The sequence below is a fragment of the Nicotiana tabacum genome, chromosome 8, assembly GCF_000715075.1.
Source record: "Nicotiana tabacum cultivar K326 chromosome 8, ASM71507v2, whole genome shotgun sequence".
Lineage (NCBI taxonomy): Eukaryota > Viridiplantae > Streptophyta > Magnoliopsida > Solanales > Solanaceae > Nicotiana > Nicotiana tabacum.
Window position 1 is genome coordinate 117217585 of NC_134087.1, and position 72089 is coordinate 117289673.

The window sequence follows — 72089 nt, forward strand, 5'->3', positions numbered from 1 at the left end:
CACAGATGATATCGAACTCACTCAATAGTATCTGCCACTTGGCTAACTTTCCAGTTGGCATGGGTTTCTGAAATATGTACCTCAAAGGATCCATCCTGGATATAAGGTATGTAGTGTTGGCACAAAAGTAATGCCTCAATTTCTGAGTTGTCCAGGTCAAAGCACAACAAGTGCATTCCAACAGAGAGTACCGTGCTTTGTAAGGTGTGAACTTCTTACTCAAGTAATATATGGCTTGCTCCTTTATTCCCGTCTCGTTATGTTGTCAAGAACACATCCGAAGGCCCCATCCAAAATAGATAGATAGAGTAACAAAGGTCGTCCTAGTTCCGGCGGGACCAGAAAAGGTGGTGTGGATAGGTACTCCTTGATCTTGTTAAAAGCTTTTTTGACAATCCTCGGTCAAACTTGTCTCAGTATCTTTTCTTAGCATCTTGAAGATAGGTTCACATATGACTGTGGACTGTGCTATGAAGCGACTGATATAATTGAGACGTCCTAGGAAGCTCATCACATCCTTTTTGCTCCTAGGTGGCGGTAACTTCTAAATAGCTTTGACTTTAGACGGATCCAGCTCAATCCCTCGATGACTAACAATGAATGCTAGTAACTTTCCTACGGGAACCCCAAGTGCACATTTTGCGGTGTTCAGCTTTAAGTTGTACCTCCTTATCCAGTCAAAGAACTTCCTCAAGTCCGCTATATGATCTGCGGCCCTCTTGGATTTGATAATGACGTCGTCTACACACACCTCTATCTCCTTGTGTATCATATCATGGAAGTGGTTGTCATGGCTCTCATGTAGGTAGCCCCAATATTCTTTAGAGTAAACGACATCATCTTGTAGCAGTATACCCCTTAAGGTATGATGAAAGTTATTTTCTCCACGTTTTCTTCATCCATCCAGATCTGGTGATAACCCGTGAAGCAATCTACAAAGGATTGGATTTCATGCTTAGTGCATTTGTCGATAAAAATGTGTATGTTTGGTAGTGGAAAGTCGTCCTTAGGACTTGCTCTGTTTAAATCTCGATAGTCAACGCATACTCTAACTTTTCCATCTTTCTTCAGTACTGGCACAATGTTAGCTAACCAGGTAGGATACTCAAAGACCCTGAGGACTTTGGCTTTGATTTGCTTGGTTACCTCCTCCTTGATTTTCAGGCTCATATCTGGCTTTAATTTTCTGAGTTTCTGCTTCACTGGTAGACCCATGAGATTAGTAGGCGGCTTGTGAGCCACTATGGATGTGCACAAACCGGTCATGTCATTATATGGCCATGCGAAGTTGTCCTCATACTCTTTTTGGAAATGTATGTACTCTCTCTTCTCTGTTGGTGACAAGTAAATGTTGATGCAAGTCTCCTTGACGGTCTCGGGGTCCCCCAAATTTACTGCTTTGGTTTCGTCCAGATTGGACTTGGGCTTATTCTCAAAGTTTTCAACTTCCCTAACAACTTCCTCGGGTATCTCATCTTCTTCATCTGATCACTTTTCTCACGTTGCGTTTTGTCATTACATGTCACAGTCATCGGTTCATCAGGAAAAGTAATAATAACGCTGTACAAAGAAAAATGTATAAAACAGTAATGATTAATAAATAGCAAATGCATTTGCTTAAAAATTAAACAACATCCAAACAAGTGCTGCTTGATGAATCGAGCATTTATTTTGAAACAAGTAATTCTTTAAATAAAAATTACTGAAAATCTTAAATGTCTAGAATGGATATAGAAATAAAATCGGCCAAGCTACCTAGGGACTCGTCGGGCCCGGGATGGTCTGACGGTCTAATTCCTAAGAACAGCTCCCTTCTTCACAATTTGAATAGTGAGGCCTTCTTCCTCCTCCTCCTCCTCCTCAATTATGGCACTGCAGTTCATGTCTTCATCCTCCAAGAATAGATTCTTTAACCCAGCTAATGCTTCCTCTTCTATAGTTCCCCATATTGTATCAACTTGGTGAAAAACTTGATCTAGATGTGGCACTGGTTGCTCGAGAGGGTAATACGGTCCGCATTATGGAGGCGAACAATCATTGTATTCTTGCCATGTGTACTGATATCCGATCCCAAAGGTAGTACATTGACCCTTCAGTTGTATTGGTTTAGTGATACACTGGAGATTCTTTCCTAGCCCTTTGCTGGGCTCATACCCAGACCATGCCAATTTGCTTTCTATTTTATTGCGCCACCATTTGTCCTTCTTAACGGCATTGACACGCTCAATATGATGATAGGTTTCCCCTCTTACCTTTCTTCTATGTCCAATAGCCGGATGATTTGACTAGTGTAAATGGGGTTATTCCCATCTCCGTGAATGATCACCTCCTGACGATTACTTTCACACTTCACGGGTTGATATAGTGTTGAAGGCACGGCCCTAGCGGCATGTATCCATGGTCGGCCTAATAGAAGATTATATGAGGTTGGTATGTCGAGCACCTAAAACTCGACGTCAAACCAAGTTGGCCCCATCTGCAAGCAAAGGTTAATTTCCCAGATCGTGGCCCTTTGAGACCCATCGAAAGCTTTCACGTTCATGCTTCTTACCTGTATTTCATGAAAACCTTTGTCCAACCTTTTCACTGTATTTCATGAAAACCTTTGTCCAACCTTTTCAGAGTGTCCAACGGACAAATATTGAGGCTCAAACCTCCGTCAACCAGGACCCTGGCAATGAATTTGTCTTCAAATTGCATTGTGATATGCAATGCTCAATTGTGATTCAACCCCTCAAGCGGTAGCTCATCTTCATGCAAGATGATCTTATGACTTTCCAGTACCTGCCCTACAAGATTGGCCATTTCTCCGCCAGTGATGTTATTGGGTACATAAGCCTCGCTCAACACTTTTATTAAAGTGTTCTTGTGCGCCTTTGAATTTTGCAACAGTGACAAGATGGATATCTGAGCTGGGGGGGTGTTCAAATGGTCAATGATGGAATACTCCTTTGCTTGTACTTTTCTCCATAGGTCATCTGGCCCTATTTCAATTACAGGCTTCCTGGTAGTGGCATCCTTACTTGGTCCTCCCAAGTGTTCAGGTGTATAGACTCTACTAGTCCTAGTCATTCCTTTGGCAGCATCAGATTCCTCTATCTTTGCCTTTCCCTTTCGCCTAGCCTCGGCAACATAATCGCAGGGCATTGCTTTTGAGTCGAAAGGAGGTGCGGTTGATACTATCACTGTGAAAGGTGTGACCACTTCTACTTCAAATGGAGCGGGGGTAGCCGCAGGTGGAGCTACCTCAACCTCAAATGGAACCAGTGCAGCTACCTTAACCTCGATTAGTGACTGAGTTTGTACCACAATAGGAGTAAGTGTGACGGCAACCTTAAGGTCATCACCTTCTCGAATAAGCCCAATCGACCGCTCAGGGTCCCACTCTTCGTTCGTCTCTATCATATGTACCCAACCACCTGTATGATCATGGAGGGGTTTTTTGCGGATATTAGGTGTGGTTTCCTTCGCCTGTATGACCTTGTTGTCAATTAGCGTCTCGATCTTATCCTTCAATGTTTGACACTCATCAGTGGTGTGCCCCTTCATATCAGAATGACATGCACAAGTTTCGATTGGATTGACCCATTGCGATGAATTCTCTAATGCCATAGCAGGAATGGGGTGACATAACTAGCAGCTTTCAACCTTTCATATAGTTGGTCGATTGGTTCAGCAATGGTGGTGTATTGTCTGGGTGGCTGCAGTTGAAATTGGGTCTTGGTCTTGGAAAGTTTTGGCGAGTTGGAGGTGATTATAAATGGGATGGTTGGGAGTTATAGGTGTGATGGACAGTGGCTGGTTGGGAATATCTGGGAGATGAGGGTTGATATGTGGGCGGTGGTGCTTGGTATGCGAGCAAAGCTATTTGATAAATGGGTGGAGGTGTTTGATATGCGAGTGGAGGTGTTTGATAGGTAAGTGGATATTTCGGGCCCTAAGCCACCATCACTGCTTCAACATCTCTCTTCTTCGATATGCCATCTGATTGTAATGCCTTATTTGTGGCATGTAATGCCTCAAAATTAGTTACCATTCTGCTTTTGATGCCCTTCTCAATTCTTTCTTCGAGTTTGATAATATAAAAGAATTTATTATTTTCAATAACCATCAACCTTTCATAATATTGCGGATCCTGTGCTCTGATGAAGAACTTGTTCATTTGTTCCTCGTCCAAAGATGGCCTGACCTTGGCCGCTTCCAACCTCCAACGAGTTGCATACTCACGGAAAGTCTCGGTAGGCTTCTTCTTAAGATTCTGGATGTAGAAAATATCTGGTGCATTTTCTGTGTTGAACCTTAACCGGTCCATGAAATCGGACGTCATACTCACGTAATTGGACCATTTTTTAGGATCGTGGCTGATGTACCAGGACAAGGCATCTCCAGTAAGACTCCTCATAAAGAGTTTCATCTGGATTTTTTCATCCTTTCCGATCCCGACAAGCTTGTCACAATAGGTCCTTAAATGAACCTTGGGATCACTTGTACAATCAAACATCTCGAACTTGGGAGGTTTATACCCTTCTGGCAGCTCCACTTCTGGCTGTATGCATAGGTCTTCATAGTTAAACCCTTCTATTCCTTTGTCGCCTTCGAAACACTGAACTTGAATCGTCAATTTCTTGAGTTCTTCAGCCATGTTTTTAATGAACAGGTACTTCTAGGTAGATTTCACTGTATAGGAGATTGGTTGGATAGAGTGAGGTACAATTTCCACATATATATGGTTGCTTTGATGGGTGCCAAGGACTTGGGTGTAATGATGGTCATTGGTTGAGTTTTGAGGATCGGGAATAAGTTATGGTGTATTTTGGGGAGTGTGGTAAGTGGTGGTATGTGGGTACTGAATCGGTTGATGGTGATGTTGTGGCGGAGTTGGTACTGGTAAGGGATTGAGATTTTGGGGTGGGGTTGCGTATTGATCCGGTGAAAGAGGATTTTGTGTGTTTTGGGGAGGTGTTGGGTTCTTTGTGTTTTGTTGGTCGGGGACATTCTGGGTGAGTGACAAGTTTACCAAGTTGCGAGCCTGCTCAAGTTCTCCTTGTAATTCCGATATCTTCTGTTCCAGTCTCAAGACTAGATCATTTGGTGCCGGAGTACTCCATCCATCTAAAGTTTCTACGTTCTCAACATTCTCATTTCGAATACCACTTATGTCGTCCATTTTTTGCTTTTCCTCTGCCTTTTGTATTGCTTGGAGGAGGAGGAGGCGGAGGGCCTCTAGATCTGGTATGATACGCTGATGAGGCCAGTATGAGCGAACCAACCTTATGGGATGGAACTAAATAATAAAGAAAAAATAAAAAGGTAGACAAGTTAGTGAGGATTCTAAAATACTTGCAGTATTTAAACACATATTGCGGGAATGTAAATTCATGTCCTAATTTGGGAGCCTCGTTGTGCCCGAGGTAGGCCTAGCAACAAGTAAATTTGATGAACTTTTTAGATGCTAGTAAATGCTTTATTTCATAATGTGAAAATAGACGAATCCCAAAACGACACTAAGACAATAGAAAATCAAGTCACTATTGGAACTTGGCCTTATTACATTTAGGAAAGCAAATAAATCTAGCCTACTTGGTCCCAGAAGGACCTTCCTCATATTCGATCTTCTTGACTCCATAGTACAGGTTCCCCAGCTCGCGCGGACCCAGAGCAGGTAGGCTCTGGCCAGATGTCCTCCTTCACTTCCTTCAGCATTCTGGCAATCCTTAATCCTCTTTATGACTTTACCCTCCAACTCCACTAATCCTTGCTCCAGGTATTCCAACTTTCTATTGGAAGTGATAGACATCTTTTTCCACTCTCCAATTAATCTCATGTATTTCTCAATGCTCATTATCAGAGTCATGGACCCTCTTGTGCAGCATGTTGCATTTGACTTGAGCCTCAACTTCTTCATCTATGATCCTATTCCCTTGATCAGCCCCTGGCATCACCATTCCCTTCAGATTGTCTTCTAACCATGCCGGGTAGAGAGGTTCACACCCTATATAATACCTATCTGGCTCGATGGTGTTCTTTTCCACGATGATGTTGTAGTGCCACATGTGATGAGCTTGGCATTTGTAAGGAACATCGTCATTCTAAAAGTCAGCTCTAAAATGGCTCATCTTGGCAATCCTGGGTACAACCTGTTTCCTGCCTGCCTGCCTCACAACTCGGATAGGGACATAAGGGTATATCCCTCTCAAGCTGAACAACACCAAGTGTGGAGCGTCCCTGGATCTGATGATGAATTCGTCTGTTGGGAACCGTTCAAACATTAATTGTACCTGTTCCTCAGTCAGATTGTCGAAGAACTCCACCCACTCTTTGGCACTTTCCGGCTGAAGAAACCTGTTCGGAATGTAAGTCATCCGCTTGGGGTAGTTGATGGCAATATGTTCATTCCAAGCCCTTCACGGAAATTCTTGGTGATAATGACCCTTCTGAAGATGCTTTAATAACCACAACTGCAGCAGCAAATTACAACACTCGTAATGTTTGATCCCCCTTTGACAATGTTCCAGATCCCTATAGATGTCGGCTATGATCATGGGGACTATAGTGTATGTTTGTCCGTTGATCCCTTCCATCAGAGTTTTGGCGACCATGGCCAACCTAGTGTGGATTCTTTCCTTTTTCATTGGGAACACTATCAAGCCCAAGAAGCATACGATGAACACGAACACTTTGCAGTGGGTGTGTCCTAGAGAAGTGATAGAGAGCTCGTCGAGGAAGGTATGGTAGGACTTGCTATGGCCATATCTCTCATATAAGTATTCGAAGGGTATATAGGACTTCTCCAGGCATCCCAAGTCAGCATTTTTCATCAACCCCATCATTTTAGGAACCACTTACCAGTACAGTTCTCCAGTTCCAACAGCCCAGGGCTATCCCAAGTCAATCCCACAAGTCGCCCAGTTTCCTCTAGTAGTGGAGTCATATCTATTTCACCGAAACGGAACACAGACCTTTCATAGTCCAAAAACAAAGTGGCAGTCTTGATCAACTTGTTGTTTGGCTGAATGTCTAGCAGGGAAGGCAAGTTACCCAGGTACTTTCTTACATGTTTCTTGTCACTTGAGGAAAGGTCCTCCCACCAATCTAGCAGCAATGGTTGAATGTTGCTAACCATACCGAATTTGGGGACCTTGTACCTCATTTTATGTAAAACAAAAAGGTTAGGCCCTTCTCCCCTACCAGACTCGACTATTTATTCATTCATGATTAACATATTGACATTTAGTTCTCCAAATTAATGCACAGAATGTGGTTGTATCCGTTGGGATTATGGAAACCCCGGTGGACTTTTGGATAAGGCTCGTCTTAAAGGATTATTATGTGGATAACATGTTAATCCCACTAGGTTTGACCATGATGCATGCATAATTTCAATCAGAGTAAAATTACTATAGGGGTCTAGACTGGTACCCTCAAGTGGACAACTTGAAGGGGAAAGACACGGAACTGTCGAACGCACCGCTGATCGACTAGTTTTACCACAAATATGCCTTTTCGAATTTAAAGGATGATATATGGGAAGAGCGTAGACACTCATCAAGTGCCTCTATGTTGATATTTAGCACAAGTGGAACATGAGTTGAAAACATGCTTATGCAAAAGTGATAACATATGGTCAAGTAATATACATGGTGAAAGCTTATAAAGGCAGTATTAAATAATGCGATGAAATAAACAAAAGAGAAAGGGAAGAAAAAAAAATACAAAGGAAATAGGTTAACATAGTTCGCAAATTTTTTAAACATAATTAAATGAAGCGAATAAAGGAGATAGGGAAAGAAGGTTCATGATATAGAAATTTTGATAAAATAAAGGAACGGGAAAGGGAGGTACATGAAAGAAGTCGAACAAGAAATCCAATAATCCACACAAGCAAATTTCGTTATGGTAAGAGCCTAAGTATATCACCAGCGGAGTCGCCATGCTATCGTGCCCCCTTTTTTCCCTCCGCGGAGAGAAGTTTGAAATTTATTTAAAAAACAAGAATCGGGAAAGAGGGGTCCTAGGTTGGTTAGCATACATGATCATACCCACACAATTCCCGGTAAACACTCCTCAACGAGGGGCTACACGTGACATTAGCGCGTAGAACTTTGTGTCGCGGCTGCTCCACTCTGCTGTCATCATATTCCTTACTACCCAATTCACTCCCTTGGACATAGCCTAAAGCGTTCTAGAAATCTTGAAAGATATCCTATGCGTGCACTACCCGTCCCTTCCTCGTGTCCTTGGAGGTATTTAGGACCTCTAATTTTAGGTAGTTCTAGACCATCCTAAAGTTTTAAAGGATAAAAGTCTAGGCGTAAATCAAAAACAATATGGACTGCACTTACAGGAGGAAAAAATAAAGGCTCATATTTTACCTCCACAATCATAACAAACAAGTGCACATCTCAAACAACAGTTTCAAGTATTTAAGAGAAAACCCTAAAACATGATATCTAAGTGAGCAGAAAGTATACAACATTGAATTAGGATTGAAGTGTCAAAGACCTATTCAGCTTGCCTACTGATTTTAGACATGTGAATTAAAGAAATTTTAAAGCGCAATTTTATAGTTACAGAGTTTTAATCGCCCTACAGGCTTGCCTAGGTGTAATAGTGATGTCCTATGAGCATGATATCTATATTGATTAGGAATGCAGTAAAATAGTGATCAATTTTAAAAGGACAACTTGAGATCTTATAGACATGCTTTCTAACAGTATTAATTAAGACAGCATTGAAACTTATTAAGGAAGTGTACATATTAGTTAATTAAACCAATTCAGAATAACACACATGAATTAAACTTGTTTTAAGTCCTACATGTATGATTTCTAATTGGGCATTGGGTGAAACAAACAACATTCATTTGATCAAAATGAAACTCCTATAAGCATGATTTCTATTAAAGCTGATTTTAACGACTATAGGCATGGTATCTAATTATTAAAAGCTGATTTATATACTATAGGCATGATCTCTATTATTAAAGCCATTTAGATCCTATAGACATGGTTTCTAATTGTGTGAAAGTAAAACATGCAGAATTTATTTTAAACCAAAGTAGATCCTATAGGCTTGTTATTTAACAGATCATATTTTGAATCAAAATAGGCCCTATAGGCATATTATCTACCCAATTTACCCATCATATACAACTACCCACCCTTTTTCACTAATCACCCAAATGTTTGTTTCCAATAATTATTACAGACCATGAAATGAATATGAATTACATAAATAAATAGAAGCTAAGCTATAGGGAGCCTGAAGGAGGCCCAAAACAGTCATGGTGTATCAAGCCTTCACTGATCTCAAATACCCAAAGTTCCATAGCCCAATTTATGTCTAGGTGAGAGGTCCCTATGGATCTCAAGGATCCTGGGCAGTGCTCACACCTAGACTTTTCTAAAACAAAGATTGATTATATGCTGTGTGGAAGGGCTAGCCCTGATATGCCAGAGTTCAGATCTCAAGGGTCTCAAGGCAGTACACATATCAGAGGGGCAGAACTTAGCAATCTAAGAGTAAGGTGAGAGTGCATAATGATTTGAAAGAGTTAGGTAAATGGTATAAAGAAGGACTTAGGAAAAGAGTTTTCGGAAAACCTGTACTGGTTTGAGTGGAAAACTATTTGAGAAAATATGAAGAACATGTTGGGATCAGAGAACAAGTCACAGAACATACAGTTTCAGAACAGACTTCACACAAGGGAAAAGGGTAGGGGGAACACCTAGAATGCACCTTAGTGATGGAAAACAAATATACATATTGTAGTTGCAAAGTTAAGTTGAGAACACATAGGTCTTAGACACAAACATGATCTCATGGGTGAAGTAGAGCAAGTTAAACTTAGATGTACAAAGTAGATAAACACTTCATGAAACATTCAAGGTTTTAAAAATATTAATCATATATAATACAAGCAGAATCTAGACATGCTGGGTGAGTTAGTAAACACACCATGCAGCTTAGCCATACTAGTGAACAAGTTATCTAAAACAGTATTGGCATGCTAAACAATGTACTAGTTATAGCTTCTAACAGAATAGATTTAAACATGATGGGTGATACAGTAATCTAGACATGCTGACTGCATATTGATAGAGTAGCAACTAGAACTGGAATTTACAACTAATGAACTGCAGCAACCAAGAAACACATATTTTTTGGAATGTGAATTGAATCAGGACATATCAGTTAAGGAGAGAATACAGAGTATAGGGTAGAGATGGTGCAAGTAGCCAGAATCAGTAGAAGAGTCAAACCAAGAACATCAGTAGAGGCACATTAGGATCAAAAAACATCGAATTAGGCTAAGAAGAATCACAGAAATCAAAGCATAGGACAAAATCAGTACCCAAGTAATCTAGACAAACTCAAAATCCAAACAATAATGTCAAAAAATTAGGGCTTTTAGCATAAACAAATTAGGGTTAAAGAAATCTTCATGAAATTGATCAAAACACACAAGAAACAGAAGATTAAACACTCAAAATCATTAAACATTTTTGAGAAAGAAAATTTCGGGAAACCCTAGTCATAGAAGTAAAAAACATGAAGTATTATAGTACTTAAAATCGGTCAGTAATAGAGGAATAAGAGAAAACTAAAGAAAAACCACAGGAACTCGAAAACATTTTCAAGTATGCAGAGATTCAAAGATTAGATAGCAAAGAAACCAAGATATAGTGTTAAAATCGATTGACAGTAAAGTAACAAGACATCTTTAAATCAAAGTCATGGACAAACTTAGAACCCTTCCAAATCTACAAAGATCGGACGGATTCATGTCCAAAGATTAGGGTTTTGAGGAGAAAAGGGAGGGGTAAAGAAAACCTAGTTTGAACTAGAGATTTGAACCATGGGATTTTAGTAGATATCACTCGCAAACCATGGACGAACCCTTAAAGAGCTTTTAATGAGATCTGGATCAGATCTCTTTGAGTTCCTTCCACAAAATAACATAATCAAACAACCAAGGGATAGGAGATAAGTAGAGGCTTCGTACAGCCATAGGATGCCAAAGATCGGACATGGATTAAATGATTAGTGCTTGGTTTTGGGTGACGGCGATTGGAGATTAGGGTTAGGTTTCAGAGAGAACCAGAGAAGCAGGGATTCTAGTGTGGCCGTATGTGAGAAATGACTAGGGTTTGGGGGTCGTTTGGTTTAATTTTGGAAAGGGGGACCCTGGACCATCGATCAAAATGATCAACGGCCAGGATTTGGCCGGGTATCGGGTTGCGGCAGGTGGGGTATTTGGCCTAGGCTAGTTTATAATGAATTTAGGCCTAGTTAATAGGCTAGGTTTTAAAATTAGGCTAGGTATTAGGATCAGAATTGAATAAAATTAGGGCCAGATTTTAAATAGCCAATTTTAATAACAAAATAATTTATAAAAATTATAAATGAGTGCCAAAAAAATTTTTGTACACTAAAGTGATTTAAAAATATTATTTAACATTTTAAAAATATAAAAGACCATTTTATGCATAAATAATGTAATTATACATTAACATGGGCTATTATTGCAAAGATGTGCAATTTAGCCTAAAAAAGTAAATGCAATTATAAAAAATACACCAAAAATATTTAAACAGTTATGATGGCATACATAATGAAATTTAAATGATTGAATCATCACAAAAGTAATTTGAAGGAGAATTATTGGATATTTTATAAATAAAAGAGGAGAAATAAATTGATTTGGAGCTTTAAAATTATAGAAAAATTATAAAAATGCTTATGCATGCTTATAACTGCGTAAGTGCTATTTGAAAGTGTACATATGTGTTAAGAAAATATATGAGGGAAAATTGGGTATCAACAGTTGGTAGGGGTTCGACAATGTCCATTCCCCATTTCATTAATGGCCATGGCTATAAGAACGCATGTAGCTATTCGTCGGGTTGGTGAATAATAAGGGAAAATCTCTGGCACTTGTCACACTTTCGAACGAATTCCTTAGTGTCCTTTTCCATGTTGTACCAGTAGTAGCCTACCTTGATCACCTTTCCGACCAAGGAATCGGCGCCGAAGTGATTTCCACAAGTACCCTCATGGATCTCTCGAAGTACATAGTCTGTGTCCCCCGACCCCAAACATACTGCTAGGGTGCCATCGAAGGTTCTTCTTTATAAAGTCCCGCTTTCATCGAGTGAGAACCAGGCTGCTTTGGTTCATAGGGCCCTTGATTCTTTTTGGTCCACAGGTAATTTTTCGTCTTTCAGATAATCAATGTATTTATTTCTCTAATCCCACGTTAGGCTAGTAGAATTAATCTCGGCATGACCTTCCTCGACCACTGATTTGGAGAGCTGAATAATAGCCCCGAGGAGTAGATCATCTTCTTCAACAAATGATCCCAGATTTGCGAGGGCATTGGCCTCGCTGTTCTGCTCACGAGGTATGTGGACCAGGGTCCATTCTTTGAAACGGCATAATGTGATTTGGATTTTGTCCAAATACCTTTGCATGCTATCTTTTTGAACTTTTCAACTCCCATTTACCTAGTTTACTACTAGGAGTGAATCGCATTTTGCTTCGACGGACTCAGCGCCCAGGATTTTGGCCAATTCCAGACTTGCAATCATAGCCTCATACTCGGGTTCAGTATTAGTCAATCTTGCAATTTTTATAGATTGCCTGATTATGCCACCCGTGGGCGACTTTAACACTATACCGAGCCCGAATCCTCTTACGTTTGTGGTGCCGTCGGTGAACAGGGTCCATACCCCGGAAGATGCGCCTGATTTTAGCAAGAGTTCTTTTTCTACCTAGGGCACAAGGGAGTGTGAGAAGTCGGCCATGAAGTCTGCTAGAATCTGGGACTTGATAGCCATTCAGGGTTGATACACCCACGAGTTTGATGGCCCATTTGGCTAGTTGGCCCGATAGTTCAGGCTTATGCAATACGCTTCGGAGAGGGTACGTTGTTAAAATGCATATACGGTGGCATTGAAAATAGGGTTTCAGCTTTCGCGATGCGCTTATCAATGCAAGAGCTAATTTTTCTAGGTGCGGATACCTAGTTTCGGCATCCCCTAGGGTTCGACTTACATAATAAATAGGAAATTGCGTACCTTGATCTTCTCGAACCAGCACACCACTTACCGCTATTTCGGATACGGCTAGGTATAGATACAACTTTTCATCCTCTTTTGGCATGTGGAGCAAATGCGGACTAGTCAGATACCTCTTCAGTTCCTCTAAGGTGTGTTGGCATTTTGGAGTCCACTCGAAGTTGTTTTTCTTTTTGAGTTTTAGATAAAAAAAAATGGTGATTCCTGTCCGACGACCTTGATATGAATCTTCCTAGAGTCGTTATTCGCCCCGTCAGCCGTTGCACAACTTTTACATTATTTACCATCGTGATTTCTTTGATGGCCTTGATTTTGTTGGGTTTGATCTTGATCCCCCTGTTTGATACCAAGAAGCCTAAGAATTTTCCCCAACCCACTCCGAAGGCACATTTCTCGGGGTTAAGCTTCATGTTGTAACTTCTGAGGATGTCGAATATTTCCTGCAAATGAGTCAAATGGTTTTCTGTGCGCAGGGATTTAACTAGCATGTCATCAGTATAAACTTCCATGGATTTTCCTATTTGATGCTCGAACATTTTATTAACTAGACGTTGGTATGTGTCTCCTGCGTTTTTCAGCCCGAAGGGCATTACATTGTAACGGTAGGTACCATACTTTGTGATGAACAAAGTCTTATCTCTATCCTTGGGGTTCATCTGGATTTGGTTATACCCCGAGTAGGCATCGAGAAAGGTGAGGGTCTCATGGCCGGTCGTAGCATCGATCAGACGGTCGATGTTACGCAATGGGAAAGAATCCTTGGGGCATGCCTTATTTATATCTTTATAATCTATGCACATTCATAACTTATTTCCCTTTTTGGGCACTACCACTACGTTGGCCAGCCATTCGGGATACTTTACCTCTCTGATAGAACCTATTTTAAGGAGTTTTGATACCTCGTCTTTGATGAATGCATGTTTTACCTCGGACTGGGGTCTTCTTTTTTACTTCACCGGTTTAAACCTGGGTTTGACACTCAATCGATGGGTGGTTATTTCCGGCGGGATTCCTGTCATATATTACGATCCAGGAGATGCTCAATCAAAATAGCTTGCTCCAGTTCTTCAATTGTCAATTTTGTTGCATCGGACTCTTCGAGGGCGACGAAAGTTTGAGGGGCAAGGAAATCTTCTTCACCGTCCGCGGGGGTCTGCATGCTCCTACATACATCCGATGCGGAGTGTATGGGGTTTGGTTCCTCCTGGTAAACTGCGAACATTTCTTTTGCCGCATGCTGTTCACCATATAGGGTTGTTATGCCATCTTTCGTTGGAAATTTTATCATCTGGTGCAGAGTTGACGGCACCGCCCTGATGCTGTGTATCCACGACCTGCCAAGCAATGCGTTGTATCTCATGTCACCAATAATGACGTGGAACTTGGTATTCTGAACTGTACCGGACACATCAACAAGGAGGACGATCTTTCCCTTCGTTATTTCGGTGGCCATGTTGAAGCTGTGTACGACCCGAGAGGCGGGTACGACTTGGTTGAGACACCTGAGCTGTTCCACTACCTTTGACCTGATTACATTAGCCAAGCTACATGGATCCACGAGTACACATTTAATTTGAACGTTGCTTAAAAGGAATGAAATTACCACTGCGTCATTGTGTGGTTCTACCAAGGTCTCGAGGTCCTCCTTGTTGAACGTGAGGGTGTTTTCAGTCATTGGGTTTCAGATCGGCCCCTCGATTGCAGCAGACATTTTTGTCCATTTGCTCACGGGTCTTTGGGGAATGTCAGAGCCCCCAATAATCATATGAACGACATGCCAAGGAATCTCTCTTTTTGCCTAGGTTGGGTGTTTCCGAGTTTCCCATTGAGTTTCTCGGTGCACTCCCTAGTTACTGTGAGGATTGGCGTTAACGCCTCGAGCGTCGCATGAGGTCGTATACTTGGGAATCAGCTCCGGTGTGTTCTCAAGGTTTTGTGGTGGCACACCCGCACCTGGAACATCTACACCCTTTTCTCTGTGGTTCTCAAGATTCTTGTTTACTGAGTCGGACATTTTGACCTGAAATCAAAAAGCCTCCGCCAAGAAAAAGTGTGAAAGATAACTTGTGTTATGTAGTTAAACCAGCAAGAAAATAATCACTATTATTTTTAGCCCCACGATGGGCGCCAAACTGTTTCCCGTGAAAATGGTAATAACAATTAAATTTGATTTAGTGGTTCTAAAAATACGTGATCTATTTTTATGCTAGTTGTTAGGTAGTTGATGCTATGTGAAAGACTTAGAAATGAAATAAGAGCTTAAGAACGAGGTGTTAATCAAACCAAATTGCTGTCAATTGGGGCCTCGAGCTTGCCTATTTGAGGGCCTCAGGGTCGAGTCTGAACCTCGGCTGGGAACTATCGAAGGCGGTTGATGATGAATAATAGTTGTAAATAGATCAAAGGCGGTTCTTTATGACCAATAATAAGCAATAAATGATGAACAATAGAACACAATAAATATGGGAAATAAATAAGATAGCGAAACCAAGAGGATGTGTTGGAGAGCAGAGAGAATGTTCTTATATATTTATTATGGAGAAACATATCCCTCCAAAATAACAAGCCATCACAATAACGGAAAATTGGACCCTCCGATTTTACCGTATACAGGTATGTTGTTTGGATCGAGTTTCATGCCACGACGGTATCATGTATGGATCGGTTTGCACAATGCAATAGTGAGATGTTTAGTATAGTTATGATCGCGCCCCCTTTTTTCCTCCGCAGAGAAAGTACAGGTTTCGACATTCATGGGGGTAATAACTCATTTCCTTTTGGGAATTGGGTATTTGAAGAGTTGCCACCTAACGCGTTATGGTGCATTCGGGCACCTAGAGCGATTAACTCTTGGATTGGTTTCCATTACCAGAGATTAGGGTAAGGGCTCGAAATGACCTCGGGAGAAAGGTATTAGGCACCCCTCTCGGTCCACAACTGTGGGTCCCGGCCGAACATATACTTACGAAATAGTCCATTAACAAATAAATAGTTGAATCAAATATTTTGCAATTAAAGCACATTGGACGTTGTATAACTCAAATAACAAGGCAAAGATTTTGAACAAGTTGTATACATATAAAACAAAGTTTAAACAAAAGGAATTTTGGAAAAAGGGGGAGTCCTAGGTTGGTTAGCCTATAGTGGTCGAGTGTTGGTCTGCAATCTCTATTGTGTGCTGGTACCCATCCCTTCTTAAGGGTCTTAGAGGAAATTTTGGACCTTTACCTATAGGTAGTTCTAGACAAACCCCTAAGGTTTAAATGAGAAAATACTAAGGCGACAGGCAAGAAAAAATAGGACCTTAGCACATAAGACAGGAAAGGAGCAATTAGAGGCTCAAGTTTACCTCCACAACAATGCACCTAACCAGCACGACTCAAACACAAATAAAGGCCTTTTTTTAAACAGTATCCGAAGGCATGATGTTTAAATGAATATCAACACACAAAAGACATGCAGTTTATTTATTTTATAAACTCAGAAGTAATGGCCCCATCAGTTTGCCTACTGATTTTTAAGCCTGTTAAATTCAAAATGACATTAAGTAACAGAAATAGTTTCATTGTTACAGGATTTGAAAACGCCCAATAGGCTTGCCTACACACAGAATAGTGATAACTACGTTTTATATAGTAAAACAGGGGCAGATTTTGAAACTGACTCTTAAGTCCCTATAGGCATGTTGTCTAGTGATAGATTAAGGTAGTTTTTGAAAGAATTCGTTTCAGGGAAAATAAACCACTAATTAAACTAGTTTCGAAGTGAACTAATCGTGGACTGGATTGATTTATTTAAACTAAAATGGTTTTAGATCTATAGGTAGAATTCTGATATTTTTCTCTATAGGCATGATATCTAGTTGTTAAAAAACTGATGTTAGAAACTGGTAGGCATGATACAAATGAAAGCACATATACATATCTATTATAACAGAAGTTGAACTGGATCATATTCGATAGGCATGGTATCTATTAGTGACAGTGATTTTAAGACCTATAAACATGATATCTATTATTGGAACCACTTGAGACCTATAGGCATGATTTTAACATGGTAAGGCAAACATAACAAAATATAAAGTCCTATAGGCATGGTTTCTACTCGTATTACCCCACAAATACGTAACTACCCACCTTTTTCACTAGCTACCCCAATATTCATTTACAAATTATTACAGACCATATGAATGAATTACATAAATAGATAAAAGGAAAAGAAGAAGTTACACTATAGGGAGCCTGAAGCAGGCCCAAGTGATTTCCCAAAACCTCCAATAGCCTGAAATGCCAGTTTCATAGACAATATTATTGTCTAGGTGCGTCAGAGTTCCCTAAGGATCTCAAGGATCCCGGGCAGTGCTCACACCTAGACTTGGTAACCAAATTGAGTAAGTGCAGTGTGGAAAGACCAGCCTCAGTGTGCCAGAGTTTAGAGGTTTCTCAAGAGGATCCTAAGGCAGTACACACATTGGAGGGGGTAGAACCTAGTGACTTAGGAGTAGAGTGAGAGTGCGTGACAAAGTTTGAAAGGTTATAGTAGGAAACAATATTAAAAGATATTTACTTGAAATGGTTTTGTAAGAAAAAGAATAAAGAGTTATTAAATAAGACAATTTGAAAAGGGTTAGGTTACCAGGAATCAATCAAACTAAGTGTAGAACTAGAAGAAGTTCATCAACACTTCAATACATGGAATCAAACAGGTGCACACATCCACTTAGGGGTAATGGGGATTTGGGGTAAGCATAGGGCACATAGTAAGAATCAGAGGAGCCTAAAAGGGGGCAAGGCTTTTAAAAGTATAACATGAACTGTAGAGTTAATACAAGACCAATAGGCTTAGGATATCCAATTACTTCATACAGGAAGGTGCATGCCAGGGATCAAAGAAACATAGTCATATTGGGACATACTATAAGGGGATCCCAGGGGGGTATATAGCATGCAGTAAAGAAGACAGTGAAGTAGACATGCTAATTGCAGGTTGAGCAACAAAACCATAGGTAGAAGCATATTAGAAGCATCACAAATTGAAGTAATAGGAGAAACATGTTGTTTTGGGACTTAAATTGAAATTAGAACATATACCAGTAAGGGGATAGTTAACACAAAGTGAAAGAGAACCTAGTAGTCAGCCTTGGCTTGCAGCCGGATGACTTTAAACAATAGTAAGTGACACAAAAGAGAGCAGAAAGCTCTTTAGTGTGAAAGAGAGAGGTTTTGAACCAATGTTCGTCTTTTTGTGTTAATGAGAGAGTATGTATATATAGTAGTTTTAGACTAGGTAAAATAAGGCGAGAATCACAATAGTATAGTAATAATGGAACTCGAAACCAATTAGAGCAAAATCAGGACAAGACTCCCTTAATTTAAGGGAATCAGTTCAAACGGTAAGAACAAGTAACAAATAAGGAAAGAAATCAATGTATGACCAATAAGGAAAGATTTCAAATTTAGTAAGTATAGGGTAAACAATTAGGGCTAAGTTCAGAAAACTCTAATTAAGGACATAGTCAGTAGGAATAAAATACCAATGTAGACAAGGTAGGCGAATCAATCAATTTGAATAAAAAGGGTGGGAATCAAAGGTTTAAAGGAAGGTCTTCCAATCAAACCATGAAAATAGGGAATCCGGAATCAATCAAAGAGAAAGTCTTGATTCAGTTTTCAGCATATAAATAGAGTAAGATAAGAATAACCAGATGTAGCAAACATGAAGGTTAAACATCATGATGGAAAGAGGCAAGTCTTGAAAAGTCAAGATGAAAATAAGCACATAGAGGTGATATAAGCTAAGTTAAAAACTCAATAGGAACATATTCGAGGCAAGATATTCACAGAAACGCAAACAAGCAATGGTCAGTCATGCTAATACACAGAACCAAACGAAGAAATCTAGAAAATTAGGGCTTTCATCATAGGTGAGATGAAAAGGTAGTAAAATCATTGAATCGGTCAAAATATGCAAGAAATAGAAGTTTAAACATAAAGAATCAGTTTAAACAAAGTTTTAAAAGAAGTTCTGAAACCCTAATTTTTAGAAGAAGACGAAAATACTTGAAAATCACATGATTCTTGTAAAGAGTTCCAAGGACGGTGTAAAACATTAAAGAAACAAACTCAAATCGTTCTAGATCTGTACAGATCTAGGAGATATAGGCAAAAATTAGGGTTTCAGAAGAAACCCATATAGAGATGAAAGAACCTGTCTTAATTCCCAAGGATCGCAACAAATACGACATGATTTTGCTCGAAATCACAGTGGTGTAGCCAAGAACAAACAATTGAAAAACCCTAGATGCAAGTCGGCATGGATCTGGGCCCTTGAAGACCTTATAGAAGGCAAGCATGGCATTGGAGGCTTAGGAGTCGATGAGAGATCACCGGAGAAGACCAGAGAAGAGAGATCGCCGGTTGAAGGGATAAGGTTTGAGGGTGAGGAGAGTAGATGAGAGAATACAAAGGTGGCAGGTTTGGAAGAATGAGTTAGGGTTAGAGGTCGTTTAGAGTTAAAAAAGGCAAGAGTTAATACGGGTCGTTGATCTCTCAGATCAATGACCATGATTTAATTGGTTTTGGGTCGGGTAGGCGGGTTTAGGGTTTGGGTCGGTTAATTAGATTAGGAATTGGGTTAGGGTTGGGTTAAAATTGAGGCTAAAATTGAAATGCATTCTGGCTATATTTTAAATAGCCAATTTATTCCTATGTAATTTATAATAAATAGTAAATAATTTCTATAAAATAATTTCATGTACTAAAATGATTAAAAATAGATATTCAACATTTTAAAAATATAGAAGATCAATTTTATTTATATAAATGTAATTATAAATTAATAAGGCTAATATTGCATTCATATGCAAATTAGCTTTAAAAATGCAAAAATGCAATTATAAAAATGCATTAAAAATATTTTAACCATATTTTTGCATAAATATAGGATTTAAATGACTAAATCACACAACAATAATTTGAGAGATAATTATTGGGGATTTTATAAGTGAAAAGGAGAGGAAATAAATCAATTTAAAATATTTAAAATTATAGAAAAATTATAAAAATCTTTTACATGCTTATATATGCATATATGTGTTATTCTGCAAGTATTTATGCATAAAATAATATATATGGAAAAATTGGGTATCAACAGTTACCTATATCTATTCTTGTGTATTTTGTTTCTCATTCTCCGAGAAGGGTTCATAGCATTTGTTCGACCATTTTATTCGTTATGCAGGCTATGTAGTTCTTTTCCAAAGTTCGTTCCTCCTTATGTGTCCTATTCAAGTTGTGGCTTGTCAAGTGCATTGATGGCATCATATGAGATCTTGGTCATTTTTTGAGGTGGCTTATTGCCTGAGTAGCTTGTACTTCATCAGACGAGATTATTGGACCTAAAATCTCTACAATTAGATTTATATAAGGTATATTAAAGAGCAAATATCGTTATTCAGTTCATAATGAGGTAATGGTCCTTATCATAAGGAGAGACTCTATGATTTGTTGATTTAGCAGGTGATTATGAGTTTCTACACATCTCTTCTGTCGTGGCAGTATTGCGACAGTTGGAACAAGGCATATATGTGCTATAAGGTGTATTGCGGGCACCGGGTTCATGAAATTATACCTATTGTGGTCGGAGGATGTTATTATGGTCAAGCGACTTATGCGGTGTATGGTGTGATTTTAGCGGAGGAGTATGGTCATGTTGGGTACAGAGTTTGGTGATTAATGCGGTGTTCGTATGTTAGAATTGGGTCTCTTGGAGAATTCCTAATGATGGAATTTTGGTCTAAAGCTTGTTAGCCAAAGTTATAGGGAGGATCATTAGTCTGGCTCGAGCTACTATACTCACATGGGTTGTGATGGCACGAGCAGGTGCACGAGGCATTAAACTGTGATTTTGAGCAACTCTGGAACAATTCTTGGCACGTTCGAGGACGAACGTATGTTTAAGTGGGGGAGAATGTAACGACCAGACCGGCCGTTTTGAGTTCTAGCATGTCGTTCAGCGGTTTGTGGCCTTGAGTAGCTTCACTTCATATATTTTGACTTGTATGTGTGGTCAGAATTGGAATTTGGGAAGTTCAGAGGAGATTCGGAAGGAAAATTTTAATTTTAGAAGCATTAAGTTGGAAGAGTTAACCAAGGTTTGACTTTTGAGTAAATGACCTCAGGATCAGGATTTGAAGGTTCCAATAGGTTCGTATGCTGATTTTGGACTTGGGCGTGTGTTCGGGTTGAGTATCGTGTGGTCTGCGAGCATTTCGGCGCATATTATGAAAAGTTGGCATTTTGGAAGTTCTAGAATATCATAAGTTTGGTTTGAAGTGGATTTTGATGTTATCGATGTCTTTTGGAGTTTTGAGCCTTGGAATATCTTCGTATCATGATTTTTGACTTGCGCTTAAAGTTTGGCGTCTTTCCGGAATGTTTATGAGTAATTCGGATGTGTTCGGCGAAGTTTGAAGGTTGGAAAGTTGGAAGAAAAGTTTTGGCTGTCGATTCATAATTTTGATGTTGTTTGATGTGATTCGAGGCTTCGACTAAGCCCCTATTGTTACTTGGGATATTTTGGAACGTTTGAATGGGGCCACACGAACCTCGGGTTTGAAACAGATTGAAAACGGATTGGAATTCGGATTTGAGGAGATGCTGTTGCTATTGAAGATTGGTTTAATCGCACTTACAAAAGGAGTAGCCGCAGTTGCGATCACGTGTACGAATTTGGTGGAGGAGGTCTGGGAACGTAGGTGCAAGGAAGATGCCACACCTGCAAAGTCACAGATGCGGAGAAGGGGTCGTAGAAGCGGTGCAGGGTGAGAGGTTGTGGTTGCATAAGTGCGAGAGAATTTCTGCACCTGCGAGCTCGCAGGTGCGGGCTGTTGGTCGCAGAAACGATAAGGGGCCTTGGGTTGAAGGAGTGCAGAAGCAGAGGAATTATGTAGAAGTGGACTCTTGTCTGCAAAAGCGAAGTGTTGGGAGTTAGGGTGGTTTTCGCAGATGCGATGTTTGGACCCACCGACAGAACCGCAGATACAGTCAAGTGACCGCATGTGTGATGATCGCTGGGTAGAGGGCCTTGTTAAGTACGTGGGTTTGGCCCAATTTCATTTCATATCTTCCATAAGAGTCGGCCTTGGAGCGATTATGGAGCATCAGTTTCATCATAAATCATGAGGTAAGTAATTTCTACAGGTTGTGAGTTAAATATACGAATTTGGGCTTGTAAATGCATGAAAAATTGTTGAAATTTTGGGATTTTAAGGGAAACCCTAAAAATTCGTATTTTTAGATTTTTACCACGAAATTGGACATGGAATTAGGAATAAATTATATATTTGAGTTCATGGTATTATGGGTAAAGTTTATCTTCAAAAAATATTTGAAATCCGAACACGTGGGCCCAGAGGTTGACTTTATTGACTTTTCGAGCGGAGTTGGGAAGTGTTATGAACAAATTAATTATGATGGTGGATTATATTTTTATTGGCTTCCATGATTGTTTGACTAGTTTCGGAACGTTTGGCATGGAGTTGAGAGTTAGAGTGGCATTGGAGCCGGTTGTGGAACTTCAGAGCGAGATAAGTCTTATGTCTAACTTTGTGAGGGGGAAGCTATCCCCTAGGTGATTAATTATTATGTTCTATTAGTTGTGGGTGCTACGTATGCACTAGGTGACGAGAGTCCGTACGTAGCTAAAACATGTTTATGTTCGGGTAGACTTAGGACATTACCATGTAACATTAGAAATATTTGAATTCATTCTGCTGGCTTAATTAATTGAAATTATAATTGAACTTGATATAGAAATATATGCATATATTGTAGGCCGAGCTTTATTACATTGAGTCATTGGCAAGTTATTTGAGAAACGGTAAAGGTTATACTCACCTTGTGTTCATATACTGTATCATAAGCTCGTTTCCCATAATTCGATAATTGCTTTCCTTTCTTGTGGAATGGGCCGAATACCTCAGTAGGATTATGTATCAAACTCTCATGGGAGTGGGCCATTCACTCTCGGCAGTATAATAGATGCATCTATGGTTCGTGTCGATCGACCCTCAGCAATGTACACGTTATGATGGGATCGGGCCGATCGCCTCGATAGTAGCATATTCTTTTTTTAGATCTGTCTGAATGACCTCAGCATAATCGTGCATTATATCGCTAGCAGTCCGAATATTCACGGGATTTTCCTTCCACTGATGCCTTGTGTTTACCGTATAAACGGTAATAACAATTAAATTTGATTAAATGGTTCTAAAAATACGTGATCTATTTTTGTGCTATTTGTTAGGAAGTTGATGCTATGTGAAAGACTTCGAAAAGAGATAAGAGCTTAAAAATGAGATGTTACTCAAACTGAATCGCTGTCAATCGGGGCCTCGAGCTTGACTATTCGAGGGCCTCGGGGTCGAGTCCACAGCACAGCTGGGAGCAATTGAGGATGGTCGATGGTGACTAACAGTTATAAATAAATCAATGATGGCTCTTTATGGCCAATAATAAGCAATAAATGATGAACTTTAAGTACAACAAAATAAGTATGAGCAATAAATGAAAAAATGAGATCAAGAGAATGTGTTAGAGAGCAGAGAGAATGTTCTAGTACATATAGTATGGAGTAACAGATGTTTACAAAATGACAAGGATCCCCTTTATATATGAGGGGAAATACCAACATAGTACAAGTACATTTATTACAAAGATATGGGGATGAGATAGCTAGTTGACGCCATGATTCGGGTCTGAACTTACCTCACTAGACTTTATCATCCCTAGTTGTGCGTCTTGGGAACTCCCCACTTTTCCATCATACCCGTTGGTCCGCATCGCCCCGAGTCGAGCATCGATAGCCTTAGAGGATGAACCTTAACCCTAGTCTCAAACCTTGTGAAATGTGCTTACGAGGCATCATAATGGCTAGAAATTGGACCCTCCGATTTTACCGTACACAGATAGTCCCCGCTTTTTTTAGAGTGAAAGTGATAAGAAATGACCTTGAATTCCTGCCCCTCTGGTACTTCGGTAGTGACAGGAGCCATAAGGTGCCAAAAGATGACGTACACACAACCCATGAAAGCCTTCGTATTGATTATGGTGGTTAGCTATCCCTTGGCCTCGGGGTCGCTATAAATATTTCTCTTCTCGTTCTTTATAACTCACTGCACCACCAAGCCCCAAAAAGGTTCCTTCTACCTTTACTTTTGTTCTTTCTTCGAAACGCAACTTCCCTTTCTCTTCTGGAATCTTTTAGGAATGGAGAAAACTTCCGCCTCTGCTTCTCAGGAGAGCGTGGCCTCCTCCTCTTTGCTTACATCTAAAGGCAAAGCGACAATGCCTCCTCGTGCTGAGGAATGGGTTCCAGAATTTTTTGGCAACGACTTATGCTTTCAAGGTCGAGAGACCTTCTTCGAAGCCTGGCACCGTGAGCCTGTGTCTCAGTATATTAGATCGGTATCAGACGTCGAAAGGGTGAGGGCTGATTGTCATTAGGGGGACGCGATGCTTGTGGAGATCCCTACTCGGGAGGAGGATATAACAACAAACAAAGATGATTTCCTCAGTGTGTATACTTACCTATTTACCTTTGGGCTGGTGGGGCCATCTTTGCCACCGATAGGCCCCGTGATTCTCATTTCTGCCAACGGTATCAAGTGAACCTCAGCCAGATTCACCCTTTATTCTGGCGCACTGTCTACATGATCAGGTACTATGTGAACATGATTGAGGAGATGCCCTTCACCCTCGATCACCTGATCAGGATGTACATCCCCCATCTCTTCTGTGGGGGTCGTATTAAGCTCCATTGCTGAGCTCTGAAGACCCTCTTTGCTTGTATCGAAGAAGTTAGGAACGGAGGGTGGATGAGCCGCTTTGTCCGAGTAAGGACTTCGGACCTGATCCAGGTGGAAAGGATGATGTTACCCAAAAGGTGGAATATGGAACGTAAGTAGATACACTATCTAGCATTTCCTTTCTTCTTTTTTGGTACATCATTCCATGTGCTTAATTTTCTCCACCGATGCAGCCCATGGAAATTTATCCTGGCGCGGTCATGGACCTCTTAGGTTGGGTCGATCGGCTGGACTTGATTTGCCCATATGCCGATCGAGTATGGTGTGACCTTTCTCGAGACTGATAGGAAGCTAAGGACGATGGTGAGCTTCCGCCCCTGTTGCAGTCGTACCTTTCAACCTGAATCGCTACTGATAGCGCTATCACTTCTTGTGCTTACCTCTTTTGTTTGTGCAGGTCTGGGGGAGATCCCCTTGATGAAGGGAACATCGATTGGTAAAGAGAGTACTTTGGGACCCGATGAATGGAAGAAAAGAAAAAGGGAACCGTCGAATGAACCTTTGGAATCCAAGAAAATCAAGGTAGAAGAAACTAAGGCCTACCCAGTAGCCTTAACTCCAGGAGCAGATGGAAGTCTCTGAGTTGAAGGCGAGGGGAAAAATAATTTTTTGATAGCGCCCAAGGTAGGGGAAAACCTGACCGATTCTTAGGTCATAGAGATGGTGGCTCTTGAGCCAGAGCTTGATGTCGTCGTGGTCCAACTTCAGAATGATAAGGCCACTGAGGGCATATTGGGCGATGTCCCCGAGCCAGCCGATGGACAAAATACCCCTCGAGATGGAATGCATTTGGTAGGCGGTTCGGAGGAGCCCAGTTCTGGAGCCCTTTCATAGATAAGAGATAGCCCTGATTGACCCTACTGGTACCGTTGTCGTGAGTGATTCCCCTTATGGAACGACCTTACACCCTAAGGGAATGAAATATATCCCAACTGAAGAATCTTCCGATGTGGGGTGCCTATCTGAGACAAAGAAGCACTCGAGAGGCCTTCAGGAACTCCCGATGGAATTCCCGAGCTTGATGCTTCACTCATCTTCGGCGAGATGAGCAGGCTTTGCGAGCATGCAGCTTTTGTATATTCTGTCTGCCATTCTGATCTTTGTCTTTCTAACTTTCCTTTTTCATGGTTTTAGGCCAAGGTGCTTTATAATCAGACTTTCGCCCGGTTTCAGGCTAAGGTGAGCCATCATGAGCATGAGAAGGCTCATCTTGTTGAACATGTTATGTAGTTTCCATTTTGCTATCGTCTGAATGTTTTCCAGATCCCAATTTTTTAACATCCTGGATTTGATTCATGCAGTTTGAGAAAGAAGGTGCCCTGCTGAGGGAGGGGCTCTCAACTAGAGACTCTGAAGTCCTAAAACTCAAACGGCATGTGAGAGAGATAACCTCTGAGAGGGATACCCTTCAGGAAAAGATGGTCTTAGTCGGGCGTTAGCTTCAAGATGCAAGGGCGGATAGTGACAAATATAGAGATCTCCCCTCTGAGTTAGTAGCTATACTATCCAGGATCAAAACCGAAGCTGAGGCACTTATATTTGCGCACAAAGAGGATACCAGTGTAATAAATGCTCATACTGGGAGAGTGCCTGAGGAGGCCGAACTGAATAATGACTCAAGCCATGAAACATGCTCAGTTAGAATCTCGAAGGCAAACTCTAGGGGACATACATGCAAGGGATATCGAGTCATCTGTAGAGCCCGAGAGGGTGAACACCCTAGAGGAGAGAGTTGCTTCCTTGTTCGCTTTTGGAGATATGCCGGGTAGTGGCTTAGAAGATGACGGGAATGGAAGCAGGATTCCACGAGGAGAAGAGGTCGTCGAAGGTCCTGGGGCTGTAGCCAGAACCATTGGGGCAAAACCTCTGGTGGAGCCATCAAAGATGCAAGCTTAATGATGGACCAGGGTTCTATTTTGCCCCTCCGTTGTTATATGGCGATGATCGAGCACCTCAGGAGGTTTGGCTCGGAGGTTGAGTATCTCGAAGCTAGTGTTTAGGAGCTGACATGGTCGAAGATCTTTTGCCTATGTTTAGGGTAGCCTATTTAACCGGTTCTTTGTAAAGTATATTCGAAGTAATTGAAGGCCTGTGATTATAGCGACGGTCGGGCGTCCCTGCGTCGCGTTAGTTTGGCTGGTACAGCCTTGTAACCGGAGTCATTTGTGTTTGGCCGGAGCCTTTAAGCCCGAGTGAAGTAATTTTGGTGTCAATATCGATGGTATGCCTTTTTAGGGTCCTACATGTTCGATATATAGCCAAAACTTTGAGATCGGGTTTATGCCTTTAGTAAGGTTTTATAAGTGTTACATGCCTTTGAGGTCTTATATTTTTGGATACTTGGTACAAGTATGGTTCATGCCTTGCTTGAGGTCTTACAAATATTGATGTTGCCTTATATAGGTCATACGAGACCGAGGCTACCCGCATGTGGTTTTATAGCCTCGGGTTATGATAAGTCGATGGAGATGGTGATAGACGATAGTCCCCGAGTCATAGAGGGTTTCTTGGCTTGGGAGCCATTACTTGTGAACCTTGTATTGCCTCATTGAGGGCTTGCAATTTTTGAGTTTCCGACCCGGAGGTCGTGTAGCCTTGAGTTATCGATGCAAGTCCCCGAGTGTTCGGGATGTTTTTGGCTCTGGAACCATTTTTTGATCATGATGTTTCCTCATTGAGGGATCACGAGTTAGGAGCTCCGACTCGGGGGTCGCATTGTTTTAAGTTGTTGACGTCTGTCCCCGAGTATTTGGGACATTTTTTGGATATGGGGCCGTTTTTCAAAAATATCGAGCTTCCTTGAAATGAAAAATACTTTTGGGAAGTATTCTTTGATTACTTGGTGCAAGTATACATGCCTTTGGTGTTGCGGGATCGGTTGTTCTATGCGGACACGGTTCGTTTGACCGTTTGGCCCGGTACATTATTTCCCTACCGAGATCCTTCTTGGCGTATCTTGTCTTCTCTGAGTTGGTGACCTTCCGGGGGGATGCCCCCTAGTATTCGAGGTTGATTGTAAAAGAATCCTTGAAAACTTGTTGAATTTCCCTTAGGTAGAATATAGATGTTGCCTCATTAAAAACCTTGCCGGTAAATCCCTTCTAGGGACAAAATTCGATAGAAGGAAAAGAGTGCAAAACATGCCTTAGCAATAGTATCGTTTCAGCATTGATATGGTCCAATTGCTCGGAAGTTTCTCGCCTTCAATGGTACCGAGCTTGTAGGACCCTTTCCCGATTACTTCGAGGACGCGGTACGGTTTTAGGTGTTGAGGGTGACTTTCCTTAGGAGCAAGTCCACGACTCCGAGATGTCGGAGGTTTGTTCTCCTATTATAATACCTTTCGATCCTTTTCTTTTGCGCGGCCATTCAGACCAGCGAGGTTTCTTGCTTTTCATCTAATAGTTCGAGGGTCGTAGTCATGGCCTCATTGTTCGAGCTCTCAGTGGTGTATCAAAATCTGGCGCTTGGCTCACCGACCTCCACTGGTATTAGGGCCTCGACACCATATACTATAAAGAAAGGTGTTTCCCCTGTGCTTGATTTTGAAGTTGTTCGGTATGCCCACAGCACTTCGGGCAATATTTCTCTCCATTTTCCTTTAGCGCTTTCCAACTTCTTTTTTAAGTTTTGGATGATGGTTTTGTTTATGGACTCGGCCTGGCCGTTTGCACATGGGTGGTAAGGCATTGACAGGATTCTCTTGATTTTGTGATCCTCAAGGAACTGTGTTACTTTGCTTCTGATGAACTGCTTCCCATTATCGCATGTTATCTCGGAAGGAATCCCGAATCGACACATAATGTGATCCCACATGAAGTCAATTACTTCATTTTCTCTTATCTTCTCAAAGGCCAGCGCTTCCACCCATTTTGAGAAATAGTCAGTCATAAACAAAATGAATTTAGCTTTACCTGGTGCCGTTGGTAGGGGTCCGAAGATGTCCATTCCCTATTTCATGAATGGCCATGGCGATAAGACCGAATGTAGCTGTTCGTCGGGTTGGTGAATCATAGGGGTAAATCTCTAGCATTTGTTGCACTTCCAGACGAATTTCTTAGTGTCTTTTTCCATGTTGTCCCAGTAGTAACCTGCCCTAATCACCTTTCCGACTGAGGAATCGGCGCCGGAGTGGTTCCCACAAGTACCCTCATGAATTTCTCGGAGTACATAGTCTGTGTACCCCGATCCCAGACATACTGCTAGGGGGCCATCGAATGTTCTTCTATATAGATTCCCGTTTTCATCGAGCGAGAATCGAGCTGCTTAGGTTCGCAGGGTCTTCGATTCCTCTAGGTCTGTGGGTAATTTTCCGTCTTTCAGATAGTCAATGTATTTATTTCTCCAATCCTATGTTATTCTAGTAGAACTAATCTCGGCATGACCTTCCCCAACCACTAATTTGGACAGCTGAATAATAGCCCCGGGGAGTAGGTCATCTTCTTCAATAGATGATCCCAGGTTTGTGAGGGCATCAGCCTCGCTATTCTGCTCACGAGGTATGTGGACCAGGGTCCATTCTCTGAAACGGCGTATTGTGATTTGGATTTTGTCCAAATACCTTTGCATCCTATCTTCTCGAACCTCGTAGGTCCCATTTGCATGGTTTACTACCAGGAGTGAATCGCATTTTGCTTCGACAATCTCAGCTCCTAGGCTTTTTGCCAATTCCAGACTTGCAATCATAGCCTCATACTCAGCTTCATTGGTAGTTAATTTTGCAGTTTTTATAGATTGCCTGATTATGCCACCCGTGGGCGGCTTCAGGACTATATCAAGCCCGGATCCTCTCTCGTTTGTGGTGTCGTCGTTGAATAGGGTCCATACCATGGAAGATGTGCCTGATCTTAGTAATATTTCCTTTTCTACCTCAGGCACAGGGAAGGCCATGAAGTCTGCCAGAATCTGGGATTTGATGGCCGTTCGGGGTTGATAGTTGATATCGTACCCCCGAGTTCGATGGCCCATTTGGCCAATCGGCCCGATAGTTCGGGCTTATGAAATATGCTTCGGAGAGGGTACATTGTTAAAATGCAAATACAGTGGCATTGGAAATAGGGTTTCAGTTTTTGCGATACGCTTATTAATGTAAGAGCTAATTTTTGTAGGTGCGGATAACTAGTTTCGGCATCCCCTAGGGTCCGACTTACATAATAAACAGGAAATTGCGTACCTTGCTCTTCTCAAACCAGCACACCGCTTACCGCTATCTCGGATATGGCCAGGTATAGATAAATCGTTTCATCCTCTTTTTGCATGTGAATCAAAGGCAAGCTAGTCAGATACTGCTTCAGTTCCTCTAAGGCGTGTTGGCATTCTGGAGTCTACTCAAAGTTCTTTTTCTTTTTGAGTAAAGAGAAGAAATGATGACTCCAGTCTGACGACCTTGATATGAATCTGCCCAGAGCCGCTATTCGGCCTTTCAGCCGTTGCACGAACTTTAAATTATTTATCACTGTGATTTCTTCTATGCACTTGATTTTGTCGGGGTTGATCTCGATCCCCCCGCTCAATAGCATAAATCCTAAGAATTTACCCGAACCTACTCTAAAGGCACATTTCTCGGGGCTAAGCTTCATGTTGTAACTTCTGAGGATGTCGAATGTTTCCTGCAAATGAGTAAAAGGGTCCTCTGCACGCAGGGACTTAACTAGCATGTCATCAATATAAACTTCCATGGATTTGCCTATTTGATGATTTAACATTATATTAACTAGACGTTGGTACGTAGCCTCTGCGTTTTTCTGCCCGAAGGGTATTTCATTGTAACAGTAGGTACAATACTTCGTGATGAACAAAGTTTTTCCCCTATACTCGGGGTTCATCTGAATTTGATTATACCTCGAGTAGGCATCGAGAAAGGTGAGGGCCATGGCCGGCTGTAGTATCGATTAGACAATCGATGTTAGGCAATGGGAAAGAATCCTTAGGGCATGCCTTTTTTAAATCTTTATAATCTACGCACATTCTTAACTTGTTTCCCTTTTAAGGCACTACTACTACGTTGGCCAGCCATTCAGGATACTTTACTTCGGACTGGGGTCTTCTTTTTTGCTTCACCTGTTTAACCCGAGGTCAACACTCAATCGGTGGGTGGTTATTTCTAACAGAATTCATGTCATATCTAAATGGGACCAAGCGAAATAGTCGATATCGTTAATAAGGAATTGAATGATTTTTTTCCTGAGTTTGGGGGTTAATCCCGTTCCGAGGTATACCTTCCGATCTGGGAGATGCTCGATCAAAACAACTTGCTCCAGTTCTTCAATTGTTGATTTCATTGCATCCGACTCTTCGGGGGCAGTGAAAGTTCGAGGAGCGAGGAAATCTTCTTCATCGTCCTCAGGGGTCTGTATGCTCCTAGACTCATCTGAGGTGGAGTGAATGGGGCTCGGTGCCTCCTGGTAAACTGCGAACATTTCTTTTGCTGCATGTTATTCTCCATACATGGTTGTTATGCCATCTTTTGTTGGAAATTATATCATCTGGTGCAGAGTTGACGACACCCCCTCATGTTGTGTATCCACGACCTGCCAAGCAATGCATTGTACCTTATGTCACCAATGCTGACGTGGAACTTGGTATTCTGAACTATACCGGACATGTAAATCGGGAGGACGATCTCTCCTTTCGTTATTTCGCCGGTCATGTTGAACCCGTAGAGGACCCAGGAGGCGTGTATGATCTGATCGAGAAGCCCAAGTTGTTCTACTAACTTTGACCTGATTACATTGGTCGAGCAGCCTAGATCCTCAAGCACACGTTTAATTCGAATGTTGCTTGAAAGAAATGAAATTACTAACGCGGCATTGTGTGGTTCTGCCAAGGTTCCGAGATCCTCCTCGCTGAATGCGAGGGTGTCTTCGGTCATGCGATCTTAGATCGGCCCCTCAATTGCAGCGGATATTTTTATCCATTTGATCATGGGTCCTTGGGGGATGTCGGTCCCCCCGATAATCATATGAACAACATGCCGAGGAATCCCTCTTTTTGCCTAGGTTGGATGTTCCAAGTTTCCCGCTAAATTTCTCGACACGCTCCCTGGCTAATGCGAGGACCAGCGCTAACGTCTTGGGCGTCAAACGAGGTTGTACACTTGGGAATCGGCTCCGGTGTGTTCTCAGGGCTTCGTGGTGGCACATCCATACCTAAAATAATCGTACCACCTTTCCCATAGTTTCTGAGGTTGTTGTTTTCGGGCACACTTATCGGTTTAGGCATTTTGACCTAAAATCAAAGATCTTGGGCAAGTAAAAGTGTGAAAGATAACTTGTGTGATGTAGTTAAACTAGCAAAAAAATAATCACTATTATTTTTAGCCCCAGGGTGGGCGCCATACCGTTTACCGTGAAAATGGTAATAATAATTAAATTTGATTAAGTGGTTCTAAAAATACGTTATCTATTTTTATGCTAGTTGTTAGGAAGTTGATGCTATGTGAAAGACTTCAAAAAGAGATACGAGCTTAAAAATGAGATGTCAATCAAACCGAATCGCTATCAATCGGAGCCTAGAGCTTGCCTATTCGAGGGCCTCGGGGTCGAGTCCGAAGCATGGCTGGGAGCTATCGAGGATGGTGGATGGTGACTAACAATTATAAATAAATCAATGACGGCTCTTTATGGCCAATAATAAGCAATAAATGATGAACTTTAAGTAGAACACAATAAGTATTTGCAATAAATGAAATAATGAGATCAAAAGAATGTGTTAGAGAGCAGAGAGAATGTTCTAGTATATTTAGTATGGAGCAACAGATGTTTACAAAATTACAAGGATCCCCTTTATATATGAGGGGAAATCCCAACATAGTACAAGTACATTTATTACAAAAATATGGGGATGAGACTGCTAGTTGACGCCATGATTCAGTTATGAACTTAGCTCACTAGACTTTGTCAGCCCTAGTTGTGTGTCTTGGGAACTCTCCACTTTTCCAACATACCCGTTGGTCTGCATCGCCTCAAGGTCGAGCATCGATAGCCCTTGAGGATTGATAATATGCTAAATTGTTTAATATAGCCTATGTTTTAGCTCAACTTAAGGATGGTTTACTATTGTAAATGTTCAAATAATGCAAAAATTGGCTCTAATCATGACTTTAATGTCTCACAGGAGTTCAATAAACAAATGAGGATTTATGATGGTAATCAAGTGAAAAATGGAGTCAAATGACGAAAAGTTGAGCAACAACATCTTAACAAGAGAAAACCCCACTAGCGCGGGTCATGCGCTCCCACGCTAGTTCAGTGATTTGGACAAAAAGAAACTCGATATGCGCAGGATGTGCGCTAGTCATGCGCTCCCGCGCTAGTCAAGTCCGAGAAATCAATTATTTGGGGGAAAAATGGGAAATCTGAGAGGATCCACTCAACTTACATAAAGTAAAGCTCCATTATTGAGAAGAAAATCAGATTTTGAGGGAGAAAAAGCCATAGAAGAAGGAGGAGCTTCATCTTGGAGCTAAGAAAGGAGAAGAAGAACAACATCTTGGAGCAAGGATTCAAAGAGTTCTTCTAAACTTTCTTCTATTTGCTTGTTAATATTATGTTTAAAACTTTTATTGTTGATTTTTGTATGATTATGAGTAGCTAAAAACTCTAGTATTCTGGGGTCATGGGTGTTAGATGATCTTGTTGTTTGAAGCTTAGATTGAAGATCTTGAATTTTTTGTTATGGGTTATTTATTTGATTCTGCTTCTAATTATTTTACTGCGGAGCTAACAGTGAAATATTATTTACGAATCTTGAATTAAACTTGAAAAAGGAAATTCTTGATTGCATATAGAATCAAATAGAACAAGTTTTGAATCTCGGGCATCGGGTGAAGAATTCGCAATTAAGATAGACATATACTTAATTGCCTTGTTTGGTTGAAAAATAAGAGTTGTAAATGCATTCTTGCTAATATTAATACCATAGACATATAGGTATTAGTTTAACTTGAATAGATGCATAAGAACTCGAAATATTCTTATGAATATTATTAACCCTATAATCAATAACCCGGATAATTCAATAAATCCATTTTAAGCTAAAATAGTAGCATAATTTCTAGCAAGTCCATGACCCGGGAATATATTTATCCAAATTGTTATAAACATATTGTGAAATTGGTGTAGTAATTTTGTGTTGAATTATTGTACAATTATTAAGTAAGTTGTAAATTGGTTCTTTAAATATTTTGTAATAATTTAGCTTGAATTGATAATTGTTTGAGTCTACATCAGTCGATAAGTTGATCACAATTTCTCGTGGGAACGATACTTTACTTACTACTATATTACTTTTCGATCGCGTACACTTGCGTGAGTGTTTTAATCGCAACAAGGATGAACCTCGACCCTAGTCTCGAACCTTGTGAAATGTGCTTACGAGGCATCATAGTGCTTACGAGGCATCATAGTGCTTACGAGAAATTGACATCGTTAAAAGAAATTTTGGAAGATTTTGTTAGTTACAGGTTTACCTCACTACTATTGTTGTACTCTTATTTGTTTATGATTTATCATATTGATTTATTGATTTACGTACTCATACTGCACTGCTGCACTAAATGTGCAGGATCTGATAGGTTCACTTGATGATCATCTGGGCATATAGGTACAACTGATGAAGGGACTTTATGTGAGCTGCATTCCTGGCTACGCATCGCAGTCCATAGAGTCCCTATCGTACTAATTATTTTATCCTGTCTCATTTACATTCTGGACAAATGTTATATTATTATTGTACTCCTTAGTAAATGCTCATGCACTTGTGACACCGGATTTTGGTAGTTCTTATTGGATGTTAATTATTGTAGATCACTTAATTATTGTCATTTCACCTTGTAAATTTATATTTTTATTGAAATTGGTAAATAAAATCACGGGTTTTCTACAAGTACCAAATTTTACTCTATTTGTCTAATGAGACTTATGATTTCAAAAATAATAAAATGTGTAGCTAAGTAAATTAATCCCCAGATCTGATCCATTTGAGTATGGAATTCTTTAGAATTTTGGTCCATTTTTTCATTCATCTCCCTCATAAATCTCATGAGATTGGTTTTAAAAGGATCATTAGTATTGTCATTCTCGGATCTGCTACCTACCCCTGCCTTCCTTATTTACATTAAAATCGAACTCCTCCCTTGAAGTGATCTTGCGTCTCTTTGCACTGTTTGATTTGCATGCACGCTATGAGGAACTCGAGCTCCTCCAATGGAATTATTGGAAGCAACCCAAAGCCCCTGCCTCAAATCCGTCATTACCCGATCTTGTCTTGAGAGATGATTCATAATTTTCCTTTGTTCCACTCCTAAACTTTGACCGTTTCAACAACACATTCATCGTACATATCATCAGGAGCTGGACTCTTCACATGCCGAGGATTTCGTTCTTCGCAAACCAGAGTTATTTCATCTCCTTCGTTGTGAGTTTCACTAGTTGAATCAACACGCTAGAACACATCCTCACGCTTGTTGTATGCTCCAACATTTTAAGAGTTGTTTACATCGTTAGCTATGATATCTGATTTTTCTTTTACTAAAGAAAAGTGTCAAACTACAGTATTAATAGATGAATGGATCAAAGTAATAACACAATTGTCTATGCCCCACGGTGGGCACCAACTTTTTAACCGTAAAATAGTACAGTTAAATTTGTAATGTGATTTATAGACACGTGAATTATTTTTATTGAAGAATATAAAATAATCAAGAACAAAAATAAGTTAATGAAAATAAATTACAAGAAAACACAAGTCTGGCTATGGGCTAAACTTCTCTGAAAGCAATAACAAGAGCAATATAAAGAACAAAGTAAAGAATACTGATTCATGGAATACGAGCTAGTTTTTTCCTTTTTTTTATACAGAATGTTTCATATCCTACAATAAATTTTAGTTCTCCTATTTATCGCTCAATTCAGGGAGACAAGATCCCCAAATCAAGCCTTTCTTTAATATAAACAAAACAACTCTTGATGGCTGAATAACAACTGAGTGTTAATGAAAAGATTCTTTGTAACAACTGCACATTAAATATTGTATTCCCAACTGATATCTTCCCTTCAAATCTTCGTCCTCTGTTTCACTCTTTTCGAAATTTACCCAGTACTAGTCACATGTTCGTAGCCGGTACCAGCTATTTGCTGAACCATATCTTACTTGTCTTTGCCTTCACGTGTCAATTCGTCAAGCATCCACCTGTCATTTAATAATTTTCCCCCATACAATAGGTTTTTATTATTTGTCAAAGGAACACATGCATGAATCCGGTTCATAGATACAATGCACATATCATATTCATAAACAAGCAAGACATGCGCGTGCAAAGGATACACATTGGTGGTTTATTTCTGATAAACTTGAACAAAAATATTGCATATGTGATAAGGAGCATAACTTCTTACTTTAAGAGAACTAAATACAAGAAAACAAAATAGTTAGAAGTCGATGTTAAACAGAACTATTACACCAAGAAAGAGTAAAGAAATAATTCTAGTTTCGCTTTTTTTACTAACTGTATATCAATTTTTATTCTTTGGTTACAGGCACACACACATACTGAAGTTAAGAAAGAATAAAATAGCAAGGTATTTTGATAAATTCTTTTGAGATTCTAGAGTGCGATCCTGAAGCTACACGAACCATATTAAAGAACAAGTTCCGTAGAGAGCTTTATGCCTCTGTCTTTATTTCCAGTTCAAAGTGTAATTGGCGTTTTGAGTTGTACCTTTCGTCATTTATTAGAAGTAATTGTACTAGGTACTTGACTTGTTATATTTAAGTTAGAGTTATCTTGAAGTAGTCCCAAAAAACTCCAGTGATTTTCCACAAGGGTTAGAGCTTGATCCTTAAGTTTGTATGAGATTGTTCATCATAGCTTAGGATTTCATTTCTTTTTATGTAACTTTCAAACAGATGTTGTATTTATTTATTTTACCATCTTTGTAAATCTAAATATAGTGGCTCATGACTTGTACTACAAGTCCTTGGGGGTAGTTGTATTAAATTCTTTTGCAGTCTTATTTATAATATCGATGATTTCCCATTATATTTGTAACTTATATAGTTTGGCTTATCTAGCAGGTTGGGTTAGGTGCAACCACGATACTAATGAGATTTTGGGTCGTGACAACTCTACACCCTAATGGCATCCCAAAAATAAGTACCTAATAATTTATGAGAATAAAATTTGTAATCGTTGTGATAACACTGAGCACTATAAAAGTGAATGTGTAGCTATGGAAAAAGTAGGTCTAAGGAACAAGAACTTTGTTCGGGAAAAGAAAAGGCTACCAAGTGAGGCAAAGAAAAAATTGATTTATCCATTTCCCCCATAGAAGTAACCTAAATTAGTTTGGGTTCCTAAGACTAATCTTTTTTTTTGTAGGTCCAAGTGAAGGACGGCGTCCAAATATGTTATATGGACAATGGTTGCTCGAAGCACATGAAAGAGAATAAGAAAAGGTTCCTTTCACTTGTGACCTTTAAAATAGGTAATATTTCCTTTAGAAATGAAAAGAAAAGTGCGATTATAGGAGTTATAAAGGTAGGTAAATCTCATTCTCGCTCTATTTAAAATGTTTATTTGGTATATAGACTGAAACATAGCTTGATAAACATCTTATAATTATGTGATAGAGGAAACATAGTAGCCTTTACCTCTACTATGTGTTTTGTCACTAACTTACTATTGAAAAGATAGTTTTGTAAGGAAAAAGAGTGAACGATATATACATGTGGTGGATCTATCCATATTGTCAGATAATGTCTAACTTGATTAGTGTCACGGATAGTGATCCCCTCCTTTGGCATAGGAGGCTTGGGCATGCTAGTCTAAGTCAACTTAACAAACTAGTATCCAAGAACTTAGTGATAAGGCTACATAATATCAAGTTTAAAGAAGATAAAGTTTGTGAGGCATGTTGATAATAGGCTAGGAACTCATATTCTTAACTATATTTCTCACTCTAGTTATTAAACGTTGATTATATTTGAGCATAATTGCTAGTACTTTATACTTATTATGTGTGTTACGTTGTGTAGGATATGAGTCTGAGTTGAGATACAATTTTGGAGCGAAAACGGATGAATTGGAGCTTTAAAGTCTGAGTAAAAGTTCGAGGAATTAAACCCAAAATATATTTGGAATTGGAGGACCAAGTCTAGATATCAAAAAATGAAGAAAAACTCGAAGTGCAAAAAATGCACTAATGCGCCACATGGGGTTTTGTGGGGCGCTCTGCGTTAGTGTAATTTTCCTGCACGGTGAAAAAATTATGCCTCTGAACTTTCTCACTAATACGGTGCATGGTGGCCGCGCTTGTGTAATTTTCCGTCAAACTTTTTCCAATTCAGTTCAGAGAGGATAGTTTTTCCGGGTTTGTTCATACTTGATATAAATACACCCAAACTACATTCAAGGGAATTTGATCTAAACATTTGGGAGAGCATTGGAGGCTTCAAGATATAAGATTTTATCATTCTTCGACCAATTCAAGACTTGAATTTGGATTGTAATATTGATTAATGTTTAATATATAATTAAACTTATTTGTAATGACGTTCTTTATAACAATGGAGAAGTTTACCTTAGAAATTAACATGATTTGATGACTTGGTTGTTGTTTAAGGATTTGATTATTGTGTAATTACTTGAAGTTATTGGAGGTGCTTTAATCCTAGTTGTGATTGTATTCGTTATCTTGTTTGATTAGAAGAGGAACATAATATTGAATATTGTAACAACGCATGTCTTAATTTTAATTGGTGATTCTTTGAAGTAATCAAAAGATATTTTTGATTTATCGTTTGAATTAAGAATGAGAAATATTCAAGAGAATTTTCTCTTAGACTATTCCAACAAATAGATTCTTGCAAGTTTCACTGGACTTCATATTAGTTTAATTGGAATGTTTAGGTTTAATCGATAGAGGAATATGAATCGGAAGAATAAACTAGTAGCCTATTTAATTTGTGAGAATCAATAGAAACTTAATAATGAAATTTAAGAGTATAAAATCCAGGATAACAGCCTTGCACCTATCATATCATGCCCTTTATTTCTCATATTGATAACAACTAATTTTTGCTCTCCTCTCTAGTTTCATGTGATCAATTCAACATGTTATAATATTTGTTCATTAATTATAGTATTAATCATCCCAAATCAAAGGTTTGTTCCACTTGAATAGTGTTAAGCCTTAAATTACTAGAACATTGTTTAATCCATTCCTTGTGGATATGATACATAAACTATACTATCTGTTACACCCCATGTTTTCGTACGTAAAAGTAAGTTGTATGCTCGAAACTGAGATCATCTTTTAAAGTACATAAAGTAAGATAATCATGTTACCTTGGAGGTTACAAATAGTTAAGATTATTAACTACAAGCACCAATATGGTTGGAAGGTTTAGAAGCTAAACAAATCAAACAAATAAGATTCGTCGAAAGTCAATGTAATGACCCGATCGGTCGTTTTGAGTTCTAGTGCATAGTTCAGTGGTTTGAGGCCTTGGGTAGATTCACTTCATGTATTATGACTTGTACGCGTGTCAAAATTAAATTTCGGGAAGTTTAGAGTTGATTCAGGTGGAAAATTCTCATTTTGAAAGCTTTAAGTTAGAAGAGTTGACTAAGGTTTTACTTTTGAGTAAATGACCTTGGAATTAGGATTTGAAGGTACCAATAGGTTTGTATGATGATTTCGGACTTAGGCGTGTGTTCGGGTGGTCCAGGAGCATTTTGGCGCTTATTATAGAAAGTTGGCATTTTGAAAATTTTAGAATTTCATAAGTTTGGCTTGAAGTAGATAATGATGTTATCAATTCCCATTTGGGGTTCCAAGCTTTAAAATAGGTTTTTATTGTAATTTGTGACTTGCACGTAAAATTTGGCGTCATTCCGAAATATTTAAGTGTAATTCGGACGCGTATGGCAAAGTTTAAAAGTTTGAAAGTTTAAAGAAGGGTTTTGATTATTGATTCATAGTTTGGTATTTTTATGTGATTTGAAGCCTCAAGCTACTTTGTGTCATGTTTTGGAACTAGTTGGTATGATTGGATAGTGTCCTGGGGGCCTCGAGTGTGTTTCGGGGTGGCTTTAGACCAAATTTGGGTTCGTTGCGGTTGCTGGTGCTGGTTTTGTTCTTTACAAATGTGAAGGGTCTCACACATTCGAGAAGAAGGAATTTTGGTCTGGTACTTTTTATTCTACGCAGTTGCAATGGGAACTCGCGTTTGCGATGTGTGGGGCAGTGTTACTACGTGTTCGCAATAGGCATGTCGCGCTAGCGTAAGAGAAGTGGGCCTGGCATGGAATTTTGCCTTTCGCGATTGGGAAGCCACTTTCGCGAATGGAAGGCTAGTAAAGCTAGCGTTGGCGGGCCCTATCTCGCGTGCATGTAGAGGAGCTGGAAAGCGGAGGCTGGTATTGCTTCACAAACGCGAGGGCTTTGCCGCTTCGCCAAGAAGGAAGTGCTGGGCAGTGTCATTTTTAAAATGGGGGTTTGGCTCATTTTCACTCAACTTCTTCAAGGGAGATGACTTTAGGAGCAATTTTGGAGCACCATTTTCATCATCAACCAGGAGGTAAGTAATTTCTTCTAATTGTGAGTTAAATATATGAATTATACATGGATTGGAACATGGAAAAATTGTGAAAATTATGAGATTTTTGGAGTTTTACCACGAAATTAGACATAGAATCAGGAATAAATTGTATATTTGAGTTCGTGGTATTATGGGTAATGATTATCTTCAAGAATTTTTGGAATCCTAAAATGTGGGCCCGAGGGTTGACTTTGTTGTCTTTTCTAACAGAGTTGAGAATTATTATAAATTGTTCAATTGTACGCATTGGAGTATATTTTGATTGATTTTCACTTTGTTTGGCTAGTTTTGGTTCGTTTGGATTTGAATTGAAGAGTTAGAGAGGCATTGGAGCCGGTTATGGAACTTCAGAGCAAGGTAAGTCTCCTATCTAACCTTGTGAGAGGGAAACTACCCCCTAGGCGATGTAATTGTTTTGTGCTACTAGTTGTGAGAGTTATGTATGCACGAGTTGACGAGAGTCCATATGTAGCTAAGCATGTTTGTCCTGGTAGACTTAGGACTTTATCATATAATATTTGAATTCATTCTGTTGGCTTAACTTATTAAATTTGCAATTGAAATATATATATATATTAGTCTGATCCTTATCACCTTGAGTTGTTGGCAAGTTATTAAGAAAGGTAAAGGTTATATTCATTTTGTGCTCATGTACTGTAGTAAGCATGTGTCTCGTAATTCCATTATTTCCTTCATTTCTTGTGGGGCAGACTGAATGCCTCGGCAGTATAATAGATGTATTTATGGTTCATGTCGCTCGACCCTCGGCAGTGTACACATTATTCTGGATCGAACAGTACGATCTTGGCATAATTGTGCGTTATATCACTAGCAGTCTGAATATTCACGAAATTTTCCACCCACTGATGCCTGGCATTTATTATGGTGTTCCTTATTTGTTGGTTACTGACACTTAATATATTTGAGCTGTTGAGATAGAACACGAGACTTAGAAATTTCATACCTTTAAAAGAATTTTTTTGGAAGATTATGTAACTTACAGTTTTACCTCGTTATTGTTGTTGTGCTTCATATATGTTTATGATTTATGATATTGCTTTATTGGACCTCTAGTAAGTGTCGATGTCGATCTCTCGTCACTATTTATCGGGGGTTAGGCTAGATACTTACTGGGTACGCATTGATTTACGTACGCATGCTACACTTCTGCACTAAATGTGCATGATCTGACAGGTTCAATTGGTGGTCATCTTGGTGCATAGGTACACCTGCTGAGAAGCCTTTATGTTGAGCTGCATTCTAGGCTACGTATCGTAGCCCACAGAGTTTCCATCGTACTAATTACTTTATCCTATCTTATTTACATTTCGGAGAGGTGTTGTATTATTGTTGTAATCCTTAGTAAATGCTCATGCACTTGTGACACCAAGTTTTGGGGATGTTCTAGAATTTGTCTTTGGTTTGCTTAACCTCGATACACTTTTACTTGTATAATATTTAAATTGCATTTATCTATAACTTTAACACATTTATATCTCCACTTAACAAGATTCATGATTTCAAGAATAATAAAAATGAATAAATATGTTGTTAGTTCACCATTTGCTTACCTAACATCGACGTTGGGCGTCATCACGACCTATAGTGGGTTTTGGGTCATTGATAGTCGGCAAGTTAAGAGTGTTATAACCAATAATTTTAGGGTGAGACTAGGGTTCTTAAAATGATACGAAGGTGATGTTATGAGGTATTTTAGTCATATGATAGTCGTGCATTAAGTTTTGAAGTCAGGCGAGTTGTGAAACAAAAGTCGACAAAAGTCGTCACAAGTTACATTCATAAATTGTATTGAACTTTGGGTCAAATATGACTGAGTTTTTTACCAATATACTTTGAGTTAGGGGCGATCCACCTATAAAATTGAATATCTATGATTCTAGTTTCCAACGCATAAAAACATTTGTCGATTCAATATCGGAGTAGAGAGATATTCGCATTTTGCAAGACTGCCATGCAGCTCCCTTTGGGACCCACAAGATCGGTTGAGAATTATCTTGCCATATAAAGTTGTGGCCTTCGTCTCCAAGCATTTTTTTTTTGACACAAGTAAGACCTAAAACTCTCTATAGAAGTCCTAAGCATATCCTTAGGGGTTTGAATCAAGTCCATCATTTGTAACTCAAAATAAAGAAGTGAACACATCAATGTGATCCTTATGACATAAGTAAGACTTTGCCGTCCTCCTTTCTCCTTATAACTCAAGTTTTGGAAAGAACTTTGTGTCTAAGCAAGCTTGTCACCTCTTTATTTTAGCTATACAAGCATAAGGAAGGGTGTGGATCAAAAGGAATAAGGTTTGAAAGCAAGAACACAAGAGATATGTAGGGTTTTTTGTTTCGTTCTCGTCATGATTTGGTTTAGCAATGTTCTAGTCTTTCTTATTGATCTTATAAGATTTGTTCAAGAGAAATTTCAGCATGTATTATATACATGTATAGTTTTTAATTTCATATGCTAATTATGGAAGAAACTAGTTTAGGTTAGAACTTCAAAACACAACAAAAACAAAAAGGGTGAATCGCCCATTTGGCCTATGTCATTCGAACTTCCGTTTGTTCTGTTCCTTGATGTTTTATGTATACCTAACTCCCAAATGATCCTAATATCTTCATTTAAAATTATATAAGCTTAATTATCATATGTTGATGCCTAGATTATTCCTAATTCATATTTAGACTTTCATGTCACAAGGTAGTCATTAAGAGCCGATATTACGTTCATAATTCCGTTTTGTCGATCGTTCGACACTACGATGGATATTGGATCCCCTTTAGTTTGATGTTATCATCTTGACTGGGTATCCATTTCTGTGTATATTGTGGTGCTTGCTATTTTTTCGGGATCATCCTGTAACGACCCGGTCGGTCGTTTTGAGAATTTACGCCTTGATCCCCTATTAATTGCTTCCCCCATAGCGTTTTCTTATATTATGACTTGTCGGGAGGGTTTGTCTTGAGTTTCGAGTGTTTTGGGACACTTAGTCCCTAAATGAGAGCTTAAGCCTTAGAATTTGGACAGTAGTTGGTCAGTATAAAGACGGCTCTGGAATGCAATTCTGTTAATTTCGTTAGCACCGTTGGGTGATTTTGGGCTTAGGGGCATGTCCAGATTGTGTTTTGAGGTTTGTAGCTCATTTATGCTTGAAATGATAAAAGTTGAATTTTTGAAGTTTGAGGCCAATAGTGGAATTTTTTATATCGTGGTTGGGATCCGATTTCGAAAGTTGGAATAGGTCTATAGTGTTGAATATGGCTTGTGTGCAAAATTTGGGGTCAATCGAACGTGGTTTGGTCGGTTTGAGCATCGGTTGTAGAATTTTGAAATTTTAAGTTCATTAAGTTTAGATTAGAGGGTGATTCATGATTTTTGCATTTTGTGATGTTATTTGAGGGCTCTACTACGTTTGTATGGAATTTTAGGATTTGTTGGTATGTTTGGTTGAGGTCCTGGGGGGCCGGGTGAGTTTCGGTTGCTTAACAGATTGCTTTGATACTTATGTAAATGGCTGAAGTTGTTGCACCTGGTATTTTCGCACCTGCGCATTTGCACCGCATGTGCGGAGCTGTAGATATGGATTTGGGCCTTGTCAGCTGGGATCGCAGGTGCGGCTAGGGGACCACAGGAGCGGGCTCGCAGATGCGGCCCCAGCCTAGTTAAGTGGTTTTCGCACCTGTGATGGTTCTTCTGTAGGTTTGGACTATAGGTGTGGTCCTGGGATAGTAGGAGCAGGAATCAGTGTGCAGAAAATGGGATTTTGATGGTTTGAAATTTCATATCACAAAATTCAATTAAGAGCTCGGTGGAAGGCGATTTTTCGAGGGATTTTGAAGTAGAGTTGTTGGGTAACAAATCCTAACTCGATTTTGATCATATTACATTAATCTATTGTTGTATTCTTCATCTAATTAAGGAATTTGAGGGTGGAAGTTTGAAAAATGGGGAAAAAGTTCCCAATAAAAAATCTGAGGTTTGAGTGGTAATTAGGTGTCAATTTCGGATGATTTTTGTATGAGTGAACTCGTGAGTGAATGGGTGTTCATAATTTGTGACTTTTACCCGATTCCGAGACGTGGGTCCGGGGAGGATTTTTTGGGAGTTTTCCTATTTTCTTGCCTTATCTTTGAATTCATTAGATAATTTAGTTGCTTGTAGCTATATTTACGTTATGTAATTGATTTGATAAGATTTGGGCCACTCAAAGTTGGATACTCCTAGCAAGAGCGTGATTTCAGATTGATTTGAGCTTTTTTCGAGCTAAGTGGCTTGCCTAACCTTGTGTGGGGAACTCCCCTTAGGATTTGGTACTATTTGATATATGAATGTCATGTACATGAGGTAACGAGTGCGTACACGGGCTATTTGATGAAAATCCCCATTTTCATTAAACAAATATCTGTCTTTCCTTTAATTGAGCAATACTAGTATATGCAACTATCCTGTTTAGCTTAGGAAAGCATGCCTACGTGACTTAACTGCCTTAATTGCTTACCTGAACTTTGTGCAGCATGTTTAGTGTAAAACTGCCTGTCTTTTTTGATATGAACTTAATCTTAACTGTAGAATTCCTTGTTGAAACTATTGTTTATGTTGATTGAGTTGTATATTTACTTTGAGACTACGAAATGTTATTCTGGGAGATCCTCCTGCACGTTTACATTTGGGACTACCGGACGGTATCCGGGGAGATCCCCCTGTACTGGATACTTACTTTGGGACTACAAAACGGTATTTCGGGAGATCCTCCCACATATTTACGTTTGGGAATACGGGATGGTATCCCGGGAGATCCCCTGTACATTACGTTTCAGACTACAAAACGGTATCTTGGTAAATCCCCTGATGCTATCTTTGTGTATTGAGTTGTTGCTTTTTCCTTGATTTCATTCTCGTTAATTGTTACTTATCTTTACTGTAATATTTCATACTGTATTATCTTATTATACATATATACCAGTAGGGCCCTGACCTGATCTCATCATTACTCGACCGAGGTTAGGCTTGGCACTTACTGGGAACCGCTATGGTATACTCATGCCCTTTCCTGCACATGTTTTTTATGTGCAGATCCATGTACCTCTTCCCAGCCATATTTTCAGTAAGGCGAGGTGATTGTAGAGACTTCGAGGTATATTTTCTGCGTCCGCAAACCTTGGAGTCCCTTTCTACTCTTCCTTAAGTTAAAGACTCTCTTGTATTTTTCTTTGTTAATAGTTTCTGGAGTTTAGAAGCATTATTTATTTCTGTAGCTTGTAACTAATGATATACCAAGTTTTGGGAGCATTTATGTTCAGTTTGAAAGTGTTTATTGTATATGTCGAGCGGCATCTAAACTTCATAGTTAAATTTATCTATTAAATTGTTAGTTTTCATATTTTCGTTTTATTTCCCCAGAACGTTAGGCTTACCTAGTCGTAGAGACTAGGTGCCATCACGATGGTTCACAGAGGGAGAACTTGGGTCGTGACACATGCAGTTTTAGAGAAAACTCAACTGAAATTTTTTAAAATTCGAAGAGTTGGACAAATATTTAGTTTCTTAGTTCTAAATTGATTCTTGAGAGATCGTAATGAGTTAATTACCCTTAGTATCTCATGTACACACTTATTTTCTCCCTGAAATGGGGATATGATCCTCCGTTCAACTTATGGACGGCGAACATCATATTACATTTGTGATTCTGTTTATGGTTTCCTTCAAGAGCTCTTGAGTCCATATGATGATGCCACCTGTGTTATGCCTCATAAATTCTTACATTGATTATGCTGGGGGGATATATCCCATAATGCCAGTGAGGCCTATTGATTATTTACTAGGGGGAGATAACCCATAACACCAGTCAGACCTATTGATTATACATTTACCTGCTGGGGGGATTTAGCCCATAACACCAGTCAGGCATGTTATTTACGTGTATATAGCTACAACTTGCATTACATGACTATAGATGAGGCTATTTTAGATGTACAATTACCTAATTGGGGGGATATAGCCCATAATGCCAAACAGGTACTAGTTCAGATAGTAGTTCGGTTTCAGCACAATTTCAACTTAAACTTCAGTTCATTTCCAGATCAATTGCTAGTTTAGACTCTTGTTTAGCTTTTAGCTTATATTTAGATTTCTAGCTTACAGTCATACTTTAGTATGCTTTACATATGCTTTCCACCATGCATACTTTATACATTTCGTACTCACGTCCCTTTTAGGGCGCTGTATTTCATACCACACAGGTACACATAGATCAGTGCTTGGGCCACATTAGCAGGCCATACACCCAGCAGTTAGAGTCACTTCGCTTTCTCCCGAAGTTACTTATCTTTTAGTATGTGTACAACCAACTAGTTTGGGTTTGACTGGGCCCTGTTTCATCTACTACTTGTTCAATTCAGCATTCCTAGAGGCCTGTAGATATGCACCTGTGCAGTTAGTATGTTTTTATATGTCAGCTTATGTTAGCCTTATTAGCATTCCAAATTGTGCAATTCTCTTATACTTGATCAGTTAATCCATTTATATTCATTATTAGTAGATTATCAGTAGGTTTAGTAATGATCGATACTTAGTGTTGGTTATTTGTCGCTGCCCTAGGCTGGGTCATGACAAACATGGCATCGCAGTAGTTCAGTCCTTGAGTGTCTACAAGCCGTGTCTAGTAGAGTCTTGTTCAGGAGTATGTTGTGTGCCATACTTATGAACAAGACGCTACAAGGCATTATAGGATGGTTGTCCTTCCTTCTTCTCTAGATCGTGCGATAGAGCTATGTTATAGGAATTCAGAAATCTAATGAAACATTTTATATGTAGCGATGCCGTCGAAGAGACTCATAGCTGCCAGAAGGGCAAAGCCATTTCTGGCCAAGGAACTAGCATAGTACCTCTTGAGTTAGATAAGCATGAGGAGTCTAAACATGAGGTTTTATCTGAAGCTTTACAGACTCTGTCTATTCACAGAGAGGTTAGGGGTGCTCAAGCTAACGCACTGGAGGTTAGTGCTCCAGCTACCGCATCAGAGTTCAGTGCACAAAAATCAATGCGATCCTTGTGACCTAGGTAAGACTTTGTCGGCCTCCTTTCTCCTTATAACTCTAGTTTTGTAAAGTCTTTATTGCTAATAAAGCTTTTCACCTCTGGATTTTAGTTATACAAGCATAAGAAAAGCTTCGCCCTTTTTATTGTACCTCCTGGAAAGAGGTTCGCTAGCCTTTTTATTTCCCTACACCTAAAAGTTTGCTTAGTTCCCTTTTTTTTAAAAAGACCTAAGCTTGAAGTCAAGGCTTCTATAATGCTCGATCTTTCTTGACGAAGATAATGGCATACTTAGGTCTCAGGATGAGATTCTGAAAGAGTAACCACAATATCAGAAAAAATTCTTTCTTGATTCCTTTGACCTGTGACTACTATTTGTATTAAAGGGAACAAGGTTTGGAAGCAAGAACAAAAGAGGTATCTAGGGTTTTCATTATGCTTTCGGCATGATTTGGTTTAGCTATGTTCTAACCTTTCTTCTTGATCTTCTAGGAGTTGTTCAAGGGAAATTACTGCATGTACTACATCCTTGTATAATATTCAATTCCTTATCTAAAGAATGGAAGAATCTAGTTTAGGTTAGAGCTTCAAAAACACAACATAAAAGGACGAATTGCCCATTTGGCCTATTCCATTCGGACTTCTGTTTGTTTTGTTCCTTTGATATTTTTTTTGTATACCTAACCCTAATATGATCCTAATAGATTTATTTAAGATTATATAAGCTTAATTGTCATGTGTTGATGCTAAGATTATTCGTAAATCATATTTATACTTTCATGTCACAAGGTAGTCATTGTGAGCCGACATTATGTTCATAATTCTGTTTTAAAATTGTTTGACACTATTGTGGCCGGGTATCCATTTTTGTGTATTTTGTGGTGCTTGCTGTTTTTATTAGGATCATCCAGTTATAGGAGAAACTCTACTTAAATTTTTAAAAATTCGAAGAGTTGGACATATTTTGAGTTCCTTGGTTCTAATGGATTCTAGAGGAATCTTAATGAGTTAATTATCCTTAATATATCATGTAATTACTCAGTTTCTCCCTAAAATGGGGATAGGCTCCTCCATCTAAGATATGGACAACGAGCGTAAGAATTTGTTTGTGATTCCGTTTATGGTTTCCTTCATGATCTCTTGAGTCCATAGGATGATGCCACATGTGTTATGCCTCATATATGCTTCCATTGATTATACTAGGGGATATATCCCATAATTCTAGGGAGGCCTATTGATTATATGTGGGGGGAGTTATCCCATAACACTAGTCGGGCCTACTGATTATATATTTACCTATTGGGGGAATATAATCCATGACACCAGTCAGAAATGTTATGTACGCGTATATAGGTACATTTTACATTACATGACTATACATGAAGCTAGTTCGGATGTACAGTTACTTGATTGGGGGGATATAAATCATAATGCCAAATAGGTACACGATCATTTACTAGTTTAGTTTTAGCATAGTTTAAGGTTTAACTTCGGTTCAGTTCCAGATTAGTTGCTAGTTCAGACTCTTGTTTAGCTTTCAGATTAATATTCATATTTCCATCTTATAGTCACACTTTAGTATGCTTTACATATGCTTTCTACCCTACATACTTTGTACATATCGTACTCATGTACAGATAGATCAGTGTTTGAGCCACATCAGTAGGCCATCCAACAGCTATTGGAGTCACTCCACTTACTCTTGGTGTTACTTATCTTTTGGTATGTGTACATTCAGATAGTTTAGGTATGGTGGGGCCCTATTCCGTCTAGTACTTGTTCAGTTCAACACTCCTAGAGGCATGTAGCTATGCACCTGTGCAGTTAGTATATTTTTATATGTCAGCTTGTGTTTGCATTGTTGGCTTTCCAAATTGTACAGTTCTAATAAGCTGTGCTTATGCTTGTTCAGTTTATCATTTTATATTCAAGATTAGTAGATTATCAACATGTTTGGTCATGATCGACACTTTATGTCGATTATCCGTAGCGGTCCTAGGCTGGCTCATGACAAATATGGCACCAGAGCAGTTCAATCTTAGAGTGTCTATAGGTCGTGTCTTGTAGAGTCTTATTCAGGAGTATGTTGCACGGCATACTTATGAACAGGAGGCAATAGGGAATTATAGGATGATTGTCCTTCCTTCTTCTATATATCATGCGAATTAGCTTGTTGATATCCAATTTTTCCCTCATATATTTCAAATATGCATATATACTTTCAAGTAGTGCATGAGCATCATCAAGTATTTTTCCTAATTTTTCCATAATTTTTAAAGATTTTTAATCAATTGTTTTGGTCATCAATTATTTTAAAAGTAAATTTTGCATTTCGAGGCCTCAAAAAACCTCTTTCGGCATCACCTCGATTTGCGTGTGTAGTCCGGGCGCATAGTCGAAAAGCCATTATGTGAGAATTTGTGAAAAATGATGAATTTTGACTTTAAAATGGATTTAAGTTGACTTCGGTCAACATTTTGGGTAAACGGACCCGAACCCGTAATTTGACGGTCCCAGAGTGTCCATAGGAAAATATGGGACTTGAGCGTATTCCCGAAATCGAATTCCAAGGTCCCAAGGCCAAGAAATGAATTTTTAAAGAAAATTATTTTCTGGAATTATTTATGAGTTTTGGAAATGAAATGTGTTTAAAACTTGATGGTATCGGGCCCGTATCTTGGTTCCGGCACCCGGTACATGTCTTATATATGATTTAAGATAAGTCTGTGAAATTTTGTAATAAACAGACTTGAGATGACGTGAATCGGATCGTATTTAAGAAAATTGAAAAACTTGAAGTTCTTAAGAAATTTCATGATTTTGATGCTGAATTCATAGTTGTTAATGTTATTTTAGTGATTTGAATGTACGAGCGAGTCCGTATGATGTTTTTAGGTTAGTGTGCATGTTTGGTTTGGAGCCCCGAGGGCTCGGGTGGGTTTTGGATAGGCCACGAGGTGGATTTTGGACTTGAGGAATTGCAGATTTCAGCTGTTGCATGGCAGGCCTGCAGGCTTCGCATTGCTCGCAAATGCGAAGGCTATGTCACAAATGCGAACAATATCCCAGGCCAGCTTACCTCGCAAATGTGATCCCCCCGTTTTAACCAGACATCGCAAATGCGACACATTGTTCGCAATTCCCACTTTGCAAATGCAAAAACTGCTTCGCAAATGCAAACTTAGCAGAAGTCTGGGTTCGCAATTGCAAACCCTGGTCACAATTGCGACATCTGCAACCTGCAATTTTATAACTTAGCCTAAAATGTTTCATTTTTCACACTCTTTCAGAACCAAAACACTCTTGGGCGGTTTTTCAAAGACAACTCTTCTTCCAAATCGATTTTAAGTCAATTTTAACTCGTTCCCTTCAATCTTTGACATATTTTCACATGATTTCAACTCAAAATCAATGATTTTCATGGGGGAAATGGGTGTTTTGGGTAGAACATAGGTTTTTCAAAAATTGGGGATTTGGACCTCAATTTGAGGTCTGATTTCAAAACAAATTATATATTTGGGTTAGTGGGGGAATGAGTAATCGGGTTTTTGTTCGAAGCTCGGGTATTGACCATGTGGGCCCGGGGGTGATTTTTGACTTTTTGGGTAAAACTTTAGAAAACTCATTTTCATGCATTAGAATTGATTCATTTAGCATTTATTGTTGTAATTAAGTAATTTGTGGCTAGATAAGAGGGAATTGGTGGTGGAATCAAGAGGTAAAGCGATAGTAGAGGATTGAATTGTGTTTGTGGCATTGAGGTAAGTGTTTGGTCTAACCTTAGCTTGAGGGATTAGGAGTCGAGTCCTATTTGCTATGTGGTATTTGTCGAGTACGACGTACAGACATGGTGATGAGTATCTATACGTTGGTGTCAAGCATGCCCGTGAGTCTTATATTGTGACTATTATGACTTCATTGTATTATTCATGCTTTGATGATGATTTCTATTGTTGGGCAAAGTTTGTGGAAGTAATTGTGACATTTGAACATTGAGGAGCGTTGGCTCAAGTTTTATAATGAAACGAGAATGTATAAGTGGTAATTGAATTTTTTTGAGCATTGACTCAAGTTGTGAATTGAGTTGAGAAGTAAAAGTGTAAAAGAGAAGAGGATCATTATATTATCTCCCTTGCTGGGAATTTGTTGCTTTTAATGTTATCTCCCTAGCCGGGATGTTGATGCCTCTTATGATGTTGTTCCCTTGCCGGGACTTGATTATTGTACTATTGTTTGATTATTGAACTATTGTTCCCTTGCCGGGATTCTTATTCTAATTTCATTTATTCCCTTGCCCTATTGTTTGTGATTGTTGTTTGGGTGAGGAAGAGTGTTAAAGCACGAAGGGTGATGACGTGTATTGTTTGGTAAGAGTGTTAAAGCACGAAGAGTGATGCCATGTATGATTTATGAGGAAAGCGTGTAAAGAACGAAGGGTGATGTTGTGCCGCACGATATACCATTTTGTACCAATTATATTGATTATATGGTGAGGACGAGAGTAAAAGAACGAAGGGTGATGTCGTGCACATTTTCATTACTTGATTGCTTTGGTGAGGACGAGAGTAAAAGCACGAAGGATGATGCCGAGCACATTTTCATTACTTGATTGCTTTGGTGAGGACGAGAGTAAAAGCATGAAGGGTGGTGCCGTGCACTTATTAATTTCTGATTCTTTGTTGATATCTGAGATATGTTGTTTCTTTCAATTACCTGTTGTCTTTCTATTCTAAATTGATAGTTCCCCCGCAGCATGTTACCCCTCTCATACTTGACTGTATATCACTGTTCTTCTTTTCCGTTGCATATAGTTGAATTGCACATGTTTAATTGGTAGTCTGGTCCTAGCCTCATCACTACTTCACCGAGGTTAGGCTGGGCACTTACCAACACATGAGGTTGGTTGTTCTAATGATACACTCTACACTCTTTTGTGTAGATCCCAGTGCTGTAGACTTCGGACCGTAGTGAGATTGCTATTTCTTGTTCATCAGGCAACCCGAGGTAGTCCTGCAGGCGTCCGCAGGCCTTGGCGTCACCTCTATCTTTCCTTTATCCTATTTCCTTTACTTATTTTAGAAACAGAGTATCTTTTATTTGTTTTAGACCTTTATTTGTAGTACTCTTAGACTGTTTGTGAAGCTGTGACTCCACTTCTGTGTAGTCTTGTTTAAATAGTTATATTGGTTATACTCATAAATTTTATTATTTTTCTTCCGCTTGATAAAATTTCTGCTATCTTTAAGTTATTGCTCATAATTTCTTGTAAAGGATTAAAATGGGAAAAAGGTAACTTGTTCAAATAGTCGGCTTGCCTAGCTCACACTAGTAGGCGGCATCACGACTCCCGAGGGTGGGAAATTCGGGTCGTGACAAGTTGGTATCAGAGCTCTAGGTTACATGCGTCTCACAATTCACAGACAAGCTTAGTAGAGTCTGAAGGATCGGTACGTAGATGTCTGTATTTATCCTCAGAGGCTACAGAGTTAGGAAAAACTTCACATTTATTCATTCCTGTTGGGAAAAACTTCACATTTATTCATTCCTGTTGTGCGGTTTGGTTTCTTAATGATAATTGAATTTCTAATATGTTCTTTCGCAGATGGCAAGAACACGTGCTTCCTCTTCCACTGACCAGCAGCCCGAGCCCTAGCAGTAGCTCCCACAAGGGGGAGAGAGCGAGGCCAAGGCTGTGCTAGAGGATGAGGTAGGGGCAAAGCTAAGCCCAGAGCAGCAGCACCAGCGGCGGAGCCTCAAATTGACCTTGATGATGAGGTTCTGGCCCCGGCAGTTCCGGTGGTCCCAGTTCAGGTCCTAGAGGGGTTTATTGCTACCCCAGTACTCCACGATGCTTTGGTCTGTCTAGTGGGCCTTATGGAGAGTGTCACCCGGGTAGGCTTGCTTCCTGTAGCCCCAGCCATCTCTCAGGCTGGAAGAGCAGCTCAGACTCCTGCTACTCACACTCCGGACCAGGTAGCTCCCCAGTTCTAGACTCTAGCAGTTCAACCAGTTGGAGCAGTTCAGTCGGGTGTGGTAGCTCAGATCGGTGATGGAACAGCTATATCTACCAATGCTTTGCGGAGGTTAGACAGATTCACCAAGCTCTTCACTACTACTTTCAGCGGTGCATCTTCTGAGGATCCCCAGGATTATCTAGATAGATGTCATGAGGTTCTCAGGAACATGGGGATAGTGGAGATCAATGGGATCGATTTTGCTACTTTTCGCTTGTCTGGATCCGCCAAGACTTGGTGGAGAGATTATTGCTTGGCTAGACCAGCCGGATCACCATCTTTGACTTGGGAGCAGTTTGCTCAGCTATTTCTGGAGAAGTTTCTCCCCATCACTCAGAGAGAGATCTACTAGAGGCAGTTTGAGCGTCTCCAGAAGGGTTCTATGACTATTACTCAGTATGAGACCATATTTATCGACTTGGCTCGTCATGCTCTTATCATACTTCCCACCGAGAGAGAGGGTGAGTTGGTGCATTGAGGGACTTATTCAGCTGATTCGACTTCAGATGGCCAAGGAGACAAGGAGTGAAATTTCTTTTCACGAGGCGGCCAATGTGGCCAGGAGAGTTGAGATGGTTCTATTGCAAGGGGGGTGGTCAGGGGTCTGACAAGAGGCCTCGTAATTCAGGCCAATTCAGTGGTACCTCGTCTAGAGGCAGAGATTCGTATGGTAGAGGCCATCCTCCTAGGCCTTTTATGTTAGCCCTTCAGGTTTCGCACGGTGCTTTAGGTGGTCGTGGTTCCCACATGCAGTATTTCAACCAGTAGCCCTATAGTGCACCACCAGCTCCTGTTAATGCACTACCACTTCAGAGTTTTCGGGATGGTCATTCAGGTCGTTAGGGTCAACAGTCTCAATAGCCGAGGGCTTGTTAAACTTGTGGTGATATGGGTCACATTGATAGGTTTTGCTCTCGAGGATCGAGTAGCTCTTAGCATCAAGGTTCCCTTGCCATGGTCCAGCCACCGAGTGTTCCACAGCCCGCCCAGCCAGCTAGAGGTGGGGGTAGAGATGCTAGGGGTGGAGGTAGAGGTGTTAGATGTGGAGCTCATGCCGCTAGAGGTGGAGGCCAGACAGCAACAGGACGACCTAGATATACAGTTTAGGGTGGTGGTGTCCAGCCCTGATGTTATGCTCTTCTAGCCAAGCCCGAGGCTGAGGCTTCCAATGCAGTTATCACAGGTACTGTTCTGGTTTGTAGTAGAGATGCTTCAATTTTATTTGATCCCGGATCTACATACTCCTATGTGTCATCTTATTTTGCACCGTATCTGGTCATGCCTAGTAATTCTTTGAGTACTCATGTTTATGTGTCTACACCGGTGGGTGATTCTATTGTGGTAGATCGAGTCCATCATTCATGTGTAGTTGTGATTGGGGGTCTTGAGACTCGTGTAGATTTTCTTCTTCTGGACATGGTTGATTTCGATGTCATATTGGGGATGGACTAGTTATTACCTTATCATTCTATTTTGGAGTGTCATGCAAAGACTATAACCTTAGCCTTGCCGGGTTTACCTTGTTTAGAGTGGAGAGGGACTCCTGGACATTCTACCCGTAGTGTTATCTCATATATGAAGGCTCGGTGTATGGTCGAGAAGGGGTGTTTGGCCTATTTGGCCTATGTTCGTGATTCTAGTGCTGGGGTTCCTTCTATTGGTTTTGTGCCTGTTGTTCTTGAGTTTCCTAAAGTATTCCCTTCAGACCTGCTGGGTATGCCACCCAACAAGGATATTGAATTTTGCATTGATTTGGTTCCGGGCACTCAGCCCATTTCTATCCCGCCATATCGTGTGGCCTCACCTGAGTTGAAAGAGTTAAAGGAGCAGTTGCAAGACTTGCTTGAGAAAGGTTTCATTAAACCGAGTGTTTTGCCTTGGGGTGCACTGGTGTTGTTTGTTAAGAAGTAGGACGGATCGATGAGAATGTGTATTGATTACCAGTAGTTGAACAAGGTTACAATCAAGAATAAGTATCTATTGCCGAGGATTGATGATTTGTTTGATCAGCTTCAGGGTGCCAAGGTATTTTTGAAGATTTAATTAAGATCTGGCTACCATCAATTGAGGATTATGGCATCTGCTATCCTTGAGATAGCTTTCCGTACTCGGTACGGGCATTATGAGTTCTTGGTGATGTCATTCGGGTTAACTAATGTCCCATCAGCTTTTATGGATTTGATGAACTGAGTGTTCAGGCCTTACTTGGATCCTTTGTGATAGTCTTCATTGATGATATTTTGATCTATTCCCGTAGCTGGGAGGATCACGAGCAGCATCTTAGAGTGGTTCTTCAGACTTTGAGGGATAGTCAGTTGTATTTTAAGTTTTCGAAGTGTGAGTTCTGGCTGAGTTCAGTTGCATTCATGGGTCATGTTATGTCAGCAGAGGGTATTCAAGTTGATTTGAAGAAGATTGAGGCAGTCAAGAACTGGCCTAGACCAGCATCAGCTACAAAGATACGGAGTTTCTTGGGATTGACAAGCTACTATCGTCGGTTTGTGAAGGGGTTTTCATCTATCACAGCCCCTATGACAAGGTTGACCTAGAAGGGCGCCCAGTTAAGATGGTCGGATGAGTGTAAGGCGAGCTTTCAGAAGCTCAAGACAGCTCTGACTACGGCACCCGTGTTGGTTCTGCCCACAGGTTCAGGGCCTTATATAGTTTATTGTGATGCATCTCGTATTTGACTTGGTGCGGTGTTGATACAGGATGGCAAGGTCATTGCCTATGCTTCACGCAAGTTGAAGATTCATGAGAAGAACTATCCGGTTCATGATTTGGAGTTAGCTGCCATTGTTCACGCATTGAAGATTTGAAGGCATTATCTATAAGGCGTGGCATGTGAGGTGTTCACGGATGGTTGGAGCTATTAAAGGTCTATGATATCACTATCTTATATCATCCGATAAAGGCCAATGTGGTGGTCGATGCTTTGAGTAGGAAGTCAGCCAGTATGGGCAGTCTTACTTATATTTGGGCGGTAAGAGATCGCTTACTTTAGATGTTTAGGCTTTGGCCAATCAGTTCGTGAGGTTCGATGTTTCAAAGCCCAGTCGTATGTTAGCTTACACAGTTGCTCGTTTTTATTAATTGGAGCGTATCCGAGATTGGCAGTATGATGATCCTCATTTGTGCATCCTTAGAGACACGATGCAGCACGGAGGTGCCAAGCAGGTTACCTTAGGAGATGATGGAGTTTTGAGATTGCAGGGTCGAGTTTGTGTGCCTAATGTGGATGGTCTTCGAGAGTTGATTTTAGAAGAGGCCCATAGTTCCCGGTACTCTATTCATCCGGGTGCCGCGAAGATGTATCAGGATTTGCGGTAGCATTATTGGTGGAGAAGAATGAAGAAGGATATTGTTGCGTATATGGCTCGGTGTTTGAACTATCAGCAGGTTAAGTATGAGAATCAGAGGCCTGGTGGTTTGTTTCAGAGGATTGAGCTTCCCGAATGGAAGTGGGAGCGGATCACTATGGACTTCGTTGTTGGACTCCCACAGGCTCAGAGGAAGTTCAACACAGTGTGGGTTATTGTTGATAGGCTGACTAAGTGAGCACATTTCATTTCTATGGCAGTCTCCTATTCTTCCGAGAGGTTAGCTAAGATCTATATCTGGGAGATAGATCATCTTCATGGTGTACCCGAGTCTATCATTTCGGATAGAGGTACACAGTTTATCTCACATTTCTGGAGAGCAGTTCAGCGAGAGTTGGGCACACGGGTTAAGTTGAGCACAACATTTCATCCTCAGACGGACGGGCAGTCCGAGCGGACTATTCAGATTTTGAAGGATATGCTCTTTGCTTGTGTCATTGACTTTGGAGGCTCGTGGGATTAGTTTTTGCCTTTAGCAGAGTTTGCCTACAACAACAGCTACTAGTCGAGTATCTAGATGGCTCCTTATGAGGCTTTGTATGGTAGGCGGTGTCGGTCGCCGGTTGGATGGTTCGAGCCGGGGGAGGCTCGATTTTTGGGTACGGATTTGGTTTAGGATGCCTTGGACAAGGTTAGGATTATTCAGGATAGGCTTCGTACTGGTCAGAAAAAAGAGTTATGCCGACCGTAAGGTTAGAGATTTGGCATTCATGGTCAGTGAGCGGGTATTGCTTCGGGTGTCGCCTATGAAGGGTGTGATGAGATTTGGGAAGAAGGGCAAGCTTAGCCCTAGGTTCATTGGCCCGTTTGAGATTCTTGATCGAGTGGGAGAGGTGGTTTACAGACTTGCATTGCTGCCGAGCTTATCAGCCGTGCATCCACTATTTCATGTCTCCATGCTTCGAAAATATCACGGCGATCCATCCCACGTGTTAGATTTTAGCAATTTCCAGTTGGACAAGAACTTGTCTTATGAGGAGAAGTCGGTAGCTATTCTAGACCGGCAGGTTCGTCGGTTGAGATCGAAGAGTTTTCCTTCTGTTTGTATTCAGTGGAGAGGTTAGCCTGCTGAGGCATCGACCTGGGAGTCCAAGTCCGATATGCGGAGCCGTTATCCCCATCTTTTCCCCGACTCAGGTACTTCCTTCTTCTGTCCGTTCGAGGATGAACGGTTATTTTAGAGGTGGAGGATGTGTCATCACTTGTTTTAAAAGTAAATTCTACGTTCCGAAGCCTCAAAAAACCTCTTTCGGCATCACCTCGATTTCTATGCGCAGTTCGGGCACATAGCCTGAAAGCCACTATGTGAGAATCTATGAAAAATGATGAATTTTGACTTTAAAATGGATTTAAGTTGACTTAGGTCAATATTTTGGGTAAACGGACTCGGACCCGTGATTTGATGGTCCCGGAGGGTCCGTAAGAAAATATGGGACTTGGGTGTATGCCCGGAATTGAATTCCGATGTCCCAAGCCTGAGAAATGAATTTTTACAGAAAATTATTTTTTGGAATTATTTATGAGTTTTGGAAATGAAATGTGTTTAAAACTCGATGGTATCGGGCCCGTATTATAATTTCAGCACCCGGTACAAGTCTTATATGTGATATAAGATAAGTTTGTGAAATGTGGTAATAAACGGACTTGAGATGACGTGAATCGGATCGTATTTGAGAAAATTGGAAAATTTGAAGTTCTTAAGAAATTTCATGATTTTGATGCTAAATTCATAGTTGTTGATGTTATTTTAGTGATTTTAATGCACGAGTTAGTTCATATGATGTTTTTAGGTTGGTGTTCATGTTTGGATTGGAGTCCCGAGGGCTTAGGTGAGTTTTGGATAGGCCAGAGGTGGATTTTGGACTTGAGGAATTGCAGATTTCAGCTGTTGCATGGTAGGCCTGCAAGCTTCGCATTGCGAGTTCGCAAATGCGAAGGCTATGTCACAAATGCGAACAATAGCCCAGGCCAACTTACTTCGCAAATGCGAGGGATCGATCACAAATGCGATCCCCCAGTTTTAGCCAGATGTCGCAAATGCGACACATTGTTCGCAATTCCCACTTCGCAAATGCGAACTTAGTAGAAGTCTGGGTTCGCAATTGCGAACCCTGGTCGCAATTGCGACATCTGCAACCTGCAATTTTATAACATAGTCGAAAATCTTTCATTTTTCACTCTTTCAAAACCAAAACAGTTTTGGGCGATTTTTCAAAGACAACTCTTCTTCCAAATTGATTGTAAGTCAATTTTAACTCGTTCTCTTCAATTTTTAACATCTTTTTATATGATTTCAATTCAAATTCAATGATTTTCATGGGGAAAATTGGGTGTTTTGGGTGGAACCTAGGTTTTTCAAAAATTGGGGATTTGGCCCTCGATTTGAGGTCTGATTTCAAAATAAATTATATATTTGGGTTCGTTGGGGAATGGGTAATCAAGTTTTGGTCGAACCTCGGGTTTTGACCATGTGGGCCCGGGGCAATTTTTGACTTTTTGGGTAAAACTTTAGAAAACTCATTTTCATGTATTAGAATTGATTCATTTAGAATTTATTGATGTAATTAAGTAACTTGTGGCAAGATACGAGCGAATTGGTGGTGGAATCAAGAGGTAAAGCGATAGTAGAAGATTGAATTGTGTTCGTGGCATCGAGGTAAGTGTTTGGTCTAACTTTAGCTTGAGGAATTAGGAGCTGAGTCCTATTTGCTATGTGGTATTTGTCGAGTACGACATATAGGCATGGTGACGAGTATCTATACGTTGGTGTCAAGCATGCCCGTGAGTCTTATATTGTCACTATTATGACTTCATTGTATTATTCATGCTTTGATGATGATTTCTATTGTTGTTTCTTGTTCATCAAGCGACCCGAGGTAGTCCTGCAGGCGTCCGCAGCCTTGGCGTCACCTCCTATATTTCCTTTATCATGTTTCCTTTACTTATTTTAGAAATAATGTATCTTTTTTTTCAGACCTTTATTTGTAGTACTCTTAGACTGTCTGTTAAGCTGTGACTCCAGTTCTAGGTAGTCTTGTTTAAATAGTTGTATTGGTTATACTTAGTAATTTTATTATTTTTCTTCCGCTTGACATAAATTCTATTGTCTTTAAGTTATTGCTCATAATTTATTGTAACGGATTAAAATGGTAAAAAGGTAATTTGTTCAAATAGTCGGCTTGCCTAGCTCACACTAGTAGGCGCCATCACGACTCCCGAGGGTGGGAAATCCGGGTCGTGACATCAATTTATTTCCATATTTTATTGTATAAATAATCATTAATTGCATCACAAATAATTTTTATGATGATTTTATCATCTAACTTCTTCATTTATATCCATATTAAGCCTTAAATATTTTTGATGCATTAATTATAATTATATTTGCATCTTTAGGCTAAAATTGTATATTTTACAATAATAGCCCGTATATACTTATAATCACTCTATTTATGCAAAAAGAACTTTTTATATTTATAATATTAAGTAATTATTATTAACCATTTTTATGCACAAAGAATGTCTTTACTGTTTATTTATCATTTTTTACGAATTATTTACTAATTTAATTGGGTATTTAAAGAATAGCCCATTTTCCTTAATTATTTTCAGACCTAACCGAATTACCCCAGCCCAACTACTCAAAATCTTAGCCCAGTACGCCCCAACCCAAACCAAATAACGCCCCTAACCCAATACTCGACCCAAACCCCTTCCTTCAATCCCGCCCGTTGATCTCTTAAGATCAACAACCAACATTCACCGCACCCCTTTTAATTTACTTACCCTAACCCTAAATTCCCATTCCCTCCAAGTCGTTGTCCTCAAACTCTCCCCTTTCTTCTTCTAAGACACTAGCGGTGTAACCCCATAATCTCTCTTCAATTCCAATTGGTTATGGAATCCCTTGATGATTTTCTTACCTTATCGGTCGTATCTTACTACTGGCTACTTGATTATGGTATTGCTTAGTAGCTTGCCTATCATGGCAAGCAAATCTCTCTATTTTCGGATCAAATCTGGTTCGAATCTTCCCCCTTTCTCATCTGTGTTGGTCTTCCCTCTCTCTATGTACGAATCTCTGAGATTTTCTCTATTCTTATTTATCCTAAATATTAGGGTTTAGATCATTTACAGATCTATTTATATTTTTTTTTCATTTTTGTTTAAAACCTTTTTTTTATGTTTCTGAATGTTTGTTTTGTGATTTTTCGTTAAAAAACCTTGCCTAATTTATTTTGCCCTAAAATTATGGCTCAAATCTGGTTAAGATCTGTTTTGGTTGATTATTTTGACCTTCCGTATATTTGCCTTCTATTTTTCATGATGTTGTTTTTCTAAATTATTGGCCCTAGATTAGGGTTCAAAACTGTTAAAGGTTCTTGTATTTCTCATTTCTTTCTCAGTATCTGTCTAGGTGCATTCCGACTAACTTTATTTTTGGGTTTTGATTATTATTCTATTTTTCATTTTACTTATCATGTGGTTACTTGCTTTAGTTAAACCTGTTTAATTATCGACTTGACTTAATAGTATTCCGAACTTTCCCTTAAACAATACGATGGATTGTTTCCATATTTGCATGCCCTAGTTTATGGCTATATACACCCCTCCCCTTTTTCCCTTTAAAACAGACGGAAATCAATATACTCTCACTGAAAACTTAGGTTTTGGCTCTGTATTCTCTTTGCTCTCTTGTTTGCTTCTAGTCTTGGCCGACTAAAAGTCAAGGCCAAGTAATTCTGGGCTCTCGACTATTGCGGTGTATTTCTTGTTTTCTTGCCTAACTAGTGAGTGACTATCCTTTGGTCATTTTATTTCTATGTATCCATGAACTGTGCTTATGATCCAGCATGTTTAAAAGTCCATCCTGAGCATGATAGTACAACTTTTATGTTCTTATGATTCTTTTAATCCTATAATCGATACTGTTAGTTCTGAGATTAGTTATCTTTTAATAATAAGAATTCTTTTAGAGGTTAACTCAATTCCTTTTAACTTGTTTCATGTATGCTGTTTTGCTAGTTCTGAAATTGTCTTGAACTTAGCATCTTTAGGATAATACTAGTTTGTTCATCAGTTAATCATTTTATGGGTCTTTACAAACTTGTGTTGTTATTAAACCTTTCTCTGTCATTCATGGGCCCTGATAACTTGCCTTCTAATGTGTTTTGCATCCATTTGGATTCATGTGATTATCTGACTGTTTGCCTTAATACATTGTCTAAATGTTTTATGTGATTTAACAAAGCTATCCTGAAATGTTATCATGTACACCTAGCCTAATTAGGCCTTTCAGACTTTAACTCATTAGATACTGTGCATAAATAATCTTACAAATCTTGCCAATTTGTCTTCTTAATGCAATTCTGCCTATATTCTGTGTTTTAAACTCTGTCATGAAGACTTTTCTAAAATCAAACCTTTTTTAAAATATGTCCTTTACTATTATCTCCTTTTATATGCTACTACTGTTAAACTCCTATTCATATGTCCTTTAGGTTCTATCCTTCACCTCCTCAGTGTGAGTACTGCTCGAGGTCCATGTGAGGCTCTTGTGAACTCTGACACACTTGGGTTTGGTTTCTAACCTTCTTTAAACCGTTTCTGAGTATTTGTTCTTAAGTGTGAGCATTTCCCTGGGTTCTTTGAAGCCCTTGGAAACTTTGATACACTAGAGATTTGGGTTCTATGTGCTATGGGTGATTCATCCACCACTGATTATTGTGTACCGATAAAAGTGAGCCTTGGAGCTGTTATGGTATGCAATTCATTCATTAATCTGGTCTGTAATAATTTTGTAACAAATAATTCTTGTGTATTTAGTAAATTGGGAAGGGTTTCTTATTTTCATTTGCAAAGTCGGGTAGAAATCCTGCCTAGAGGGTCTCTATTTGTGTAGTTAATTCTGCTTATAAGTTCCATATTGTGTTGTTGTATGTTAGAAATCCTGCATATAGGTTCTATGTTATGTTTACATGTTAGAAATCCAGCCAATAGGACTAACGTTGTGATTTGTTAGAAATCCTACCTTTAGGTGTATCAATTTGTCCAATAATTTTGTGTTTTAGCAACCATTCCTATAGGATCAATACTTGGCTTAATTAGGTGTGCAAATTCTTGCTTGTATACTGGTTATTTCTAGAAATCATGAATATAGGGTTAAAAATCAGTTCACTTGTAGAAATCATGCATATAGGGTTAAAATCAGTTCACTTGTAGAAATCATGCCTATAGGGTTAAAATCAGTCCACTTGTAGAAATCATGCCTCTAGGGTTAAAATCAGTTCAATTATAGAAATCATGCCTATAGGATTCAACTAAATGATTCTGAATATGTTTCTATGATTATCACTACCAATCACTTAAACAACATGCCTATAGGGTTTAATAATGATTCTGGACTTATGATTGTAATTTAATGTTGAGATGCCCAGATGTTGTACTGAATTAAAATTAGTAGGCAAGTATAAGTAGGCCCTAACACTCGTATTAAGAATTGTCTCTGCATACTACTGCTTGCCTGTTCATCACATAGATATCATGTCTATAGGACTCCAACATTAATAAAGCCTGCTAAATCAGTTGCGTGCTTTAGTTGTTTACATGCGGAGGTTAACGTGACCCCGTATCTGTCTTTATTTGAAAAGTCCTAATTGTTTTGCTTGTCACATAGTATTTTTCAATTTTGAGAACCTTAGGCCTAGTCTAGGACCTTCCTAAATAGAGGTCCCAATATCTCCAGGACCTTAGGTAAGGGACGGGCATTGCACGCATAGGAACGAGTTAGAATCAACCAGAGTGCTTTAGGTAAAAACTCAAAGATAGTAATCGGGTAGCAGGAGATGATAGTCTGTCCCACTGGATAATATGAGTAACACCCCCGTCTTGGGGGAGTTACAAAGTATTATTTATGTTGCACGGAGTAATCCTATAGGCTAACAAATTTTGGACCCCCCATCCTTATAGTTTATTCGCTTCCTTATACTAATTTGCATAATTTAGGTTCGGTCGGGACCCACCATTGTGGACCTCGAGGGGTGTCTAACACCTTCCCCTCAAGGTAATTTGAGCCCTTACCCGATCTCTGGTGATGCAAACTGGTGTAATCTGAGTTATTTGCTATAGGTTCCCTAATGCACCTTAATCAGTTAGGTGGCCACTCTAACAACCAATTCCTTTTCCCTACTCTCTCAAAAGGAGTTGTCAAAATATCGAAACCCAATTTCATGAGAAAAAAGGAGGTGCGTCAGCATGGCGACTCTGCTGGGGATATCCTTAGGGTGTTACCATAACAAACTTGTTTTGTGAATTAGTCTTCCTCAATAAGCATGTCTTTATTATTCTGTTAATACGTATGCACCCTCTTCCCTTTCCACTCTATATGAACTTATTTGCCTTACTTCATTCAATTATGCTCACTAAATTTCTTCTTTTTGTTTCGTTGCCTTCACTATGGAAAACTAACTCTTCTCCTTGTTTTCTTTCTTAAATGGCTTTACAATTATTAAATATTGCATTTTATCATTCTCATCGTGTAGATACTTGACAACGTGTTATTTTCTTTTTGCATAAACACATGCTCAACATCATACTCTACTCGTACCATAGAAACACTTGATGAGTGTATGCACTCTTCCTGTATCACTCTGTTGAACTTGGAAAGGCTTATTTGCGATAAACTAGTCGATCAGCGGTGCAATAGATGGTTCCGTGCCTTTCCCCCTCAAGTTGTCTGTTTGGGGGTACCAGTCAAGACTTTTATAGAAACCTTACTTTTATAATAATTGTACATGCATCATGCTCAAACCTATCCTGGGTTAATATGTTGTTTGCATAATAACCCTCTAAGAAAAACCTTGTCTGAAGTCCTTCGGGGTTTCCATAATCCCAACGGGCGCAACCACGATATGTGTATTATTTGGAGAAATAAATGTCGGCATGTTAATCGTTAATGTATAAGTAGTTGAATCGGGGGGGGGGGGTAAAAGGGTCTAACTTTTTTATTTTGTAGAAAATGAGGCACGAAGTCCCCAGGTTTGGCATGGTCTGAAACATACAACCGTTACTGCTGGATTGGTGGCAAAACTTTTCGCCAAGCGGCAAAAATCACGTGAAAAGGGTTCATGGAAACGTACCCTCCTTATTGGACATCCAGCCAAACAACATGCTGATCGAGGCTGCTACTATGTTTTGGGACGGATAAAGGGTTGTATTCCATTTTGGCAATATAGAAATGACTCCTATTTTGGAGAAAATAGGAGGATTCGCTGGATTACCCTCGGATAGTCCCGGTTTACTAGTACCAGAAAATCGCACTCCCAGGGGGTTTTTGAAAATGATGGGTCTGAGAAAGAATGACGACTTGGCATGCCTGAAGAAGTCTTACATACCCTTAGACTTCCTCTATGAATGATACGGACACAACAAATCTTATCGTATCTTTCATGATTAATTCTCCATCACTTCCCTGGGTTGGACTCATCGTAGGGTTTTCATATTCATCGTCTGCTTTGTGGGTATGATATTTTTTCCAAGCCAAGGAGACATGATTCACCATAGGATAGCAATGGTAACTAAAACTTTAATGGAGGGAATCGAGGGACAAACATATACTATTGTTCCGATGATTGTAGCATAAGTATACCACGCTCTGGATCGTTGCAAGAAAGAGTTCAAACATTTTGAGGGTTGTAACTTGCTGCTACAGATTTGGTTATTAGAACAACTTCAGAAAGGACAATACCGCCATGATTTTCCACTGAGACCATGGAATGATCACATATCTTTCCACCATTCGAAAAGAATGACCTTTATCCCAGACAGGTTTGCACAACCAGAGAATGTTATAGAATGGGTACCGTTTTTCAGCAATTTGACCGAGGACAAGGTTCATTGGATGTTCGAGTAGTTCCCTACTAGTGAATTCATCATCAGATCCAGGGATGTTCCGCATTTGGTATTGATCGGGTTAAGAGGCATATATCTCTATGTTCCGATTAGAGTCATGTGACAAGCCAGTAGAAAACAAGTCATACCGCGAGTCTCCAAAATGGGTCATTACAAAGCTGATTTTCAGGATGATGCCATTCCATACAAATGTGAGGCCCAACATATGTGGCATTTGAAGATTATCGTGGAAAAGGATACCATCGATCCTGATCGATACCACGCAGGTCATGTGTACTTCTACCTGTCATGGTTGGATGATAGCATAGAAGGAATAGTCGAGCCAGGGGTTGGTCAAGGAAACATGGTCATAGATGAAGCAGCTGAAGCACAGGTGGAGTATAAGAGGCTACGCAAAAGAGTCCTCGAGTCTGAGGCCAGGCATTTGTAACAACACAAGATTGACATAGAATCAATTAATGAATGGAGGGAAATGGCTACTAGATCAACGGAAAGGTTGGAATTTCAAGAGCAGGGGCTAATGGAGTTAGAAGGGAAGATGAGGAAAAGAGTCATAGACTGTCAGAATAAAGAGGGTAACGAGGGAGGAAACCTAGCAAGGGTGTATCTGCTGCTGGACATGCACGACTTGGGGAATCTGATCGATGGATCCACTAGGGTCAAGTCGGGAGAATGTCCCTCTAGGACAAAGTAGATTAGGATTATCTGTTTTTAGAATCGTTTTGGAATTTGAATGCAATAAGGCAGATGCCATTACTAACTCATTTATTTATTGTCTTTTTTAGGTTTATCTTATTATTACATCAATGAAATAGGCATTTATCGACATTAAACTTCTCCTAATCTACTTGTCGCTAGGCCTACCAGGTGTACAACAAGGTTCCCAAATTAGGACGCAAATTTACATTCCTGCAATACGTGTTTAAATACTACAAATACATTTCAGAATCCTTACTGACTTGTTTACCTTTTGTTTTTTTATTATTATTTTGATTATTCTCATCCCCTAAGGTTCGTTCGCATATACTAGCATTGTCAGCATATCATACCAGATCTAGAGGCCGTCCAGTTCCTCCTCCTCCAAGTAATCCAAAAAGAAAGAGAAAATCTAGGATGGATGATATGAGTGGTGTCAGGGAATACAACGCTACACATGCTAAGAATGTGGAAACTTCAGACAGTCGGAGTACTCTGGCACAAAATGAATTGGTCCTACGGTTGGAATAGAAGATACTATAATTGCAAGGGAGCTTGAGTAGGTCCGCAATCTGGCAAACCCTTCCCTCACCCTAAACGTCCTAGACATTAACCAACAAAATGCAAAAAACCCAATACCTCCTCAAAACATACCAAACCAACATTCTTAAAATCCTTCCGCACCCCACCAATACGCAACACCTCACCAAAATCCTAATCCTCCACTAGTACCAACTCCTCCTCAATACCAGTATCTCCCGACTTAATACCTGCAAACCACTTACCATATTCCTCATAATACCTCACAACCTATCCCTGATCGGTAAAATTCAACTAATGGTCACCACTACATGCAAACCCCCGTCACCCACCAAAACAATCCCATATACATTGAAACCTTACCCCACTCCACTCAACCAATCTCATACACACCAGAATCTGCCGAGAAGGACTTGCTCATAAAGAATATGGCGGGGGAGCTCAAGAAGCTCACAAGCTGAGTCCAGGGTGTTGAAGGAGGTAAAGGAATTGAAGGTCTGAATTATGAGGATCTATGCATTCAGCTAGGCGTAGAACTGACGGAGGGTTAGAAGCCTTCTAAGTTCGAGATATTTGATGGAACGGGTGATCTGAAGGTAAATTTAGGAACATATTGTGACAAGGTCGTGGGGGTTGGGAAGGATGAAAGGATTCGCATGAAGCTGTTCATGAGAAGTCTCACTGGAGACACCCTATCTTGGTACATAAGTCAAAATCCCAATAAATGGGTTAATTGGGTAAGCATGGCATCACACTTCATGGATAGATTTAGGTTCAATACAGAAAATACATCGGATGTCTTCTACATACAGAACCTCAAGAAGAAACTGACAAAGACTTTTCATGAGTATGCTGCTCGATGGAGGTCAGAAGCTGCAAAGGTCAGGCCGGCACTAGAAGAAGAGCAGATGAACAAATTCTTTGTCAGGGCCTAGGATCCACAATACTATGAGAGGTTAATGGTCATCGAGAATAACAAGTTCTCCAACATGATCAAACTCGGATAAAGGATTGAAGAAGGGATTAGGAGCGGGATTGTGACAAATTTTGAGGCATTGCAGACTACGAACAAAGCATTACAGTCAGGGGGTATATAAAAGAAGAAAGAAATAGGGGCAGTGATGGTAGCCCAAGCTCCAAAGTCTCCACTCATATACCAAACACCTCCACCCACATACCAACCTTCACCTCCAAGATATCCTCAACCCGCTACTTCCTACCATACTTATAACATACAACCAGCCTATTATCATTCACTTCCAGCCCGCCAAAACTACCAAAAACCCAAACCAAATTTCGACCGTGGACCACCCAGACAATAAATTCTTATTGTTGAGCCCATCGACCACCTATATGAAAGGCTAAAGGTTGCCGGGTATGTCACCCTTATTCCCGCTGTCGCCATGGAAAAGTACTCCCGATGGATCAACCCAACTAAAACATGTGCATACCATTCCGGCATGAAGGGGCATACTATTGGTGAATACCACACTCTGAAAGACAAGATGACCCTGATTGATACCAAAGTCATACAAGCAAAGGAAGCCGCACCCAATGTCCGCAACAATCCCCTCCAAGATCATAGGGGTGAAGGAGTAAATGTGATAGGAACTGATGAAGAATGGGATCCTGAAGGGTCAATTGGGCCTATTCGAGAAGGTGATGACCCTAAGAAACCTACAGTTATACTCACCCCTATTGTGGTACAGATACAGCTACCGGTCGAAGTTGAGGTAGCCGCATCAGCTTCATTTGAAATCGAAGTGATAGCACCTACAACTACACATACTCCAATTGAAGTAGAAGTAGCCACACCCTTCACTATGATGATGGTATCCACACCACCCTTCAATTCAAATGTCGTACCTTGGGATTATGTTGCCGAAGCTAGGATAAAAGGGAAAGCAAAAATGGAAGAGTCTGATGTTGCACAAGGGATGACCAGAACTGGAAGAATCTATACACCTAAAAATTTAGGAGGAACAAGAAAGGAAGCTACTGCCGAACAACCCATCATTGAAACTGGTCCAGATGACCTCCAAAGGAAAGTAAAGGCAAGAGAATACTTTGTTGTTGATCATCTGAACAAAACTCCTGCCTAGATATCCATCTTGTCGTTGCTACAAAATTCTGAGGCGCATAGGAATGCTCTGATGAAAGTGTTGAATGAAGCGTAGTGCCCAACAATATCATCAACAGAGAAATGGCCAACATGGTGGGGAAAGTGCTGGAGAGACACAAGATCACTTTTCATGAAGAAGAGTTGCCGCCTGAGGGATTAAGCCATAACAGGGCACTGTGATGAACTTATCCTCACATTGCACTATGATGTGCAGCAATTGGGTGGAGAAACTTATCACTGCATCGAGCATGTCAATGCAATTGAGAAAGATAAATGGTGGAGCAGCAAAATAGAAAGTATATTGGCATGGTTAGTGTATGAACCCGGCAAAGGGCTTGGGAAGAAACTCCAGGGCATTACCAAACCAATACAGCTGAAACATCATGGTACAACTTTTGGGATTGGATATCTGTATACATGGCAAGAGTATAATGATTGGTCGCCACCATGATGTGGTCCCTATTATCCTCTTGAGCAGCCAGTGCCGCATTTGAGTCAGACTTTTTATCAGGCCGATACAATATGGGGATCCGAAGAAAAAGAAGCTTTGGCTGGGCTAAGGAATCTTTTCTTAAAAGAAGAAGATATGGATTGCAATGTGATAGTTGAGGAGGGGGAGGAAGAAGGCCTTATCACTCAGACAGTGGAGAGGGGAGCATTTCTCAGGAACTGGACCACCACACCATCTAGGGCTAGACGAGTGTGAGGGTAGCATGGCTACTAATGTTATTTGGAAAACAAGTCCTTTGAGTACTTTGTTTTTAAAACATCTTTCTTTCAGTATTTTGTTTTTGAAAACATCATTTTGAAGTCATCCAGATGATATTTTGTTTAACATTTCAGCATTTATAAAATAATTTGATGTTTTATTATTGTTATCTTTCATATTTTTCTTCTACAGCATTAATATTCTTACCTTGATGAACAAACGATTGTGAAATGTAATGAGACAATGCAATATAAGGATAGTGACTCAAAAGAAAAAGATGAGATACTTGAGGAAGTTATCAGAAAAGTTGAGAATTTTGAGAATAAGCCTAAGTCCAACATGGACGAAACCGAGATAGTCAATTTGGGAGATTCTGAAACCAACAAAGAAACTTGCATAAGTATTCACCTGTCACCGTCAGAGAAGGAAGAATAAACTTGTTTCCTGAAAGAATATGAAGATATTTGTGCATGGTCATATGATGACATGACCGGTCTGAGCACATCCATAGTGGCTCATAAATTGCCTACCAATCCAATGTGTCCGCCGTTGAAGCGGAAACTCAGAACGTTCAAACCAGACATGGGCCTAAAAAATAAAAGAGGAAGTCACTAAGCAGATCAAATCCAAAGTCCTCACGGTAGTTGACTACCCAACCTGGTTAGTCAACATTGTACCAGTTCCAAAGAAAGATGGGAAAGCCAGGGTGTGTGTCGACTATCGGGGTGTAATGCCTCAAAATCCGAGGAGCGCGACCAGCGCTCAACCGAGTAAACCCGACTGAGCAAGCCTATTAGATTTCATTCTACCCAACCTATTTCATGAATAAAGAGGGAATGTTATCCTATCTTATCAAAACACTAATCAATTTTCCATTAATGACTTCATTCATAGTTTACAAAATATTACAAGTTTACAAGTTTAATGAAAAACTTGTTTATCAAGTACAAACTTTTCTAGTTCGGACTTCCAACATCAACCACCACCCACAAACAATCTACGGAGCCTCTAAATACAAGAGAAGAGTAATAGAGAAATGCCGACAATAAGACCCCGGCTATACCTCAAAATGTGATGAGAAAATTAACAAAAGATACATGACATGACCCCGAGATGGAGTGGGGCTCACCAAGTCTGCTTGGAAGGGAGTACCTCTATCACTGGCCGATGTCGCCCGCAGTGGAACTACCTATATTATGAAATGATATACAGCTCCCCCGACAAAAGGGACGTTAGCGCCGTCGAATAACACTAGTATATAAGGCAAAAAGTCCTCTTTCAAAATAAAATGTCCATATAAGCAGAAACAACACATAGAAGCAACAAGTCACAATCAACAATATCCAAATAACTAGTTCAAACATAACGATTTTCAAGTAAGAAAATAGTATATATATATATATCACTAGCACTGATATTACCACCATCTTTGTTAGCACGGAGTCCGATCACGCCCGATCGGCTAGGTCATCTCCCCACGGAACAATGTGGGTTGATATTGTGATGCAAAAGAAAGTTGTCACAAGAATAGTACCACCATGTTCACAATATGGAGTCTGATCTCCACCCGATCAGCTAGGACGCCTTCCCACATATGTCGTGTGGGTTGGCTTTTTCCTTTCAAATTCACAGGTATTGGTTTCATCCCACTTTGGGGGAATAGTCACAAGTTCACCAATATTTCAATTTCATCCCAAGTCACACTCCACTCCTACACCGACACGTGTAGTTTTAGGTGTGGGCCTTATGACCCACCCTTCCTCGGTATTGCTAATGATTCTCCCAAAAACATTTTTAGTTCGATTTAATATTGCACACAATTGTAGTATAAATACAAGTATACAAATATAGCATAAATGCAGTCATGCTTACCTTAATACCTTTCACATTTTATAGTCTTTTTATTAGTGTTCTCAATCTCTCCCGATAACAGTATCTCTTTGGCCCTTTGGGCCTTTCACAAGATTCATCTTTTTCATGGCACGAAGGTCGTATTTGGTTTTTCCATATTTTCATCCTTTTATTTCCAAGGATCACCAACCAATATCAATGTACCAAATATTTAGGGAATCATATATTTTTGAGTCAATAGTAATAGAATCATCAAGCAAAGGATTCTTCCC